Source organism: Ranitomeya variabilis, chromosome 8 (assembly GCF_051348905.1).
Source record: "Ranitomeya variabilis isolate aRanVar5 chromosome 8, aRanVar5.hap1, whole genome shotgun sequence".
In the NCBI taxonomy this organism is placed as follows: domain Eukaryota; kingdom Metazoa; phylum Chordata; class Amphibia; order Anura; family Dendrobatidae; genus Ranitomeya; species Ranitomeya variabilis.
The window spans coordinates 162,204,406-162,276,494 of record NC_135239.1 but is presented as its reverse complement, the minus strand read 5'-3'; the positions used below and the strand labels follow the sequence as shown (position 1 = coordinate 162,276,494).

The following is a 72,089-nucleotide window of genomic DNA, read 5'->3' as shown; positions in this document are numbered from 1 at the left end:
ATACGCACAAGGTTATACGCACCACGAAGATCTATCTTGGTGAACCAACTGGAACCCTTAATCCGAGCAAACAAATCAGACAATAATGGCAAAGGATACTGAAACTTGACCGTGATTTTATTTAGAAGACGATAATCTATACAAGGTCTCAGAGAACCATACTTCTTGGCCACAAAGAAAAAACCTGCACCAAGAGGGGAGGAGGATGGGCGAATATGTCCCTTCTCCAAAGACTCCTTTATATAACTCCGCATCGCGGCATGTTCTGGTATAGACAAATTAAAAAGTCGTCCCTTAGGGAACTTACTACCAGGAATCAAATTTATAGCACAATCACAATCCCTATGAGGAGGCAGGGCACTGGATCTGGGCTCATCAAATACATCCTGGTAGTCCGACAAAAACTCAGGGACCTCAGAAGGAGTAGAAGAAGCAATTGACACCAAAGGAGTATCGCCATGAATCCCCTGACAACCCCAACTTGACACAGACATAGCTTTCCAATCCAAAACTGGATTATGGGCCTGCAGCCAAGGCAGACCCAAAACAACAACATCATGCAGATTATGCAGCACGAGAAAGCGAATCACCTCCTGATGTACAGGAGTCATGCACATGGTCACTTGAGTCCAATACTGAGGCTTATTCTCAGCCAATGGTGTAGCATCAATTCCCCTCAGTGGAATAGGAAATTCCAAAGGCTCCAGGATAAAACCACAGCGCTCAGCAAACGACAAATCCATCAGACTCAGGGCAGCACCTGAATCCACAAAAGCCATAACCGAGTAGGATGACAAAGAACAAATTAAAGAAACAGACAAAATGAACTTAGGCTGTATAGTACCAATGGTGACCGGTTTAGCGATTTTTTTTAAGCGCTTAGAGCATGCTGAGATAACATGAGTAGAATCACCACAGTAAAAACACAACCCATTTTGACGTCTATGACTTTGCCGCTCATTTCTAGTCAGAATTCTGTCACATTGCATTGACTCAGGTCTCTGTTCAGAAAACACCGCCAGAGGATGCGCAGATTTACGCTCCCGCAAACGCCGATCAATCTGAATGGCCAAAGCCATTGAATCACTCAGACCTGTAGGCGTGGGGAACCCCACCATAACATTCTTAATGGCTTCAGAAAGACCTTCTCTAAAATTTGCAGCTAGGGCACACTCATTCCATTGAGTAAGCACAGACCATTTCCTAAATTTTTGACAATAAATTTCTACTTCATCCTGACCTTGAGAGAGGGTCAGCAAAGCCTTTTCTGTCTGACTCTCAAGATTAGGTTCCTCATAAAGCAGTCCAAGCGCCAGAAAAAACGCATCCACATTCAGCAATGCAGGATCTCCTGGCGCCAAAGAGAAAGCCCAATCCTGAGGGTCGCCGCGTAACAAGGAGATAACAATTTTAACTTGCTGAGCGGAATCACCAGAGGAGCGAGGTCTCAAGGATAGAAATAATTTACAATTATTCTTAAAATTCAGAAACCTAGTTCTATCTCCAGAAAACAACTCAGGAATAGGTATCTTTGGCTCAGACATAGGGCTATGAACAACAAAATCCTGAATGTTTTGCACCCTTGCAGCAAGATGATCCACACTAGAAGTCAGACTCTGAATATCCATGTCTGCAGCTGAGCTCAGAACCACCCAGAGATTAAGGGGATGAGAGAAGCTGGACAGACTGCAGCAAAGGAAGAGAAAAAAAAAATTGTACTCAGGACTTCTTTTATCCCACTTCTGCGAAGCATTAAACACCTTTTTGGCCTGCTGTACTGTTATGATCCCAGTGGCTGGGGATCACAGAACTACTAGCTAAGTTACTAAGTATAGAACAAGCTCTAGGGAGGTGGTAACTGGACTGACCGCAAACCTGATCCTAACCAAACACACTAAAGGTAGCCGGTGAACGTGCCTAAAAGCCTGGACATCTCGACGCAGCCTGAGGAACTAACTACCCCTAAAGAGAAAGCAAGACCTCACTTGCCTCAAGAGAAATAACCCCAAAGATATAGGAAGCCCCCAACAAATAATAACGGTGAGGTAAGGGGAAAAGACACACGTAGGAATGAAAACAGATTCAGCAAATGAGGCCCACTAAAACTAGATAGCAGAAGACAGATAGAGAGCTGTGCGGTCAGTAGAAAACCCTACAAAATATCCACGCTGAGAATTCAAGAACCCCCACACCAACTAACGGTGTGGGGGGAGAAACTCAGCCCCCTAGAGCTACCAGAAAGCAAGGAATCACATATTAGCAAGCTGGACAAGAAACATATTGAACACTGATGATCAAAAAATGCACAAACGGAAACTTAGCTTCTCTTGAAGAGACTGGGAGCACGGTAGTCAGAAGGAATCAGAATAGCACTGAATACATTGACAGCAGGCATAGAACTGAGAGTTCCAGTGAGCTAAATAGGAAACCACCCACATATAACGAGACAGCTGATGCCAGCCACAAACCTGCAGAAAGACAGCACTACACAGTACCACTTGTGACCACCACAAGAGGGAGCCCAGAAATAGAGTTCACAACAGGGGAGATACATGGGAACCGTGAAGAAGGTGATGCCATGCAATTGACCAGTGCCACCGAGGAAGGTAACTGGCACATAAGTAGCAATGCTCCTGAGGTAATGGGGGTGGATGGGGAGGTAGAGCCCATAGCAGCGTCGGCTGATGGGTCTGTAGAAATCCCCGGGGAGACAGCCTACATAGCTGCTGTCACCCGCAGTCAGAGTGCCCGGAACGCAGATAACTGCCTCCCGGACCCTCCTCAGTCATCAGTGTGACTGAATCAGAGGTGGACCCAGAGCAGGTCCAAGAGGGTTCCCATGGGGAAGGGACCCTGACATCGATTCTGGCTTCCCCTAGCCAGGAGTTTCAGGCCGCTCTGCACACAGATGCAAGCCTAGAGAGTTTGAGACAACTCGCCGAGACGCCCATCTCCGAGACTGATAAGGAGAGGGTGTTCTGGGAACGAGGAAGGTTGTACCGGGAGACAGCACCCGGAGAATCACAAAAGGAGTGGTTGAGGGAAAGACAGCTGGTAGTTCCGCAGCAATTCCGGGGTGAGTTGTTACGGATTGTCCAAGAGATCCCGCTAGCTGGACACTTGGGGATCAGCAAAACAAAGGCCTGGCTGTCTCAACACTTCTATTGGCCTAAGATGGGGACAGATGTGTCAAACTACTGCCGCTTCTGTATCACCTGTCAAAGAGTGGGGAAGGTGGGGCCTGCTCTTAAGGCTCCCCTGATCCCTTTGCCAGTGATAGAGGAGCCTTTCCAGAGGATCGCAGTGGACATTGTGGGCCTGCTGGCCGTCCCCAGCAGCTCTGGAAAGCAATACATCCTTACTGTGGTAGACTACGCTACCCGGTACCCAGAGGCAGTAGCTCTGTCGTCAACTAGGGCAGATAAGGTGGCGGATGCCCTGTTGGCCATCTTTTCACATGTAGGATTTCCCAGGGAAATGCTTACTGATCAAGGGACCCAATTTATATCCCGCCTAATGGAGGCTCTCTGTAAGAGAATGCAGGTGAAGCACTTGGTATCAAGTGCATATCACCCACAGACCAATGGCTTGTGTAAATGCTTCAATGGTACCTCAAACAGATGCTACGCATGCTGGTTGAGACCCAAGGGCGCAACTGGGAGCGGTATCTCCCACACCTGCTATTCGCTTACCGAGAGGTTCCGCAGGCCTTGACGGGGTTCTCCCCCTTCGAGCTCCTGTACGGCAGGCGAGTCCGGGGACCCCTTGGGTTGGTAAGAGAATCCTGGGAAGAGGAGCCGAACCCTTCTGAAGTGTCCATAGTGAAGTAGGTCATGCGCTTCCGTGACAAGATGCAGACCTTGATGCAGTTGGTACATGACAACATGACGCAGGCTCAGGCTGATCAGAAGCACTGGTACGACCAGAACACCCGGGAGCGGACCTACCACGTGGGTCAGAAGGTGTGGGTGCTGGTCCCCGTACCAACGGATAAGCTTCAGGCAGCCTGGGAGGGCCCGTACGTCATCCACCAACAGCTCAACCCGATCACCTACGTGGTCACGCTTGACCACGCTCGGGGTAGGCGAAAGGCCTTTCACGTCAACATGATGAAGGCTCATCACGAACGTGAACCTTTCGTCCTACCGGTCTGCAGCGTACCCGAAGACGGGGAGGAAGACACCCTCCTGGACATGCTGGCCCAAGCCAAGGCCGGTGGGTCCATCGAGGACATGGAGGTAAGCGCCTTGTTAACTGAACCACAGCGGTTGCAGTTGCAAACCACACTGGAACCCTTCCGGGTCGTGTTCTCCAACCGGCCTGGAAGGACTGAGTTAGCAGTCCACGAGGTGGACACCGGGAATCATGCCCCACTACGGCAAACACCCTATCGAATCTCCGACCTGGTGCAGCAGGTTATGCGCCAGGAGATCGATGAGATGTTACAGCTGGGGGTGGTTTGACGGTCAAAGAGCGCGTGGGCCTCACCTGTAGTTCTCATGCCAAAGAAGGACCGGACCACCCGGTTCTGTGTGGACTACAGGGGGCTCAACGCCATTACAGCCTCTGATGCACACCCAATGCCGCGCATCGAGGAGCTGCTTGAGAAGTTAGCTGGCGCAAAATACCTGACAATAATGGATCTGAGTCGAGGATACTGGCAGATTCCCCTTAGCCTCGAGGCGCAGGAGAAGTCCGCCTTTATCACACCCTTTGGACTGTACGAGTCCATGGTCTTGCCCTTCGGCATGAAGAATGCCCCTGCCACTTTGCAGCGGATGGTCAACCTCCTGCTTCAGGGACTGGAGAAGTACGCAGTGGCGTACTTGGATGACATTGCCATCTTAAGTCCCTCCTGGGAGGAACACCTGCAGCATCTCAAGAAGGTGCTCAGGCGAATTCACCGAGCAGGACTGACTATCAAGCCGGGAAAGTGCCAGATGGGCATGAGGGAGGTCCACTACCTGGGGCACCGGGTAGGCCGAGACACCCTAAAGCCAGAGCATGAGAAAGTGGTCGCGATCGTGAACTGGCCCGCTCCCAGGACCAAGAAACAGGTGATGTCCTTCCTGGGCACTGCAGGGTACTATAGGCGCTTTGTACAGCACTATAGTAGCCTGGCAAAACCTTTGACGGACCTCACCAGGAAGAAGCTACCCCACATCGTCAACTGGACAGATGGCCGTGAGGGGGCCTTCCAGGCGTTGAAAACCGCACTGTACAACGCCCCTGTGTTGAAAGCAGTCGACAGCAGTCGCCTGTTCTTGGTACAGACTGATGCCAGTGAGTTTGGCCTCGGTGCTGTGCTCATCCAGGTTGACTTGGAGGACCAAGAGCACCCCGTGTTGTACCTGAGTCGGAAACTTTTGCCAAGGGAAGTGGCCTACTCCACCATTGAGAAGGAGTGCCTGGCCATAGTCTGGGCCCTGCAGCGCTTGCAGCCCTACTTGTACGGTCGTACTTTCACTGTGGTGACCGACCACAACCCTCTGCGCTGGCTAAACGCCATGTGTGGAACCAACGGCAGGTTGCTACGCTGGAGCCTTGCCCTTCAGCAGTTTGACTTCACCATTGAACACAAAATGGGCAGGGAGCATGGAAATGCAGATGGACTGTCCCGCCAGGGTGAACCTAGTGAGGTGCGCGTGGAGGCATACCGAGGGGTTCTGCCTCCATAGCGCACACCAAAAGGGGGAGGTGTCACGTTACTGTATGAAATATCATATAAGTTTAGTTGCTCTTCAGCCCAGGCTGTGGGCTAAACCCCCCCTTCTCTCTCTGGCTCTCTTTGTTTCTCTGTGTGCTTCAGAATGTATGGTAGAAGGGGGTTTTATTGCCCGGGCCATAAATTCCAGGCTCGACGAAAGTTACTCGCCTGTTATGATCTGGTAACCTTGGAGCCGCATGAAAGTTTCTCTGGAGTGGGTGGAAACTGTACTGACCGCAGATCCTGAACTTAACACCGCAACTAGAAGTAGCCGTGGGATGTACCTACCAATCCTAGACACCTCGACACAGCCGGAGGACTAATTAACCCTATAGATAGAAAAGGGAAAACTATCTTGCCTCAGATAAAATTCCCAAAGGATAGGCAGCCCCCACAAATATTGACTGTGAGAGGAGAGGAAAAAACATACATAGACTGAAAACAGGATTTAGCAAAGGAGGCCAGTCTAGCTAGATAGGAAAGATAGGACAGAGAACTATGCGGTCAGTATTAAAATACTAGGAAATGTCCACCACAGAAAATACAAAAAAACTCCACATCTAACTAAAGACATGGAGGGTATATCTGCCTCTCCAGAGATTCCAGCTTGGCTGCATAAATCCTTACAGAGATTAAGCTGGACAAGAAAAAACATGCAATGCACTGAACAATGAGGCCCACAACATATGGGCAGCAAAACAAGCAGAACTTATCTTGTAGAAATGAACAGCAAGCAGGAGCGACCAGGAAGGGATGTGAATCCTCCAGAAACAATGAACAACTGGCACTCACTAAAGGGTGAAGCCAGAATAAATAGCCCAGTCCGAAGTGAACACACCTGATGACTGCTGTGAAGGACAAACAGCAGCACTACCACTTATAACCACCGGAGGGAGCCCAAGAGCAGAATTCACAACACACAAGCGCTAGAAGGAAGGCACAGATTTCCACCTGCAAAGGGAACTCTGGAGGTGCCATCGGACCGGCTGGTCTCAGACAGCCCTGTTAACTGTACTCTGGATTGAGGATCCTGAAGCCTTCAGTAAAGAGATAAAGAGACTGCAACCCTGTGTCCTCGTTATTCGTTGCACCCTGCACCACACATCATCACCCTCAACGTTTACTGGACGCCCCTGAGCAGGGTCACGGACCGGGTCTAGCCACCGTGACAATCCCAGAACCGATACAGAGAGGCCCGGTACCGGGTACCCCTCGGCCCTGCGACAGTGGGGGCGCTCCATTTGCACCTTTGGAGATTTGTGTGCTCAGATAACTTTGTCAAGATTTCAGATCTTAATTAGCCTTTTATGGTTATGGCTTGTTCACTATCATCGTTAAGAAAGGCTAGGTGATGCAAATTTCTCAGCTTTATAAAAACCCAGCCTCCTCTTACCCTGTGCCACAATACTGCAGCCATAGAATCTTCTAAGCAGCTACATAGCTCTCTAAAATGGAAATGGTGGAGGCCCACAAAGCAGGAGAAGGCTATAAGAAGATAGCAGATTTTCAAGTTTCCTTTTCCTCAGTTCAAAATGTAATTAAGAAATGGCAGTTAACAGGAACAGTGGGGGTCAAGATAAGGTTTGGAAGACCAAGCAAAATTTCAGTGAGAGCTGACCATAGGATTGCTATAGAGGCAAATCAGAATGACCACTTGAATGCAAAATACCTTCAGAAAGATTCAGCACACTGTGGATTTGTGGCACATTGTTGTTCAGAGACACCGGCACAAATATGGCCTTCATGGAAGAGTCATCAGAAGAATACCTCTCCTGCATTCTCATCATGAAATTCAACGTTGGAAGTATGCAAAAGAACATCTAAACAAGCCTGATGCATTTTGGAAACAAATCCTGTGGACCGATGAGGCTAAAATAGAACTCTTTGGCCACGATGATCACAGGTATGTGTGGTGAAAAAAAGACAGAATTTCAGGAAAAGAACATGCAAATTGCCTCTTCTGAGAAAAAGAGGACTTTACTCTATAGCGCCACCTATTGGAAGTAGCGATCCTACAAGTCACAATCAACCCTTTAACGAGTCGTGCAATATGACTTAGGATAAAAGCCAAATCAGTATCTCAATTCGCAGACACGGTGTTTCGGGCTATTGGCCCTCGTCAGTGCGAAGCATGAGAACTGATTTGGCTTGGTGAGAGGCTCTGGAGTTGAGTCTAAGGGGTAACGTTTCTCCCTATGGAGAGTGACATACCATCTCTGGCTTGTCAAGGTAAGGAGGCTTATTCGCCGTGCAATGCTCCTCTGGGAATTTAAATATGCAAATTGCCTCTTCTGAGAAAAAGAGGACTTTACAGAGGCAAATCAGAATGACCACTTGAATGCAAAATACCTTCAGAAAGATTCAGCACATTGTGGATTTGTGGCACATTGTTGTTCAGAGACACCGGCACAAATATGGCCTTCATGGAAGAGTCATCAGAAGAATACCTCTCCTGCATTCTCATCATGAAATTCAACGTTGGAAGTATGCAAAAGAACATCTAAACAAGCCTGATGCATTTTGGAAACAAATCCTGTGGACCGATGAGGCTAAAATAGAACTCTTTGGCCACGATGATCACAGGTATGTGTGGTGAAAAAAAGACAGAATTTCAGGAAAAGAACATGCAAATTGCCTCTTCTGAGAAAAAGAGGACTTTACTCTATAGCGCCACCTATTGGAAGTAGCGATCCTACAAGTCACAATCAACCCTTTAACGAGTCGTGCAATATGACTTAGGATAAAAGCCAAATCAGTATCTCAATTCACAGGCACGGTGTTTCGGGCTATTGGCCCTCGTCAGAGCGAAGCATGAGAACTGATTTGGCTAGGTGAGAGGCTCTGGAGTGGAGTCTAAGGGGTAACGTTTCTCCTTATGGAGAGTGACATACCATCTCTGGCTTGTCAAGGTAAGGAGGCTTATTCGCCGTGCAATGCTCCTCTGGGAATTTAAATATACAAATTGCCTCTTCTGAGAAAAAGAGGACTTTACTCTATAGCGCCACCTATTGGAAGTAGCGATCCTACAAGTCACAATCAACCCTTTAACGAGTCGTGCAATATGACTTAGGATAAAAGCCAAATCAGTATCTCAATTCGCAGACACGGTGTTTCGGGCTATTGGCCCTCGTCAGTGCGAAGCATGCGAACTGATTTGGCTAGGTGAGAGGCTCTGGAGTGGAGTCTAAGGGGTAACGTTTCTACTTATGGAGAGTGACATACCATCTCTGGCTTGTCAAGGTAAGGAGGCTTATTCGCCGTGCAATGCTCCTCTGGGAATTTAAATATGCAAATTGCCTCTTCTGAGAAAAAGAGGACTTTACTCTATAGCGCCACCTATTGGAAGTAAAGAACATGTCGCCAACCATTAAACATGGGGTTGGATCAATCATGCTTTGGGGTTGTGTTGCACCCAATGACACAGGGAACATTTCACTGGTAGAGGGAAGAATAGATTCAATTCTGTAAAAAAGCTGAAGTTGAAAAGAGGAAGGTTTCTACAAATGGCTAATGATCCTAAACACACATCAAAATCCACAATAGAAGACCTCAAAAGGTGCAAGCTAAAGGTTTTACAATAGCCCTCACAGTCCCCTGACCTGAACATCATTGAAAATCTGTGGCTGGACTTCAAAATAGCAGTGCATGCAAGATGCCACATGTTTCTCACAAAACTGGAAGAATTTTCCAAGGACAATGGATGAAAATCCCTCAAACAAGAATTAAAAGACTCTTGGCTGGCTACAAAAAGTGTTTACAAGCTGTGATATTTGTACAAGAGGGTGCTACTAGGTTCTAACCATGCAGGTTGCTCAAACTTTTGCTTCTGCTAATTTTCCTTTTTGTAATTTTTTAAATGTAAAAAATTACAATGGGCATCGGTGCTCAGGAAGGATATAATGGAACTAGAGCGAGTAAAAGGAGGGCAACAAAATTAATAAAGGGGATGGGGGAGCTACAATACCCAGAGAGATAAGCAAAATTAGGATTATTTATTCTAGAAAAAAGACGACTGAGGGGCAATCTAATAACCATGTATAAGTATATAAGGGGACAATACAAATATCTCTCCGAGGATCTGTTTATACCAAGGAAAGTGATGGTCACAAAGGGGCATTCTCTGCGGAGGAGAGAAGGTTTTTTCCACCAACATAGAAGAAGATTCTTTGCTGTTAGGGCAGTGAGAATCTGGAATTCCTTGCCTGAGGAGGTGGTGATGGCGAACTCAGTCAAGGGGTTCAAGAGAGGCCTGGATGTCTTCCTGGAGCACAATAATATTGTATCTTACAGTTATTAGGTTCTTTAGAAGGACGTAGATCTGGAGATTTATTCTGACGGAATATAAGCTGAACTGGATGGACAAATGTCATTTTTCGGCCTTGCTAACTATGTTACTATGTATATATATATATATTTTAATTCGTTTATTAACAACAAAATAAACTGTGTTACATACACATTTGCATCCAAGGTTATTGAACATAATATGCAGTATATATAAACTGTGCATTGTTAAGCATATAATAAAATACAATTTTCGCCTATAACCAGCGTTATCTTGTGCTTGTTATAAATGTTGAATCAATTGTAACATATGCATTATGTAAATAAGAAAACTTATAAAACCGGAACTCTTGAATTAGAACTGTATCTACTCTAGCTACTAATTCACCGCATTACCTCGTGCCTGTCCCTCCATGCGATATCCCCAACCCACGACAAATCTACAGAGTAAGATGGGAAGAATTCCATCTACCCCAAATTTTTTCAAATTTTCCCGGACACCCTCTGTTCTGATATAGCGTGCGTTCATATGGAATAATCGAGTTAACCAGATCAATCCAAGTTCTTGTAGATGGACATGAGCTCCCCATCCACCGCAATGCCAATACCTTCCGTGCCATAAAGAGCGTCTCACGCAAGAAAATGTCAATGTAATGACCCCATGTCTCCTCCTCCCATAATCCAAATATACAAACCAGTGGATTAAGGGGAACAGGAATTGATAGCAATGATGCTAGTAGTGATGTCACCTCTTTCCAGTAATGAAGAATAATAGGACATCTCCATATCATGTCGATGAAGTCTGCGTCCGATGAGTGGCATGGCACACACTCTGATGTTTGGAACCGACCCATTTTAAAAAGCCGTAACGGTGTTAAGTATGATTGGTGTATTATATATAGCTGGTTCATCCTGTTGTTAACTGATGGGTATACTTTAATTGGAGATTCAAGAATATCGTCCCACTCCTCCTCCTGCATATTAGAAAGAAGTCCCCCCCCACTTCTCCTTAACAGAATTGACAGTAGACGTAGCTCCCAAAGATAGCATATAGGTACAGTACAGACCAAAAGTTTGGACACATCTTCTCATTTAAAGATTTTTCTGTATTTTCATGACTATGAAAATTGTACATTCACACTGAAGGCATCAAAACTATGAATTAACACATGTGGAATTATATACTTAACAAAAAAGTGTGAAACAACTGAAGTTATGTCTTATATTCTAGGTTCTTCAAAGTAGCCACCTTTTGCTTTGATGACTGCTTTGCACACTCCTGGCATTCTCTTGATGAGCTTCAAGAGGTAGTCACCAGAAATGGTCTTCCAACAATCTTGAAGGAGTTCCCAGAGATGCTTAGCAGTTGTTGGCTCTTTTGCCTTCACTCTACGGTCCAGCTCATCCCAAACCATCTCGATTGGGTTCAGGTCTGGTGATTGTGGAGGCCAGGTCATCTGGCATAGCACCCCATCACTCTCCTTTTTGGTCAAATAGCCCTTACACAGCCTGGAGGTGTGTTTGGGGTCATTGTCCTGTTGAAAAAAAAATCATGGTCCAACTAAACGCAAACGGGATGGAATAGCATGCCACTGCAAGATGCTGTGGTAGCCGTGCTGGTTCGGTATGCCTTCAATTTTGAATAAATCCCCAACAGTGTCACCAGCAAAGCACCCCTACACCATCACACCTCCTCCTCCATGCTTCACGGTGGGAACCAGGCATGTAGAGTCCATCCGTTAACCTTTTCTGCGTCGCACAAAGACATGGTGGTTGGAACCAAAGATCTCAAATTTTTACTCACCAGACCAAAGCACAGATTTCCACTGGTCTAATGTCCATTCCTTGTGTTCGTTAGCCCAAACAAGTCTCTTCTGCTTGTTGCTTGTCCTTAGCAGTGGTTTCCTAGGAGCTATTTTACCATGAAGGCCTGCTGCAAAAAGTCTCCTTTTAACAGTTGTTGTAGAGATGTGTTTGCTGCTTGAACTCTGTGTGACATTGACCTAGTCTCTAATCTAAGCTGCTGTTAACCTGCAATTTCTGAGGCTGGTGACTCAGATTAACTTATTCTCAGAAGCAGAGATTACTCTTGGTCTTCCTTTCCTGGGGCGGTCCTCATGTGAGCCAGTTTCTTTGTAGCGCTTGATGGTTTTTGCCACTGCACTTGGGGACACTTTCAAAGTTTTCCCAATTTTTTGGACTGACTGACCTTCATTTCTTAAAGTAATGATGGCCACTCGTTTTTCTTTACTTAGCTGCTTTTTTCTTGTCATAATACAAATTCTAACAGTCTATTCAGTAGGACTATCAGCTGTATATCCACCAGACTTCTGCACAACACAACTGAGGGTCCCAACCCCATTTATAAGGCAAGAAATCCCACTTATTAAACCTGACAGGGCACACCTGTGAAGTTAAAACCATTCCCGGTGACTACCTCTTGAAACTCATCAAGAGAAAGCCAAGAGTGTGCAAAAGCAAAAGGTGGCTACTTTGAAGAACCTAGAATATAAGACATAATTTCAGTTGTTTCACGCGTTTTTGTTAAGTATATAATTCCACATGTGTTAATTCATAGTTTTGATGCCTTCAGTGTGAATGTACAATTTTCATAGCCATGAAAATACAGAAAAATCTTTAAATGAGAAGATGTGTCCAAACTTTTGGTCTGTACTGTATATAAAGAGGAGATAAGACCTTGGGGGCCCTGCGATTTAAGAATTCCTATCAAGGGTAGAGAGGATATAGCTCGACCTGCACCTGTCTGTCTCATATATGATTGAACGGCAGACCTAAGTTGTAGATATCGAAAAAATTGGGATCTCGGTATACCATATTTGGTTTGCAATTGCTCAAAAGACACAAAGAACCTCCCATCATACAGATCACCTATTGAGGAGACACCATGCCCGATCCAAAAGTCAGTGGACGAGTGGCTCAATAAAGTTGGAAAATAGCCATTTTCCACAGGGGCATCTCTGCTATAAAGTCTATGAATCCGACCGTTTTCTTGATTTGCCTCCAAACTGTCCGCGCCAAATGAAGCAGGGCTAGCAGACGGGGGATACTAATTTTCTCCAACTCCAGGAAGTTTAATGGACAATCAGTTTGGGCCGAGTGAAGTAAGTGGCTTTCAGTGTTGGGAAGGTAATTATTGGGCATCCATTTAGGCATCCATTTACTGAGAGCTCTAGACTGACCAGCCAAGTAATAAAGATAAAAATCCGGCAATGCCGCTCCACCCCCCTGCTTTGGTCTCTGTAGCGTAGATAGCTTAAGTTTGGGCCTAAATTTCCCCCATATGAAAGTTGTGATTTGAGAATTCAGATTTGCAAAGAAGGATTTAGGGATTAGCACAGCACTGTGTTGAAGACAGTAGCTGAGCTTGGGGAGCAATATCATTTTGATTAAGTTGATACGACCGGCTACAGATAGTGGGAGTTTGTTCCAAGCTGCAAATTTAGATTTATCTAATTAACAATGGGAATATATTAAGTTGTAGGTCAGATCTACTATATTGAGAAATGTGTATGCCTAGATATTTGAATCTGGGTACAATAGGGAGGGAGGAAAGGGGCCCAAGGCCGGGCATTGGAATATGAGAGAGAGAGTCTCTATTGCGAGGGCGAAGACGGCCGGGGAGAGGGGGCACCCCTGGCGGGTCCCTCTGTATGATGTGAAAGGTTTAGAAATGTAGCCTGTTGTGAACCGTGTTTCTGGGCTCCCTCTTGTGGTCACTAATGGTATTGTATGAGTCATGTCTTTCTGCTAGCCTGGGCTTCAGCTGTTTCATTTAGCTGTGGGTGTTCCCTATTTAGTCCTCCTTTGGACTCAGTCTCTTGCCTGGAATCAATGTATTCAGTTCTATTTGGTCTCCTCCTGATTCCTTGCCATCTGACTCATTCAAGAAAAGCTAAGTCCTGTTTGCATTCTTTGGATCATTTGTATTTTCAGTGTTTTTTGTCCAGCCTGCTCAATATGTGATTTTCTAGCTCGCTGGAAGCTCTAGGGGGCTGATATTCTCCCCTCACATCGTCAGTCGGTGTGGGGGTTCTTGAATATTCAGCGTGGATGTTTTTGCAAGGTTTTCTGCTGACCGCATAGTTCACTTTCTATTTTCTGCCTATCTAGATTAGTGGGCCTCACTTTGCTGAATCTAGTTCATCTCTGCGTTTGTGTTTTCCTCTTGCCTCACCGTTATTATTTGTTGGGGGCTTTCTATATCTTTGGGGTTTAATTTCTCTGGAGGCAAGTGAGGTCTTATTTTCCCTCTAGGGGTAGTCAGTTCTCCGGCTGGCTCGAGACGTCTAGAATCAACGTAGGCACGTTCACCGGCTACTTTTAGTTGTGTGTTAGGATCAGGTATGCGGTTAGCCCATTTTCCACCTCCCTAGAGCAGTTCCTATGTTTTGGCAGACTTGCCAGAGATCCTCTACCACTAGGATCATAACAGGAGCCATTAACAATTATGCGGGCCCTGGGCTTCATATTCAATAAACCTACCCACTTCAAGAATTTATCCCCAAAACCATATTTTTTCAAACATGCTGATAGAAAGGGCCACTCAAGAGAGTCAAAGGCTTTGGCTGCATCCAGCGATGCCAGTGCCCAGGAGTTGTCTGGTACCAATGAGCTATATTGGACTACTGACTGGACCCATCTAATGTTGATAGAAGTATTTTTGCCCGGCATAAAACCCGTTTGGTCCGGATGTATAAGGTCTAGTATAATCAAGTTCAGTCTAGTAGCTAGGATTTTTGTAAAGATTTTACCAATGATATAGGCCAGTAAGATCCACATTCCAATGGGTCTTTCCCCTCCTTTTTAAGTATAATAATGTTCGCCTCATAAAATGTGTCAGGAATAGAATCCTCTTCACACATCCCCCGAAACACCTTCAACAAGAGTGGTGCCAGTGTATCATGATACTTCCTGTATAATTCAATGGGAAACCCATCTGGACCAGGGGCCTTCCCAGAGGCCATATCCGTCAAAGCATGTTCAACCTCTTCTAGGGTAAACTCCACATCCATAAAGGCTCGCTAAGCTGAGGTCAGTACGGGAAGCGTTACATCCGATAAATAATCCAGGTTTTCCAGAACATCAAAGTCACACTTAGATGTATATAGCGACTTGTAATAATCGTGAAAACAGCAAAGTATCTCCTCAGTTGAGGACACCAGTGATCCGTCTGGTGTTCAAATCTGTAATATAGTATTAGATACGTTATGTTGGCATACCAAGAAAGCCAAGAATTTGCTAGCTTGGTTTCCCAATTCAAAATAGGATTGACGAGTAGAAAATAATTTATGTTTAGATTTAGTGTCTGTATGCTGAACATATAGCCTCTGGGAAGTCAGCCACTCAAGCCTATTACCATTAGTTGGATCAGATATATATGCAGACTCCGAATCTTTTAGTCGTTGTTCCACCTCGTCATCCTCCCTTGAGGTCACCCTTTTTATGTAAGATATTGTAGAAGATAGACACCCCCTTAGATATGCCTTAAGGGCGTCCCAAAATAGGTTGGTGTTTTGGGGCCCCGGGTGGGACGAAATAAAGCAATTCAACTGATCGACAGTTCTATCACTGTAGTCTATTAATTTAAGCCAAAACGGATTCAATTTCCAAACTATGCCGCTATTTGATTGCCCATATTTAAGTTTAAGAACGACCGGACTGTGGTCAGATATTCTCCTATTACCATGTTCAACACTATCTACCCATACTGCCAACCCTTCGGATCCAAATATATAGTCTAGGCGAGAGAGAGAACGTCTGGTAGATGAGTGACAGGTATAGCCTTTTACCCCGGGATGGCGCATTCTCCACAGATCCAACCAACCACTGCCCTCCATAAATAAAGCCAATTGGGATGGAGCCTGAGAGGAGGACTCCTCAGCTATCTCATCACCCAGTCTCAGCCTATCAAGGCGGCTATCCATGACTAGATTAAAATCTCCCATACAGATGACGTTTGCGTACGGGAAACTTAGGGCAAAGCTCATTGCCATCTGAAGTATTGATATATTAGGTGGAGGAGGGTTGTAAACACATAATATGACATATTCACGAGAGTTAATTATTGCATGTACGAAGACGAACCGACCTTCAGAGTCCCTCCTAGCTTCCCTCATCTCCCATCTAACGTCTCTATGAATTATCAGTGAGACCCCTCTTGAGTAGCTGATGTGAAACGCGTGTATGGACCATTGTACCCACAGTTTCTGCACACATCGGGCCGCGTCTCTAGTCAAATGTGTCTCTACCAACGCTACGATATGTGGATGGTAGCGCTTGATCTGCGAAAATACCTTAAAGAAGTTGTCCACTACTATAACCTTTTTTTTTTTTTTTCATAAATCTCGCTATTATGGGCCACTGAAAACATCTACTGTGTTTATTTTAGCAATATTACCTTTTATCATGCTGTAGCAGCACATCTTCAGTGCTGGATCCAGCTCTCATGGGGTTAATCGACAACTTCCTTTCTCCTGAGTTATTGTGCTCTAATACTACAAGTTCCATGATGCATTGCACTGCTACTAAGCACGAACCTACCACACCCACTCCAAAACACACCCAAACCCCTCCCTCCTCTCCCTCCTCTAGCTTCAAAAAGATTTGTGATGTCATTTCTGTCCAACCCACACTCCATTACACACAGATAGAGGGATAGAAAGACAGACAGACAGATAGATAGATAGATAGATAGATAGATAGATAGATAGATAGATAGATAGATAGATAGATAGATACAGATATATCTATGTCTATTTCCATAGATATGTCCATATCCATGTTTCTAAACCCCTTCACCCCTGGAGCTTTTTTGTTTTCGTTTATCGCTCCCCTTCTTTCCAGAGCCATAATTTTTCCGCCAATATGGCCATGTGAGGGCTTATCTTTTGCGGGACAAGTTCTACTTTTGAACGACACCATTGGTTTTACCATGTCGTGTAACAGAAAATGTGAAAAAAAGTCAAAGTGCAATGAAATGGCAAAAAAAGTGCAATCCCACACTTGTTTTTTGCTTGGCTTTTTTGCTAGGTTCCCTAAATGCTAAGGCTGTGCACACGTTGCGGATTTGATTGCAGATCCGCAGGGTTTTTTGCCACACTGAATTGCATCAAATCCGCAGTGTAGTGCACAACCAATGTAAGTCTATGGGAGCCGCAGAATTGTTGTGCACATGCTGCGGAAAAAGCCGCACCAAAACGCAGCTTTTTTTCTCGCAGCATGTCACTTCTTTTGTGCGGAACTGCAGCGTTTCTGCACCTTTAGACTTTCATTGAGTTGGGCGCATCCGCAGCAAAACCGCAGATGTAATAAAGATCTGCAGTTTTGCTGCGGATGTGGGTCCGAGAAACGCAGCAGCTCGGGAGGATGGAAGTGTGTGGGCGGGGACGGTGTGCGTTTATGTGTGTGCAGGCGGGGTCTGCTGGCTGTTCGGATGTGTGCGGCGCTGTGCGGGACTATTCAGATGTGTGTGGGGTCTGTGGGCTGTTCGTGTGTGTGCGGGGCTGTGCGGGGGGTCTTTTGGGGTGTGTGTGCAGGCATCATCCGATGGGACTACAAGTACGCAACATCCAATCTGCAGCTCATTCTGATGTAATCCGGACAGTGGACACACACCCTACGCTATCCATTCGTCTATCAATAGATATATCTATCCAGACACATGTACAGCTAGATATATGAATAGATAGATGTATACATCTATAGATCTATCTATATGTAGATCTGTCTATCCATTTCATCTATCATCTATCTGTCTATCTGTTTGTTTAATGGAGTGTGGGTTGGACAAATGTAAAAGAGGAGGTTGGACAATAATGACATCACAAATCTTTTTTTTTGTTATTAAATAAAACATCTTTATTTACCTTTCAAAAATGCACCAAAACGCCTAAAAACCACACAAAAACCGCAACAAAAGCGAATTAAAAAATGCATCAAAACTGTGCAAAAAACTGCATAAAAAACGCATCAAAACTGGAAAAAAACTGCATCAAAACCGCACCATAATTGCATCAACACTGCACCAAAAACTGCATCAAAACTGCGCAAAAACCGCACCAAAAACTGCATCAAAACCACACTAAAAACTCCATCAAAACCGCACAAAAACCGCACCAAGAACTGCATCAAAACCGCACCAAGAACTGCATCAAAACCGCACCAAAAACTGCATCAAAACCGCACCAAAACTGCAAACTGCACCAAAACTGCACCAGGTTTTGATGCAGTTTTTGGTGCAGTTTTGATGCAGTTTTTGGTGCAGTTTTGATGCTTTTTTTGGTGCGGTTTATGCACGGTTTTAATGCCGTTTTTGGAAATAAGTAAATAAACGGTAAATGTGCATGATTTGAATGGAAACATGCATGAAAAAACGGATCATTTCACAGCTCAGTTTCATACGTTTTTTTGCCGGATCCGTCGCTGTGCGTTTTTTCGCCGGACAGAAAAAACATTCCTCTGTATGTGTTTTCCATCTGGCGGAAACAGCTTTTTTGATGGATCCGGTAAAAAACGGATGAAACGTGTGGCTATCAGGCTCAATCCGGCGCTAATACAACTCTATGAGAAAAAAACAGATCCGGCGGAAAAAAATGGATCCGTTTTTTTCAAAACTCGCCGGATTGTGCCTCACGGCAAAAACCTGATGTGTGAAAGCAGCCAAATATATGGATAGATACATCTATGTTTCTATAGATATATCTATCTATAAATATATCTATAGATACATATATCCATAGATAGATAATAGAAAGGCTGGTTTCTAAGGCCTCTTTCACACTAGCGTCGTGCACTGCACATCGCAATGCGTCGTTGTGGAGAAAAAACGCGTCCTGCAAAGTTGTCTGCAGGATGCGTTTTTTCTCCATAGACTTTTATTAGCGACGCAGTGCGACGGCCCCTTACCGATGCTAGTGTGAAAGCAGCCTAAGGCTACTTTCACACTTGCGTTTTTAGCAATCCGTCTTTTTGGGAAAAAAACGGATCCTGCAAATGTGCTCACAGGATGCATTTTTTACCCATAGACTTGTATTAGTGAGGGATCGCGACGGATGGCCACACGTCGCGTCCGTCGTGCAACGGATGCGTCGTGTTTTGGCGGACCGTTGGCACGTCCGTCGCGTCTGCCATTTTCTACCGCGCATGCGCGGCCAAAACTCCGCCCCCTCCTCCCCGGACTTCAGAATGGGCAGCGGATGCGTTGAAAAACTGCATCCGCTGCCCACGACGTGCACAAATTTCACAACGTGCGTCATTATGTAGGCCCGACGCATAGCGATGGACCCGTACCGACGCAAGTGTGAAACAGGCCTTAATGAGCATTTAATTTAATAAAAAAATGGAAAAAAACAGCGTGGGCTCCCGCGCAATTTTCTGCGCCAGAGGGGGAAAGCCGACGGCCGGGGGCCAATATTTGTAGCCTGCTATGAATACCAGCCCGCAGCTGTCTGCCTAGCCTTTACTGGCTATTAAAATAGGGGGACCCCCCCAAAAAATAACGTGGGGTCCCCCTATATTTTAGGGCTGATATTCATAGCCTAGAGAGGGGCCATGGATATTGGTCACCCCGCCCGGCTACAAATACCAGTCCGCAGCCACCCCAGAAATGGCGCATCTGTAAGATGCGCCAATTCCGGCACTTAGCCCCTCTCTTCCCACTCCCGTGTAGCGGTGGGATATGGGGTAATAAGGGGTTAATGTCACCTTGCTATTGTAAGGTGACATTAAGCCGGGTTAATAACGGAGAGGCGTCAATAAGACGCCTATCCGTTATTAATCCAATACTAATAAAGGGTTAATAAAGCACGCACACATTAGGAAAAAGTATTTTAATATTCTTCATTTCACCATACTTACCATACTTCAACGCCTGCAAAAAACGTAAAATAATAAACCGTATACTACCTGTCCGCCGTAGTCCAATTAATAACGAGTGTCCCACGACGATCTCCCCTATAGAACAGTGACATCGGGTGATGTCACTGCTCTATAGGACCCTCAGTGACACACTGACATGAGACAATGGCTCCTGGAGTGCATCACTGAGGTTACTATAGTTCACTGGTCTCACTTTATGGCAAAAAGCTGCGTGGGACTTTCTCATACAGCATGCCATAAAGTGAGACTAGGGACTATTTTCTCAGAGGGGCGTAGGAATACATTGTGGGGAATACATTGTGGAAGGATACCTTCCTCCCCTCATTGTGTTCCTGGAGCCCCTGGAGAGTGGTCGCATGAGCAGATGTTCCTGCTCTCCACGGGAGATCGTCGAGGGACACTCGTTTTAATTGGACTTCTGCGGATCAGGGAGTATATTGTTTGTTTATTATTTTAATATTTTTTACAGATGACAATGGCTTCGGGGATCAAAGTGACAAGTGATGGTGAGTAGGGTTGAGCGACTTTCATTTTTTTAAGATCGAGTCGGGTTTTGTGAAACCCGACTTTGTCCAGAGTCGAGTCAAGTGCAGTCGGCTGATTATCGCTAAAAGTCGGGGATCGACCGAAACATGAAACCCAATGCAAGTCAATGGGGAAGCATAGTCGGCAGTGAGTGGAGGCCAGGAAAACACCTACAGTGCCCATTTTAATGCCAAAAACATCCATTCTTGTTTCTGAAGCTTGTCAATCTTAATTAACTTTATAATAATAGTTGGGCATAGGAAATTGGGGGTCATTTGTCAAAAGTTCTGGGGGGTAGGGCTGGTTCAAGCCTTTAGTGGGCCCAGGAAACGTGGACTACGTCACGGCGGTGGAGCAGGGAGAGGTGTTGTGAGCCGTGTTTCTGGGCTCCCTGTTGTGGTTACTAATGGTATTGTATGAGTCATGTCTTTCTGCTAGCCTGGGCTTCAGCTGTTTCATTTAGCTGTGGGTGTTCCCTATTTAGTCCTCCTTTGGACTCAGTCTCTTGCCTGGAATCAATGTATTCAGTTCTATTTGGTCTCCTCCTGATTCCTTGCCATCTGACTCATTCAAGAAAAGCTAAGTGCTGTTTGCATTCTTTGGATCATTTGCATTTTCAGTGTTTTTTGTCCAGCCTGCTCAATATGTGATTTTCTAGCTCGCTGGAAGCTCTAGGGAGCTGATATTCTCCCCTCACATCGTCAGTCGGTGTGGGGGTTCTTGAATATTCAGCGTGGATGTTTTTGCAGGGTTTTCTGCTGACCGCATAGTTCACTTTCTATTTTCTGCCTATCTAGATTAGTGGGCCTCACTTTGCTGAATCTAGTTCATCTCTACGTTTGTGTTTTCCTCTTGCCTCACCGTTATTATTTGTTGGGGGCTTTCTATATCTTTGGGGTTTAATTTCTCTGGAGGCAAGTGAGGTCTTATTTTCCCTCTAGGGGTAGTCAGTTGTCCGGCTGGCTCGAGACGTCTAGAATCAACGTAGGCACGTTCGCTGGCTACTTTTAGTTGTGTGTTAGGATCAGGTATGCGGTTAGCCCAGTTTCCACCTCCCTAGAGCAGTTCCTATGTTCTTGAAGACTTGCCAGAGATCCTCTACCACTAGGATCATAACAGTATTCCAGGCCCAAAAGGAAATGTTTATTGCATCGCAGAAGCGGGATTAAAAAGAAGTCTGAGTGTTTTTTTTTTTTTTTTGCTGCAGTTTGTCTAGCTTCTTCCATCCCCTTACACTCTGAGTGGCTTGGAGCTCAGCTGCAGACATGAATGTTCAGACTCTGACTTCTAGTGTGGATCAGCTGGCTGCTAGGGTGCAAAGCATTCAGGATTTTGTTATCCATAGCCCTATGTCTGAACCAAAAATACCTATTCCTGAGCTGTTTTTTGGAGATAGATCTAAGTTCCTGAATTTTAGGAATAATTGTAAATTGTTTCTGTCTCTGAGACCTCGTTCCTCTGGTGATTCCGCTCAGCAAGTTAAAATTGTTATCTCCTTCTTGCGTGGCGACCCTCAAGATTGGGCTTTCTCTCTGGCGCCAGGAGATCCTGCATTGGTGAATGTTGATGCGTTTTTTCTGGCGCTTGGTTTGCTTTATGAGGAGCCTAATCTTGAAAATCAGGCTGAAAAGGCGTTGCTAGCTATCTCTCAAGGTCTGGACGATGCTGAGGTGTATTGTCAAAAATTTCGGAAATGGTCCGTGCTTACTCAATGGAATGAGTGTGCCCTGGCCACAAATTTCAGAAATGGTCTTTCTGAAGCCATTAAGAATGTGATGGTGGGGTTTCCTACCCCTACAAGTCTGAATGATTCAATGGCTCTGGCCATTCAAATTGATCGGCGTTTGCGGGAGCGCAAATCTGCTAATCCTTTGGCGGTGCTGTCTGAACGGACACTTGACCCTATGCAATGTGACAGAATTCTGACCAGAACCAAACGGCAAAATCATAGACGTCAAAATGGGTTGTGTTTTTACTGTGGTGATTCAATGCATGTTATCTCAGCATGCTCTAAGCGCTTAAAAAGAGTTGTTAATCCTGTCGCCATTAGTACTTTACAGCCTAAATTTATTTTGTCTGTAACCTTAATTTGTTCATTGTCTTCTTACTCAGTCATGGCTTTTGTGGATTCAGGTGCTGCTCTGAGTCTGATGGATTTTTCGTTTGCCAGGCGCTGTGGTTTTGTCCTGGAGCCTTTGGAAATTCCTATTCCTCTTAGAGGAATTGATGCTACGCCGTTGGCAGAGAATAAGCCTCAGTATTGGACGCAGGTGACCATGTGCATGACTCCTGTACATCAGGAGGTGATTCGCTTCCTTGTTTTGCATGATTTGCATGATGTTGTCGTTTTGGGTCTGCCGTGGCTACAGATCCATAATCCAGTTTTGGATTGGAATGCTATGACTGTGTCAAGTTGGGGTTGTCGGGGGATTCATGGCAATACTCCGTTGGTGTCTATTGCTTCTTCCACTCCTTCTGAGACCCCTGAGTTTTTGTCAGATTACCAGGATGTATTTAGTGAGCCCAGGTCCAGTGCCCTTCCTCCTCATAGGGACTGTGATTGTGCTATAAATTTGATTCCTGGTAGTAAATTTCCTAAGGGACAACTCTTTAATTTATCTGTACCAGAGCATGCCGCGATGCAGAGTTATATAAAGGAGTCTTTGGAGAAGGGACATATTCGCCCATCCTCTTCTCCTCTTGGTGCAGGATTTTTTTTTGTGGCCAAGAAGGACGGGTCTTTGAGACCTTGTATAGATTATCGTCTTCTGAATAAGATCACGGTCAAATTTCAGTATCCTTTGCCTTTGTTGTCTGATTTGTTTGCTCGGATTAAGGGTGCCAGTTGGTTCACCAAGATAGATCTTCGTGGTGCATATAACCTTGTGCGCATTAAGCAGGGAGATGAATGGAAAACAGCATTTAATACGCCCGAGGGTCATTTTGAGTACTTGGTGATGCCTTTTGGACTCTCTAATGCTCCTTCTGTGTTTCAGTCCTTCATGCATGATATCTTCCGAAAATATCTGGATAAATGTATGATTGTTTATCTGGATGATATTTTATTTTTTTCTGATGATTGGGAGTCCCATGTGAACCAGGTTAGGATGGTGTTTCAGGTTCTGCGTGATAATGCTTTGTTTGTGAAGGGCTCAAAATGTCTCTTTGGAGTACAGAAGGTTTCATTTTTGGGTTTCATCTTTTCCCCTTCTACTGTGGAGATGGACCCAGTCAAGGTCCGTGCCATTCATGACTGGACTCAGCCCACGTCTGTTAAGAGCCTTCAGAAGTTCTTGGGCTTTGCTAACTTTTACCGTCGTTTTATCGCTAATTTTTCTAGCGTAGTTAAACCTTTGACGGATATGACCAAGAAAGGTTCCGATGTTGCTAATTGGTCTCCTGCAGCCGTGGAGGCCTTTCGGGAGCTGAAGCACCGGTTTACTTCAGCGCCAGTCTTGTGCCAGCCGGATGTCTCTCTTCCCTTCCAGGTTGAAGTTGATGCTTCTGAGATTGGTGTGGGGGCCGTTTTGTCGCAGAGAAGCTCTGATGGCTCTGTGATGAAGCCATGTGCTTTCTTTTCCAGAAAATTTTCGCCTGCTGAGCGGAACTATGATGTTGGTAATCGGGAGTTGCTGGCTATGAAGTGGGCATTTGAGGAGTGGCGACATTGGCTCGAGGGAGCTAAGCATCGTGTGGTGGTCTTGACTGATCATAAAAATCTGATTTATCTCGAGTCTGCCAAGCGTCTGAATCCTAGACAGGCTCGTTGGTCGTTGTTATTCTCCCGTTTTGACTTTGTGGTCTCATACCTGCCTGGTTCGAAGAACGTGAAGGCTGAAGCGCTTTCTAGGAGTTTTGTGCCTGACTCTCCGGGAGTCTCGGAACCGGCTGGTATTCTCAGAGAGGGAGTGATTTTGTCTGCCATTTCCCCAGATTTGCGACGAGTGCTGCAGAAATTTCAGGCTGATAGACCTGATCGTTGCCCACCAGAGAGACTGTTTGTCCCTGATAGATGGACCAGCAGAGTTATTTCCGAGGTTCATTCTTCGGTGTTGGCGGGGCATCCTGGGATTTTTGGTACCAGAGATTTGGTGGCTAGGTCCTTTTGGTGGCCTTCCTTGTCGCGGGATGTGCGTTCCTTTGTGCAGTCCTTTGGGATTTGTGCTCGGGCTAAGCCTTGCTGTTCTCATGCCAGCGGGTTGCTTTTGCCCTTGCCTATCCCGAAGAGGCCTTGGACGCACATTTCCATGGATTTCATTTCGGATCTTCCAGTGTCTCAGAAGATGTCGGTGATCTGGGTGGTGTGCGATCGTTTTTCCAAAATGGTCCATTTGGTGCCCTTACCTAAGTTGCCTTCCTCCTCCGATTTGGTTCCTTTGTTCTTTCAGAATGTGGTTCGTTTGCACGGCATCCCTGAGAATATTGTGTCTGACAGAGGATCCCAGTTTGTGTCCAGATTCTGGCGATCCTTTTGTGCTAAGATGCGTATTGACTTGTCGTTCTCATCGGCTTTTCATCCTCAGACTAATGGCCAAACCGAGCGAACTAATCAGACGTTGGAAACTTATTTAAGATGTTTTGTTTCTGCGGATCAGGATGATTGGGTGACCTTTTTGCCACTGGCCGAGTTTGCCCTTAATAATAGGGCTAGTTCTGCCACTTTGGTTTCGCCCTTTTTCTGCAATTCTGGTTTTCATCCTCGTTTTTCCTCGGGCCAGGTTGAACCTTCTGACTGTCCTGGGGTTGATTCTGTGGTGGATAGGTTGCAGCGGATTTGGAACCATGTGGTGGACAATTTGAAATTGTCACAGGAGAAGGCTCAGCGTTTTGCCAACCGCCGCCGCGGTGTGGGTCCCCGACTTTGTATTGGGGATTTGGTTTGGTTGTCTTCTCGGCATGTTCCTTTGAAGGTCTCCTCTCCTAAGTTCAAGCCTCGCTTTATCGGTCCTTATAAGATTTTGGAAATCCTTAACCCGGTGTCTTTTCGTTTGGACCTTCCAGCATCATTTGCTATTCATAATGTGTTCCATAGGTCCTTGTTGCGGCGGTACGTGGTGCCGGTGGTTCCTGCTGTTGAGCCTCCTGCCCCGGTTTTGGTTGAGGGCGAGTTGGAGTACGTGGTAGAGAAGATCTTGGATTCTCGTATCTCTAGACGTAGACTGCAGTATTTGGTTAAGTGGAAGGGCTATGGTCAGGAGGATAATTCCTGGGTTGTTGCCTCTGATGTTCATGCGGCTGATTTGGTTCATGCATTTCACGCTGCTCATCCTGATCGCCCTGGGGGTCTTGGTGAGGGTTCGGTGACCCCTCCTCAAGGGGGGGGGGTACTGTTGTGAACTGTGTTTCTGGGCTCCCTCTTGTGGTCACTAATGGTATTGTATGAGTCATGTCTTTATGCTAGCCTGGGCTTCAGCTGTTTCATTTAGCTGTGGGTGTTCCATATTTAGTCCTCCTTTGGACTCAGTCTCTTGCCTGGAATCAATGTATTCAGTTCTATTTGGTCTCCTCCTGATTCCTTGCCTTCTGACTCATTCAAGAAAAGCTAAGTCCTGTTTGCATTCTTTGGATCATTTGCATTTTCAGTGTTTTTTGTCCAGCCTGCTCAATATGTGATTTTCTAGCTCGCTGGAAGCTCTAGGGGGCTGATATTCTCCCCTCACATCGTCAGTCGGTGTGGGGGTTCTTGAATATTCAGCGTGGATGTTTTTGCAGGGTTTTCTGCTGACCGCATAGTTCACTTTCTATTTTCTGCCTATCTAGATTAGTGGGCCTCACTTTGCTGAATCTAGTTCATCTCTACGTTTGTGTTTTCCTCTTGCCTCACCGTTATTATTTGTTGGGGGCTTTCTATATCTTTGGGGTTTAATTTCTCTGGAGGCAAGTGAGGTCTTATTTTCCCTCTAGGGGTAGTCAGTTCTCCGGCTGGCTCGAGACGTCTAGAATCAACGTAGGCACGTTCACCGGCTACTTTTAGTTGTGTGTTAGGATCAGGTATGTGGTTAGCCCAGTTTCCACCTCCCTAGAGCAGTTCCTATGTTCTTGCAGACTTGCCAGAGATCCTCTACCACTAGGATCATAACAGAGAGGTAAGTATTTCAACGTTGCAAGTGCTGTGATTCTGAGCAAGCAGGGGGGGCCCACTCGTTCGCATTGGCACTGGCACAGGGCCCCTCAAAGTACGGCGGTGTGTTTGCATGGCGGGGGCGCCTCCCACCAGCAGCGACACTTTTGCGTACTCTAAGGGGCCCTGTGCCAGTGACGTCGCCAACGAGTATGCCCCCCCACCTGATGATGGAACCTGCACTTTCATCTGCACCTTCCTCTTTGTCCCTGTGTAAGGTGGTATAACATGCGGGAAGGGGAACCTTACTTTCAGCAGGGTCAGATTCTGGCTGTGTAGAGTGCAAGGGGAATGTAGTGGTCTAGGTCAATGTACCAGCAGACTCATCTAGCAGTGGCTGGGCAATGGGCAGGATGAGGAGGAAACAGATATAGGGCCAAAGAATAAAGTAGGCTAAATGCAGTTCAAAATTGGTAACAGGACTAAACAGGCGGCATTGCTTTGTTCAGTGGAGTAGCAAACCCAAGAGCAGCAGACACTGTTTTAAGGGCCCAACCACACTAGTAGGCCAAATGCAGTTTAATATCTGATACTATAGGCCGAAAGCCAGAAGGTTAAAGCTCATCTGTATTCAGTTGAGGTCAACACCAGGGAGGGGCAGTGTTGTGAATTTATCTTTTTGGCTCCCTCTAGTGGTTACTAGTGATTTGACTCTGGGTATGTCTGCCATCCCTTGTATGCTCACCTGGGTCGTTAGGTCAGGGGTGTTGCTATATAAGCTCCCTGGACCTTCAGTTCAATGCCTGGCAATGTTGTAATCAGAGCTAATCTGTTGTGCTCTTGTCTACTGATCCTGGTTCCTGCTAAATTAAGCTAAGTCTGCTTTCTTGCTTTTTGCTATTTGTTTTTGTTTGCATTTTTGTCCAGCTTGTACATAATCTGTATCCTAACCTTGCTGGAAGCTCTAGGGAGGCTGGAGTTCTCCCCCCCGGGCCGTTAGACGGTTCGGGGGTTCTTGAATCTCCAGTGTGGATTTTTGTTAGGGTTTTTGTTGACCATATAAGTTATCTTACTACATTCTGCTATTAGTAAGTGGGCCTCTCTTTGCTAAACCTAGTTCATCTCTGTGTTTGTCATTTCCTCTTACCTCACCGTTATTATTTGTGGGGGGCTTGTATCCTACTTTTGGGGTCTATTCTCTGAAGGCAAGAGAGGTCTTTGTTTTCCTCTTCTAGGGGTAGTTAGTCCTCCGGCTGGCGCGAGACATCTAGCGACCAACGTAGGCATGTTCCCCGGCTACTTCTAGTGTTGGCGTTAGGAGTAGTTATATGGTCAATCCAGTTACCACTGCCCTATGAGCTGGATTTTTGTACGTCGCAGACTTACTTGTTCCTCTGAGACCCTCGCCATTGGGGTCATAACAGTTTGCCAGGCCAGTATTAAATGTTAAATGCATTGCAGATGCGGGATTATAAGAAAGAAAGTTCTGAGTTTTTTTTTTCTCTCTCTCATTTTTTTTTCTTTTCCCCTTTACCTCTGAGTGGCTTGTGTTTGCTGCAGACATGAATGTCCAGACCTTGATTACAAGTGTGGACCAGCTTGCTGCTCGTGTGCAGGGCATACAAGATTATGTTATCAGAAATCCTGTGTCAGAACCTAAGATACCGATTCCTGAACCGTTTTCCGGAGACCGATTTAAATTTAGAAATTTCAGGAATAATTGTAAATTGTTTTTGTCCCTGAGACCCTGTTCATCTGGAGACTCCGCTCAGCAAGTAAAGATTGTTATTTCTTTTTTACGGGGCGACCCTCAGGATTGGGCCTTCTCGCTGGCGCCAGGAGATCCGGCATTGGCTGACATTGATGCGTTTTTTCTGGCGCTCGGTTTGCTTTATGAGGAACCCAATCTTGAGATTCAGGCAGAAAAAGCCTTGCTGGCGATGTCTCAGGGCCAGGATGAGGCTGAAGTGTATTGCCAAAAATTTCGGAAATGGTCCGTGCTGACCCAGTGGAACGAGTGTGCATTGGCTGCAAATTTTAGAAATGGCCTTTCTGAAGCCATTAAGAATGTGATGGTGGGTTTTCCCATTCCCACAGGTCTGAATGATTCTATGGCCCTGGCTATTCAAATCGACCGGCGGTTGCGGGAGCGAAAAACCGCAAATTCCCTCATGGTGTTGTCTGAACAGGCACCTGATTTAATGCAATGTGATAGAATCCTGACTAGAAATGAGCGGAAAATTCATAGACGCCAGAATGGCTTGTGTTACTACTGTGGTGATTCTACACATGTTATCTCAGCATGCTCTAAACGTCTTACTAAGGTTGTTAGTCCGGTCGCCATTAGTAATTTGCAACCTAAATTTATTCTATCTGTAACTTTGATTTGCTCACTGTCATCGTATCCTGTCATGGCGTTTGTGGACTCAGGTGCTGCCCTGAGCCTTATGGATCTGTCATTTGCCAAGCGCTGCGGATTTGTTCTTGAGCCATTGGAAAATCCTATCCCTCTTAGGGGTATTGATTCTATGCCATTGGCAAAAAATAAACCGCAGTTCTGGACACAGGTTACCATGTGCATGACTCCCGAACATCGGGAGGTAATACGTTTTCTTGTTCTGCATAAAAAGCATGATTTGGTTGTTTTGGGTTTGCCATGGTTACAGACCCATAATCCAGTCTTGGACTGGAAGGCTATGTCAGTGTCAAGTTGGGGCTGCCATGGAATTCATGGAGATTCCCTGCCCTTGTCTATTGCTTCTTCTACACCTTCGGAAGTTCCGGCGTATTTGTCTGATTATCAGGATGTCTTCAGCGAGTCTAAGTCCAGTGCACTGCCTCCTCATAGGGAATGTGACTGTGCAATAGATTTGATTCCTGGCAGTAAGTTTCCTAAGGGGAGACTGTTTAATCTGTCGGTACCTGAACATACCGCGATGCGTTCATATATCAAGGAGTCTCTTGAGAAGGGGCATATCCGTCCTTCTTCTTCCCCTCTTGGTGCGGGATTCTTTTTTGTGGCCAAAAAGGACGGATCTTTGAGGCCTTGTATTGACTATCGGCTTTTAAATAAGATCACTGTCAAATTTCAGTATCCTTTGCCGCTGTTGTCAGATTTGTTTGCCCGGATTAAAGGTGCCAAGTGGTTCACCAAGATAGACCTTCGTGGTGCGTACAACCTTGTGCGCATTAGGCAGGGCGATGAATGGAAAACCGCATTCAATACGCCCGAAGGTCATTTTGAGTACTTGGTGATGCCATTTGGGCTCTCTAATGCCCCTTCAGTTTTTCAGTCCTTCATGCATGACATTTTCCGGAAGTATCTGGATAAATTTTTGATTGTTTATCTGGATGATATTCTGGTTTTTTCTGATGATTGGGACTCGCATGTGGAGCAGGTCAGGATGGTTTTTGAGATTCTGCGTGAAAATTCTTTGTTTGTAAAAGGCTCAAAGTGTCTCTTTGGTGTACAGAAGGTTCCCTTTTTGGGGTTCATTTTTTCCCCTTCTGCTGTGGAGATGGATCCAGTCAAGGTCCGAGCTATTCATGATTGGACTCAACCCTCGTCAGTTAAGAGTCTTCAGAAGTTCTTGGGTTTTGCTAACTTCTACCGTCGTTTTATCGCAAATTTCTCTAGCGTTGTTAAACCGCTGACGGATATGACCAAGAAAGGCTCTGATGTAGCTAACTGGGCTCCTGCTGCCGTGGAGGCTTTCCAGGAGTTGAAACGCCGGTTTACTTCGGCGCCTGTTTTGTGCCAGCCTGACGTCTCACTTCCCTTTCAGGTTGAGGTGGATGCTTCGGAGATTGGGGCAGGGGCCGTTTTGTCGCAGAGAGGCCCTGGTTGCTCTACTATGAGGCCTTGTGCCTTTTTCTCTAGGAAGTTTTCGCTGGCAGAGCGAAATTATGATGTGGGCAATCGGGAGTTGTTGGCCATGAAGTGGGCATTTGAGGAGTGGCGTCATTGGCTCGAGGGTGCTAAACATCGTGTGGTGGTCTTGACTGATCACAAAAATCTGATGTATCTCGAGTCTGCTAAACGCCTGAATCCTAGACAGGCCCGCTGGTCATTGTTTTTCTCCCGTTTTGACTTTGTGGTCTCGTATTTACCAGGTTCTAAGAATCTGAAGGCCGATGCTCTGTCTAGGAGCTTTGTGCCTGACGCTCCTGGAGTCGCTGAACCTGTGGGTATTCTTAAGGAAGGAGTTATCGTGTCTGCTATTTCTCCAGATCTGCGACGTGTGTTACAGAGATTTCAGGCTGGTAGGCCTGACTCTTGTCCACCTGACAGATTGTTTGTGCCTGCTAGATGGACCAGCAGAGTCATTTCCGAGGTTCATTCCTCGGTGTTGGCAGGGCACCCGGGAATTTTTGGCACCAGAGATCTGGTGGCCAGGTCCTTTTGGTGGCCTTCCTTGTCAAGGGATGTGCGGTCATTTGTGCAGTCCTGTGGTACTTGTGCTCGAGCTAAGCCTTGCTGCTCTCGTGCCAGCGGGTTGCTCTTGCCCTTGCCTGTCCCGAAGAGACCTTGGACACACATCTCTATGGATTTCATTTCTGATCTTCCGGTGTCTCAGGGCATGTCTGTCATCTGGGTGATATGTGATCGTTTCTCCAAGATGGTCCATTTGGTTCCTTTGCCTAAGCTGCCCTCCTCTTCTGATCTGGTTCCTGTGTTCTTCCAGAACGTGGTTCGTTTGCACGGCATTCCTGAGAATATTGTGTCGGACAGAGGATCCCAGTTTGTTTCCAGGTTCTGGCGATCCTTTTGTGGTAGGATGGGCATTGAGTTGTCGTTTTCGTCCGTTTTCCATCCCCAGACTAACGGACAAACGGAGCGAACTAATCAGACTCTGGAGGCTTATTTGAGGTGTTTTGTCTCTTCTGATCAGGATGATTGGGTGACCTTCTTGCCGTTGGCTGAATTTGCCCTTAATAATCGGGCTAGTTCCGCCACCTTGGTTTCGCCATTTTTCTGCAACTCTGGTTTCCATCCTCGTTTTTCCTCGGGACATGTGGAGCCTTCTGACTGTCCTGGGGTGGATTCCGTGGTGGATAGGTTGCAGCGGATCTGGAGTCATGTGGTGGACAACTTGAAGTTGTCACAGGAGAAGGCTCAGCGTTTTGCCAACCGCCGCCGCGGTGTGGGTCCCCGACTTCGCGTTGGGGATTTGGTATGGCTGTCTTCTCGATTTGTTCCTATGAAGGTCTCCTCTCCCAAATTTAAGCCTCGCTTCATTGGTCCTTACAGGATATTGGAAATCATTAATCCTGTGTCTTTTCGCCTGGATCTTCCGGTGTCGTTTGCCATCCACAACGTATTTCATAGGTCCTTGTTGCGGCGGTACGTTGTGCCTGTGGTTCCTTCTGCTGAGCCTCCTGCTCCGGTGTTGGTTGAGGGCGAGTTGGAGTACGTGGTGGAGAAGATCTTGGATTCTCGTCTCTCCAGGCGGAGGCTTCAGTACCTGGTCAAGTGGAAGGGCTATGGTCAGGAGGATAATTCCTGGGTGGTCGCCTCTGATGTGCATGCGGCCGATTTGGTTCGTGCCTTTCACACCGCTCATCCTGATCGCCCTGGTGGTCTTGGTGAGGGTTCGGTGACCCCTCACTAAGGGGGGGGTACTGTTGTGAATTTATCTTTTTGGCTCCCTCTAGTGGTTACTAGTGATTTGACTCTGGGTATGTCTGCCATCCCTTGTATGCTCACCTGGGTCGTTAGGTCAGGGGTGTTGCTATATAAGCTCCCTGGACCTTCAGTTCAATGCCTGGCAACGTTGTAATCAGAGCTAATTTGTTGTGCTCTTGTCTACTGATCCTGGTTCCTGCTAAATTAAGCTAAGTCTGCTTTCTTGCTTTTTGCTATTTGTTTTTGTTTGCATTTTTGTCCAGCTTGTACATAATCTGTATCCTAACCTTGCTGGAAGCTCTAGGGAGGCTGGAGTTCTCCCCCCGGGCCGTTAGACGGTTCGGGGGTTCTTGAATCTCCAGTGTGGATTTTTGTTAGGGTTTTTGTTGACCATATAAGTTATCTTACTACATTCTGCTATTAGTAAGTGGGCCTCTCTTTGCTAAACCTAGTTCATCTCTGTGTTTGTCATTTCCTCTTACCTCACCGTTATTATTTGTGGGGGGCTTGTATCCTACTTTTGGGGTCTATTCTCTGAAGGCAAGAGAGGTCTTTGTTTTCCTCTTCTAGGGGTAGTTAGTCCTCCGGCTGGCGCGAGACATCTAGCGACCAACGTAGGCATGTTCCCCGGCTACTTCTAGTGTTGGCGTTAGGAGTAGTTATATGGTCAATCCAGTTACCACTGCCCTATGAGCTGGATTTTTGTACGTCGCAGACTTACTTGTTCCTCTGAGACCCTCGCCATTGGGGTCATAACAGGGCAGACACCGTTAGTAGGCCCTAAACACCAATTTTTAAAAACACAGCACTTAATGAGAGCCAGAAGGTCGAAGCTCAGCTGTATTCAGTTGAGGTCAACACCAGGGAGGGGCAGACACCGTTAGTAGGCCGTAACCAAAGTTGAAGGCCAAATGCAGTTTAATATCTGATACTATAGGCCGAAAGCCAGAAGGTAGAAGCTCAGCTGTATTGAGTTGAGGTCAACACCAGGGAGGGGCAGACACCGTTAGTAGGCCCTAAACACCAATTTTTTTTTTTTAAAAAAAAAAGCTTAATGAGAGCCAGAAGGTAGAAGCTCAGCTTTATTCAGTTGAGGACAACTTGAATTAGGGACTGCAGACAGACTTAGCAGGCTGTCCCCTGTGTGGACCATGCATCCAAGACATTAACCCATTTCGCCATAAAGGACACGTAACCTTCCGTGGCCATGCCTACAGGTCCATGTGTCTGTTGTCAGGTGTACCTTTGGACTCACAGATTGACAGAGTGCATGGACAATGCGGTCTTTTACATGCTGGTGGAGGGGTGGGATGGCTTTTCTCGCAAAAGAATTGTCAACTGGGTAGCTCATAGCGTGGTACAGCGTAGTCCATCATGGCTTTATTAATATCAAATAAAAAAAAAAATAGGCTCTATGCACTGTAAAATAGGTTCCAGGGGTAAACGGGCAGCATTGTTGTGGTCAGTGGAGGAGGATTGCAAGGAGGCACCGCAGACAGGCTTACTAGGCCTAAAATACCTAAAAATAGGCTCAAGGCAGTTTCAAATTGGTTACATGGATACACAGGCAGCTTTGTGGTCAGCGGAGGAGGAGTATTGCAAGTAGGGGCCGCAGACAGGCTATCAAAGGCCTAAAATAACAAACAATAGGCTCATGGCAGTTTTACATCGGTTACATGGATACACAGGCAGGCAGCATTGTGGTCAGTGGAGGAGTAATGCAAGTAGGGACCGCAGACAGGCTATCAAAGGCCTAAAATAACAAACAATAGGCTCATGGCAGTTTTACATCGGTTACATGGATAGACAGGCAGGCAGCATTGTGGTCAGTGGAGGAGTAATGCAAGTAGGGGCCGCAGACAGGCTATCAAAGGCCTAAAATAACAAACAATAGGCTCATGGCAGTTTTACATCGGTTACATGGATACACAGGCAGGCAGCATTGTGGTCAGTGGAGGAGTATTGCAAGGAGTGTCTGACCCAGTACTCCCAAAATATAAATAGATGTTAATGTCTCGCAAAACAAACAAAAAAAAAAATAAAAAGGGTGGCATACTTAGGTACAGGGGTGGGCTCATCTGCTGAGTTTCTGACATAGTACTTTGGCAGTAAATATTTAATGGTGCCAATATAGGACACTGACCCAGACTACTTTAAGTAGCATCATAGATGTCTACAAATTGGTATTGTCAGTGCCAGACATTGAATGATGTCAGCGAATAGACTAAACATTGGTGGAGCTGTGCGAGATAATTTTGCACGTGGTAGAGCACAGTTTGAGCTGGGAGGGGGAACTCTCTTGTGGCCGGCGGTACCGCCCCAGGGCCCCTCATGTTACAACGGTGTGTCTGACGTTGGGTGCGCACCACCACCGCCAGAGACATTACTTTGTACTATGAGGGACCCAGTGGCAGTGCCGTCGACCAAAAGCGGGCACACCCACCTCTTCAGACAAACAGCACTGTAACGGGTGCTTGAGCCAAGTGGCGAGACCACGGCCCCGTGGGGGGAGTTTTCACATTGCGGGAGGTGTAAACCTGTCATATGCTGGACAAACAGCTGCTGCAAATTAACAGAATGGAACACTCAGTAAAACCAGTCCACAAGCAAGCACTTTTTATAGGAAAGCTAGGTGTCAGCCGGGAAAGGTGGGGCAAAATAATTTGAAATCCAGGAGTGGTTCATTTCAATGAAGGTGAGATCATCCACATTTTGGGTAGCCAGACGAGTCCTTTTTTCGGTTAATATTGAACCAGCAGCACTGAATACTCTTTCTGATAGCACACTAGCTGCTGGGCAAGCAAGCTCCTGCAATGCATATTCTGCCAATTCAGGCCAGGTGTCTAATTTGGATGCCCAGTAATCAAATGGGAATGACGCTTGAGGGAGAACATCGATAAGGGCTGAAAAATAGTTCGTAACCATACTGGACAAATGTTGTCTCCTGTCACTTTGAATGGATGCTGCAGTACCTGTCCTGTCTGCGGTCATTGCGAAATCACTCCACAACCTGGTCAGAAAACCCCTCTGTCCAACGCCACTTCTGATCTGTGCACTTCGAACACCTCTGCCATGTAGCCCCCTGCAGCTTGTGTGAGAACCATCACCGGCGCTGTGTGCTGGGAATGCCTGAATCAAACGGTCTACAAGAGTAGCTTGTTTGGTTGCTAATATTTGTTCGAGGTTCTCATGTGGCATAATATTTTGCAATTTGCCTTTATAGCGAGGGTCAAGGATGCAGGCCAACCAGTAATCATCATCGCTCATCATTTTAATAATGCGTGTGTCCCTTTTGAGGATACGTAAGGCATAATCCGCCATGTGGGCCAAAGTTCCAGTTGTCAAATCTGCGGTTGTGCTGGTTGGAGGGGCAGTTACAGGCAAATCTACGTCACTTGTCTCCCTTAAAAAAACAGAACCCGGCCTTGCAACGCCACTAATTTCTGTTGGCCCAGGAGAAGCTTCCTCATTCAAAAAGTACTCATCCCCATCATCCTCCTCATCCTCCTCCACCTCTTCGCCCGCTACCGCGTCCTCAACACGGCCCTGACCAGACAATGGCTGACTGTCATCAAGGCTTTCCTCTTCCTCGGCTGCAGACGCCTGCTCCTTTATGTGCGTCAAACTTTGCATCAGCAGACGCATTAGGGGGATGCTCATGCTTATTATGGCGTTGTCTGCACTAACCAGCCGTGTGCATTCCTCAAAACACTGAAGGACTTGACACAGGTCTTGTAGCTTCGACCACTGCACACCTGACAACTCCATGTCTGCCATCCAACTGCCTGCCCGTGTATGTGTATCCTCCCACAAAAACATAACAGCACGCCTCTGTTCGCACAGTCTCTGAAGCATGTGCAGTGTGGAGTTCCACCTTTTTGCAATGTCGATGATTAGGCGATGCTGGGGAAGGTTCAAAGACCGCTGATAGTTCTGCATATGGCTGGAGTGTACGGGCGAACGGCGGATATGCGAGCAAAGTCCGCGCACTTTGAGGAGCAGGTCGGGTAACCCCGGATAACTTTTCAGGAAGCACTGCACCACCAGGTTTAAGGTGTGAGCCAGGCAAGGAATGTGTTTCAGTTGGGAAAGGGCTATGGCAGCCATGAAATTCCTTCCGTTATCACTCACAACCTTGCCTGCCTCAAGATGTACAGTGCCCAGCCATGACTGAGTTTCATTCTGCAAGAACTCGGACAGAACTTCCGCGGTGTGTCTGTTGTCGCCCAAACACTTCATTGCCAATACAGCCTGCTGACGCTTGCCACTATCTGTCCCATAATGGCACACCTGGTGTGCAACAGTGGCAGCTGCGGATGGAGTGGATGTGCGACTGCGGTGTGTGGACGAGCTCTCGCTTCTGCATGAGGAGGAAGAGGAGGAGGGGGGGCGAACGCCTACAGCCAACTCTTTCCTTGACCGTGGGCTAGGCAAAACTGTCCCAATATTGCTGTCCCCTGTGGACCCTGCATCCACCACATTCACCCAGTTTGCCGTGATGGACACGTAACGTCCCTGGCCATGCCTACTGGTCCATGCATCTGTTGTCAGGTGCACCTTTGCAGTCACAGACTGCCTGAGTGCATGGACGATGCGGTCTTTAACATGCTGTTAGAGTGCTGGGATGGCTTTTCTAGAAAAGAAGTGCCGACTGGGTAGCTCGTAGCGTGGTACAGCGTAGTCCATCAGCGCTTTGAAAGCTTCGCTTTCAACTAACCGGTAGGGCATCATCTCTAATGAGATTAGTCTAGCAATGTGTGCGTTCAAACCCTGTGTACGCGGATGCGAGGATGAGTACTTCCTTTTCCTAACAAGAGTCTCATGTAGGGTGAGTTGGACTGGAGAGCTGGAGATTGTGGAACTAGCGGTGGTGCCGGTGGACATGGGTGAGTGAGAGAGGGTTGGAGATGGTATTCTTGCCGGTGCCCTACATGCAGTGTTTCCTACTGCAAACCTGGCGATTCCCTGACTTCTTTGGCCTGGCGACGAAAGCTGCACAGATACTGCAGGTGGTGCGGGAAATGGTGGGTTTACAGTGAGGGAAGGGATGTAGCGTTGCTGACTAGCTTCATTGGCCGAGGGTGCTGCAACCTTTAGGGACGTTTGGTAGTTAGTCCAGGCTTGCAAATGCATGGTGGATAAATGTCTATGCATGCAACTTGTATTTAGACTTTTAAGATTCTGACCTCTGCTTAAGGTAGTTGAACATTTTTGACAGATGACTTTGCGCTGATCATTTGGATGTTGTTTAAAAAAATGCCAGACTGCACTCTTTCTATTATCGGATACCTTTTCAGGCATTGCAGACTGAGCTTCTTTAACCGGATGACCACGCTGTCCTCCAACTGGTTTTGGTTTTGCCACGCGTTTTGGCCAGATACGGGCCCGGCAGATGGAACCTGTTGTGATGTTGATGCTTGCTGCGGCTCCTCCTCCTCCGCTTCTGAACTACTGCCACCTGCACCCTGTTCCCCCAATGGCTGCCAATCGGGGTCAACAACTGGGTCATCTATGACCTCCTCTTCTATGTCGTGTGCAACTTCGTCTGTGTCACCGTGTAAGCCGGTGGTATAGCGTTCGTGACGGGGCACCATAGTCTCCGCTGGGTTTGATTCTGCCTCAGTACACTGCGAGGGCAATGTTCTGGTCTGAGTCAAAGGAACAGCATAGTAATCTGGCTGTGGCTGTGCATCTGTGCACTCCATGTCCGATTCAACTGCTAATGGGCATGGCCTGTTAACTGTTTCACTGTCTAACCCAGGAACGGTATGTGTAAAGAGCTCCATGGAGTAACCTGTTGTGTCGACTGACGCATCCTTCACTGTTGTTCTGGGTGAAGGACACAAGGAAGCGACTTGTTCCTGACTGGGAGCATCCACTGATGATGCACTGCTCTGACATTTTGCACTTTCCGAGGAGGAGGCGAAAGAGCTAGAGGCAGAGTGAGCAATGAAAGCCAATACTTGTTCCTCCTGCTCCGGCTTCAAAAGTGGTTTTCCTACTCCCAGAAAAGAGAGCGTTCGAGACCTTATGTAGGCAGACAACGTTTTTGGCTCAACAACTCGAGACTTAGGTGCTGTACAGCTTTTACCACGACCACCTGATGCTCCACCACCACTACCATCATTACCAGCTGACAATGACCGCCCACGCCCACGACCTCTTCCACTAGACTTCCTCATTGTTTGCAAAACGTAACCAAAGTAACGCTATTTGTTACTGTAAAACAACTTTTAATTTGAACTCAAACTTCTGTAGGATTTATATATACCTTTATAGGTGCCTGACACTGAAAGGAAAATCAGGCCCAATGTTACACACTAGGTTTTCTGTGCCCCAATAATTTGAGACAGATGGCACACACAGGAGCAGCACTCAAGCAGACTTGCCAATATTTATCTCCCACTAACTATTTTTTTTTGAAAAGGGAGAATTTACCCAAAAAAAACAAAAAGGCCCAGTATTACACACTGCTTTTCGGTGGGACACAATGAGAGACAGATGCCACACACAGGACTGGCACGGAGGCAAACTTGCCAATATTTATCTCCCACTAACTATTTTTTTTTGAAAAGGGAGAATTTACCCCAAAAAAACAAAAAGGCCCAGTATTACACACTGCTTTTCGGTGGGACACAATGAGAGACAGATGCCACACACAGGACTGGCACGGAGGCAGACTTGCCAATATTTATCTCCCACTAACTATTTTTTTTTGAAAAGGGAGAATTTACCCAAAAAAACCAAAAAGGTCCAGTATTACACACTGCTTTTCGGTGGGACACAATGAGAGACAGATGCCACACACAGGACTGGCACGGAGGCAGACTTGCCAATATTTATCTCCCACTATTTTTTTTTGAAAAGGGAGAATTTACCCCAAAAAAACAAAAAAGGCCCAGTATTACACAGTGCTTTTCGGTGGCACACAATGAGAGACAGATGCCACACACAGGACTGGCACGGAGGCAAACTTGCCAATATTTATCTCCCACTAACTATTTTTTTTTGAAAAGGGAGAATTTACCCAAAAAAAACAAAAAGGCCCAGTATTACACACTGCTTTTCGGTGGGACACAATGAGAGACAGATGCCACACACAGGACTGGCACGGAGGCAGACTTGCCAATATTTATCTCCCACTAACTATTTTTTTTTGAAAAGGGAGAATTTACCCAAAAAAAACAAAAAAGGCCCAGTATTACACAGTGCTTTTCGGTGGGACACAATGAGAGACAGATGCCACACACAGGACTGGCACGGAGGCAAACTTGCCAATATTTATCTCCCACTAACTATTTTTTTTTGAAAAGGGAGAATTTACCCAAAAAAAAAAAAAGGCCCAGTATTACACAGTGCTTTTCGGTGGCACACAATGAGAGAGAGATGCCACCCACAGCAATGGCACGGAGGCAGACTTGCCAATATTTATCTCCCACTAATTTATTTTTTGGGAAAAGGGAGAATGTAGCCCAAAAAAAAAAAATGGCCAAGTATCACACAGTGGTTTTCGTTTTCGGTGCCACACAATGAGAGAGAGATGCCACCCACAGGACTGGCACGGAGGCAGAGTTGCCAATATTTATCTCCCTGCAGTTATCTCAGAAAAGTATGGCAGGCAGCTATAAAAAGGACTGCTGCACACAAAAGTGTGGACAAACACACAAGATAGCTGTGCAGAAAGGAAGGAAATACAGGATTTGTGCTTTGAAAAAAGCAGTTGGTTTGCACAGCGGCGTACACACACAGGCACAGCAACGCAGCTATCAGGGTCAGGGAGCCTTCTAAGGCAGCCCAATGAGCGACAGCGCTGAGGAAAAAAAAATGTAGCTTCCACTGTCCCTGCAAAGAAAAGGTGGTGTTGGACAGTGGAAATCGCTACAGCACAAGCGGTTTGTAGCTTTATGTACCCTGCCTATCACTATCCCTGCTTCTGAAGAAGCGGCAGCAACCTCTCCCTACGCTCACATCAGCAGCAGTAAGATGGCGGTCGGCGGGAACGGCCCTTTATAGCCCCTGTGACGCGGCAGAAAGCAAGCCAATCACTGCAATGCCCTTCTCTAAGATGGTGGGGACTGAGATCTATGTCATCACGCTGCCCACACTCTGCGTCCACCTTCATTGGCTGAGAAATGGCGCTTTTAGCGTCATTGAAATGCGACTTTGGCGCGAAAGTCGCGTACCGCATGGCCGATGCAACGCTGGGATCGGCTCGGTTTCATGAGACGCCGACTTTGCCAAAAGTCGGCGAATTATGAAAATGAACGATCCGTTTCGCTCAACCCTAATGGTGAGTATGCAATCTATGTTATATGTACTGTATGTCTGTATGTATGTATGTACTGTATGTATGTACTGTATGTGGCATGTCGCATGATGTCACATGCTGCATGATGTCGCATGTTGCATGATGTCGCATGGCGCATGTTGTCGCATGGCGCATGTCGTCGCATGGCGCATGTTGTCGCATGCTGCATGTCGTCGCATGGCGCATGTCATCGCATGCTGCATGTCGTCGCATGGCACATGTTGTCGCCTGGCGCATGTCGTCGCATGCTGCATGTCGTCGCATGCTGCATGTCGTCGCATGGCGCATGTCATCGCACGGCGCATGTCGTCGCATGCTGCATGTCGTCGCATGGCACATGTTGTTGCATGCTGCATGTTATCGCATGCTGCATGTCGTCGCCTGGCACATGTCGCATGTCATCGCATGGCGCATGTCGTCGCATGCTGCATGTCGTCGCATGGCACATGTTGTTGCATGCTGCATGTCGTCGCATGCTGCATGTCGTCGCATGCTGCATGTCGTCGCATGATGCATGTCGTCGCATGCCACATGTTGTTGCATGCTGCATGTTGTCGCATGCTGCATGTCGTCGCATGGTGCATGTTGTCGCCTGGCACATGTCGTCGCATGCTGCATGTCGTCGCATGGCGCATGTCGTCGCATGGCGCATGTTGTCGCATGCTGCATGTCGTCGCATGCTGCATGTCGTCACATGGCGCATGTCGTCGCATGCTGCATGTCGTCGCATGCTGCATGCCGTCGCATGTAGTCGCATGCTGCATGTTGTCGCATGCTGCATGTTGTCGCATGCTGCATGTTGTCACCTGGCGCATGTCGTCGCATGCCGCATGCTGCCGCATGCCACATGTTGTTGCATGCTGCATGTTGTCGCATGGTGCATGTCGTCGCATGGTGCATGTCGTCGCATGGTGCATGTCGTCGCATGGCGCATGTTCTGTATGTGTGTATGTACTGTATATGTTTTTTTTTTTTTAACATTCAACACATTAGCCGGATGATGGGACTACTACTGTCCCATCATTGGCTAGTGTGTCACTCACTGTCACTGTAAAAGGCATAGCCCGATGGAACTTGTAGTCCCATCGGACGATGCCTGCACAGAGACACACCCCAAAGACCATCCCCGCAGAAAACACCAGCACATACCGGCACGCAGAGCCCCGGTATGTGCGGGCGGCGCCGGTACGTGCCGATTCCCTGCCTAGACCCGCCCCCAGCACATGCACAGCCCTGCCCGCCCCCAGCACAGCCCCGGAGGCAGCGGGGCCGGGGCTCTGCATGCTGGCGCCGGTATGTGCGGGCCAGGGCTCTGCGTGCCGGCGCGGGTATGTGCGTGCCGGCGCCCCCCGCACATACCGCACATCACATGTGGATTCCCTGCCTAGCCCCGCCCCCAGCAAGTCCCGCCCACCCCCAGCACAGCCCCGCAGTCAGCCTCAGCCTCGCCCACAGCCCAGTCACTCTTGATGAGTGACTGCTGGCTGTGAGGCTGGCTCACGCCTGCTGCTGACGTCGCGTCAATTTCCAGAGTCTGGAAATTGATGTGACGTCGGCGGAAATAAGCGGCGGCTGCAGCCTGGGGGTCACGTGACCCGGACTCAGCCGCCGGAATAGCGCCGCTCACAGGCGAAAACGGCAACGGAAGGTAATCACACAATTCATCAGGGGCCCCAGGGGGATACATTGGGGGGTTAACTGAAAGTAGTGGACAACCCCTTTAATCTTTTTCCGGGGAGATTTAATACCACGCACATTCCAGGTCATGCATATTATTTCAGACCCCATACTCACTCATCAAGAAATGGTAAATAGTATTGACCGGGAAAAGCCTTGGGATAACACATAGAGCCCGAGAGATCCGTTGGCGGCGATTTCTACACACAGAACAGGTAAAACAAACATAGAAAAAGAAACAGAGCAAAAACCAAACAATGTAGGAGCGTAGTCCCATGCTCCTATTATCAAGTGAAAACGGGGATACCCTCTCAGATTCAGCATCCGGTATTGTTGTTAGGTTAGACACCCCACAGAAAGCTCCATTATATAATTATCCGCACAAGTACATTAGGATTTCTTTACATTGGACACCTTGTGGACCCGTAGCCACTCAGCCGCCTCCTCCAGATCAGTGAAGAATGTAGAGTAACCGTCATGAACGACCCATAGTCGGGCAGGATAAATCATGGAGTATACAACATTCCGGTCTCTAATTTGTTTCTTAATTTCCATGAACCGTGCCCGCTGCTTCTGAAGCTCCATGGATAAATCCGGAAAGATCGAAATTGTGGCATTGTGAAATTTGATGGGGCTCTTCTGCCTTGCCAGACGTAGAATAGCATCTCTATCCTTGCAGTTGAGAAGACGTGCCAAAAAAGGTCTAGGCGGAGCACCTTCCAGGGTCCAAGGGGATTACAAATCAACATGCAGCCCACACTTTAAAGGGGTCTAAGTGGCAGGATACCATTAGGAATTGGGAGCTCTCCCAGGGTACGTCTTCTCTCTTCACCTACATAGCCACGCCCCTCACTATGTATATTTTTTGCCAAAAATACAAAGTAAATGTGTCATCTTTAGTCCTTGTAGAGATCATTTAATCTTCAACTTACTTAACTATTCACAATAACAGTAATTTTGGCTAGAGGTGCCAAACTTTGACATGACGCTGTAAAAGTTGATCAGCAATTTCCATTTTTCCAACAAAATTTACATAACCATTTTTTTAGGGACCACATCAGTTGAAGTGACTTTGGGGGGGAAAATACTCAAAAGTGACACCTTTCAAAAAACTGCACCCCTCAAAGTCCTCACAACCACATTCAAGAAGTTTATTAACCCTTCTGGTGCTTCACAGAAAATAGTGCAATGTGAAAGGATAAATGACCATTTACTTTATTTTCGTAAAATTTTTACTTTAGCCCCAAATTTTGTATTTTCACAATGGTAACAGGAGAAAATGGAAATTACAATTTGTTATGTAGTTTCTCCTGTGCCTAAACAGTGAAACCCCCCCCACAAGTGACCAGATTTTGTAAACTAGACCCCTCAAGGAATGTACCTAAATGTGTGGTGAGCGCCTTGAATCCCCAGGTGCTTCATAGAAGTTTATAAAGTAGAGCCATGAAAATAAAAAAAAATCAAATTTTCCCCACAAAAATGTTCTTTTAGCCCAAATTTTTTTATTTTCATTTTTAAGTTTGGCTGCAGTCACACACTAAAAGACACTTATTACTGCTTCGCAATATTTTGAGAGCTATAATTTTCCTATAAACCTGCCAACAGAGTCATGTGATGGCTTCTTTTTTTGTGGGACAAGGTTGATGTTTTTATTAAATACATGCAAAGTTCATATTTGCGCAAATAGACCAGATAGAGGGAAAAATTCCCTACCAGATATACAGATATATATATATGCACCAGGATGGAGTGTACAAGTTGACACAATATATTCAATGCCACCTATTATTCATTTACCTGTGTGTCAGGATGATGCTGCAGGGATGGTGGTTCCAAATGTGGAAGGTCCTTGCGGTATGCACTAGTTTGTGCATGCCAGATTCCACCAAACAGAGAAGGCTTCCTTGCTGGTGGGGCGCCGTCCCGGCCAGTGACAGACGCCCCTGATTGTTGGTAACAAGTTACCGCCTGTGGGTGTCCAGGTCAGAAGCCGGCGAACAGCCAGCAAGGTGCAGGAAGCTGCAGGACCTTGCGTGATGTCACGGTCACGTGATACCTCACGGGACTGGCTATGGCTATGGAGCGCCCTACGGACCACAATCCAACGCGTTTCGGAATCACTGATTCCTTCATCAGGAAATTTTCACCAAATTTCAGTTTTTTTCACAAATAAACGAAGGTAATATCAAAGAAATTTTACCAGTATCATGAAATACAATATGTCACAAGAAAACAATGTCAGATTCACTGGGATCTGTTGAAGCGTTCCAGAGTTATAAACTCATAAAGGGACAGTGGTCAGAATTGGAAAAATTGGCCCGGTCATTAACGTGCAAACCACCCTTGGTGGTTAAGGGGTTAAAATTATTTTTTAATTTTTTTTTACTTTATTTTTACTTTATTTTTACTTTGTCCCTCTATGTAACTTTCACTTCGCTGTTATAAAGCATTGCAATGATTTACAGCTGTCAGGTCTTGTTTAGCTTGTTTAGAACATGCTCTGAGCATGGTGTAACAAGTTTGCTAGCCTCGTGACCAGGGTCACCATGGCAGCGATGAGGCCCTTGCGGAGGCACCGATCGGAGCGGAGAGAGAGCCCCCTCCCTTACCCTGCCCTCTATATGTTGCGATTGATATAATTCACAGCATTTAGGGGGTTAAACTGCGGAGACCAGTGCGGGCGCCGCTCCTGGCAGTGAGAGCTGGGTTACAGCTGAACGTATGGTGGCGATCGCGCATAATTGCCATGACATACGCCGTACATCCAAGGTCGGGAAGGTTATAAAACTGTGAATTTGATTTTTTTTTTAAATGTTTTAATTTTTAGCACTTTCCCTTCAATGTACCAAATCACACCCGAAAACTGATGTGGATTACATACCCACTTAAAAGTAGGCGTCCTGTGCAGTTTCTTGTATTCTCGGGGGCAGGACCTGAACATTCCTATTGTAGACGCTGAGATATGTGCTTTTGATGGGACAGATGTACAATAGATTAGTGACTGACGGACATTAGGCCTCATGGGCAGATGGAAGAGAGTAATAATGTCAGAGTTAGAGGCTGCAGGAAGATGCATAAACCCATAGTTCTAGTAACAATGCCACCTCAGTCAGTTATAGATGCGAGTCACCTGTGTATCCAACCCACTGCTGCCTTGTAGGACGCGCTCTCCGCTCCTGAGCCCGCTCCATGCACTCACAACCAACATCCGCTGTACATATACAGCTAAATAAAATCCTCATAGCGCACGTAGTAACAGAAAACCCGGAGTTCTAGTAACAACACAACCTCATTCTCAGGAGGAATCAATAACAACGTATAGGGAGGGCTGTAGGAAGGAGCCGGTGAGTTTACGTGTTACATCGTAACTGTGCAGACTACTAGAGGCTCAAAACCTACTTATTCAGAAATTCATGTTTTATGTCACTGTGGACATCAGTGAATTCTTACAGGTGTGTAATGTAGAGGATAAGTAATAGTATATGAACGTCCTGACACTGTGCAGTGTTACCACCTTTCTATATGTCACATACTGGTGATAAATACAGAAATACATGAGATACAGGATGATGATGTTCAATAATTAATAATTTTATTTTTTTTCTCCTAGCAGTATGTTTTGAGTTGTGGGAGGAAACCGGAGTACCCGGGGGAAACCCACACAGACACGGGGAGAACATACAAACTCTGTGCAGATGGTGTCCCAGATTTACACCCAGGAGCACCGCGCTGCTCGCCAACAGTGCTGATCACTGCGCCACCGTGCCGTCCTGTAGTCTGACGGTCCTACATCTCCAAGCAGCATGCCAGCCAGGTGAGTTATGGGGCAGCAATTGAGAATGCAGGACACTATGGTCTCTGATATGTAACAGAGTAGATGGAAGAACTCGGGGTGGGATAACAACAGACCCCGCCTGTTTCTTCAGACCACACCCAGGTCCACGCCTCCCTGACCCAGTAGTCAGGTATTGGGGGGAGGGAACTAAGTTATATTTCCATTGCTGTTATTTCTGCGGCTTTCAATGCTCTTCCACCTGTTGCTGATGTAGGAGAAGCCACAGAACAGCCGCTGGTCCTTCGGGGTTATAGGTGGTTCCTGAGCTTCAATGCCAGACATCACTTGGTCCAATTCAATTTGTTTGCTGGTTTCCAAAACTGGGATCTATAGAAGAAAACAAATTAGTCTGGTTACTTCATTAGGTATTTAATTATATCCGTCCCCTCCTGAGGGCACCTGTACAGATTGTGGATGAGCCGTGGTAACCGTGTGCAGATTACCGCTATTCGCCATGATGCATCGTTACCTGCAGCTTGAGAACAAGTCAACTACTGGTGCTGCCTGGCAATCTGCGGTATCCACATCTGCTACAACTGCACCATAAACTTTTGGTCACACGTTGCAACCACATCGGGTTCTTTTGCCGCAGTATCAACAAAAATTCATAATTCTGTTGTGGTTTTTCTTCCGAAAATTGCAAGAGCAACATGGCTCTTTCGCAAAAAAAATGCAGAGTGTGAACACAGCATAACGAATCCAAGTTATTCACTAAGTGGCCTTCTGAAGAATTGGGGACAATAATTACACTTTTGAGAAATATGTAAAAGCCTGTCCATCCTGCCCCATACTGTAATTCCTCCCATTTACCAGCAGGGGAGGATAAACACATTCTGGCCTACACTATGTAGGATTGTTACTCATTATTTGAGTATTTCTTACACGTTATTATCACATTACACAGACGAGCAGGTGACATTATAATAAAATAACGCTGTGCACTTACAGGTGTCATTGTAAATGGTGGAAGTGACCTTCCCGCCTCTAATTCCTTCCAGTTTATGGGCGAGAAGAATGGATGTCCTTTTAAATTGCTGCAAACATCCTGCCTCTTCTTTGGTGTTTTACACAAGAGCTGCAAATAAATAAGAACCATTATTATATCACAAGTAATAATAGAAATAATCTCAGAAAAAAAGCAGTTACAGAATTGATTTCTAATTTTCTTACAGAAAGATGAATTTATTTAAACAGCCATTGCTAGGAACAAATGCGATAGGACAGGATAAGATAGGATAATACAGGATACGATAGTAAAGTAAAGGATAGGATAGGACAGGATAAGACTGGATAGTACAGAACAGGATGGTACAGGATCGGATAGGACAGGATAGGATGGTACAGGATCGGATAGTACAGGATAGGACAGGATAGCACAGGATAGGTCATCAGTAGTTGATCAGTCAGGGACTGATACCCTGTGTGGAGAGGTTTTGGTGAGAGCCGCAGCCTCTTTATTGTATAAATTGGCCAGTAGATGAGAACGCTGTACATATAGGAATATAGGAGAGGCTGTCCCGGGGCTCCAGCATTGTCCCAATTCCTTCTATTGGATAAAGCTGAAATACCCAATACAGTGGTGATGAAATGTACGGTGTATTATCAAAACTCATGACTGGTCTATGCTTCCTATGTCTCCAGGTATATTTGTCTATTTACTCACTCTCTCTATGACATCCCTCAGCTGAGAATCCATGGTGTTTGGATAGCAAGGTTTATCACATGTCACTGAATAGGCAACCCTTCGTAAACACGAACCAGAGTAAAACGGGGAATATCCTGTGGCCATTTGGTAGACTGTGACCCCAAAAGCGAACAGGTCAACAGTGTAATTATAGGGCTGTCGACGAGCCATCTGTAGAAACATAAGATTAGAAGAGTAAGTTAGTACATTGTCCATCCTGGGAGAGAGAAAACAATTGTGGTCCATGTTTACTGGTAGAGTTTTTCCACACCTAAGCCCCCATACATAATACATGTCAGCCAAAAGATCATTTGGTTGATAGCTACCTCTCCCATGAACAGGAACTCACAGTTCAGCCAAGAACTTCTATGTTCTCTATTAGAGAAACTCTGCCAGACTCCAAAAAATAAAGGATTGATCATTGGAAATCCAATGTGCTAGATCCTTCTCCTCCTGGATATAGAGTCTAGAGGCCCCAGTACACATTAGAATGTTGGCTGATCCTTCTGATATTGGCCGGTTTGGCTGACTTTAGTCTAATATGTATGGGGGCCCTTACACAGTCTATCTATTAGTTAGCGTTAGTAAATGTGGGCCGCTGTGGTGATAGATCTGTGATTCCACAAGCTCCACATTAAGGGAGAATTGCAGGTGGATAATAAAGTATGAGATATTAGTAGTCACATAGTCACCTCAGGAGCCATATAGCCAGGAGTGCCTTGAAAGCCTCTGATCTTCTGACAGCCAAATACATTCATAGCAGCAAGGCCAAAATCAGCAATCTTAGCGTGTCCATCGCCGTCCAGAAGAATGTTGTCTGGTTTTAAATCCCTTAAAAAGAAAGAAAAATAGTTCTGTGAATCAGACATAGATGACCTGTAGTGCTGGTTACTGTGGGGGCTTCACAGGACCACTCACTAAACACTGGGGGCAGATTCACTAATCCTATCTTGTGTAGACATATACCAGGCTGTCTGAATATGCGCCAAATTCATCACAGTGACTGTTTGACAAATTAGGAGCATCTTCAGAGACTTTTGTCTGATGTTACACCACTATTGTTTTAATTACTTAGAGCCAATAATTTTCACAAAAATCTGGTTACAGTTTAGTTGCACGTTGTGACATTGTAAGCCACATGGATTCCTATTAAACTATTCCCATTTCCATAAAAGCCTTGACCCCTCTTCGAGTGAGCCCAAAAAAGGGTCTAAAACACTTCATAAATGTGGTACACGTCCTGTTCACCAGATTTTTGGCACAAATAACACCACAATTCTGGCACATTTATCTATTTCCCATAGTAAATCTTTCCCTATGTATAAAAGAAGAAATGACTTATTACCGGTGAATAATCCCCCGACTGTGGAGAAATTGTATTCCACTCAAGATTTCTGCTGCAAGGAACCTAATAAGGAAGAAAAAAAATCCTATCAGCATTAATTGTTCTAATGCACCACTAATAACTATGAGGGGAGACAGCGGCCACAGAAATCACAGAGCGGCTGTTCTCTTACCTGGTCGTGCAGACATCCAGGGGGCCTCTGGAGTTGATAAATGCAGTCAACTCGCCACCAGTCAGATATTCCATGGCATAAAATGCATAGTCCTGTGCGAGAGGAGGGAAGATGATTGTAAATAATGCAGATTTTATCCATCCTGATAACATTTACTATGGTTCTGGGACCTCTACTGTGTGTCCAGAAGACATGTCTCCTTGTCTGCACACACTGGAGAGGTGTCCAGGGCGAAAATTAAGTCAAAATCCTCTAATGATAGCCACCAGTAATGGCGCCCAGGGAATACAGGCACACAGAGCATGCAGCAGGGCTACTCATTTCCACAGGCAAAGATTGAATTTACAATCTAATGGAAGCAACTGGACATGATAGGGAGAAAGGAATTTTTAGAAAGTGAGGAGTCTCTTACCGCTGTCTGGAAGGTCCCATAGGCATGTGTGAAGAATCTGCTGTCTTCAGTGATTTCCAGGACCTCTCTCTCTAAGCGGATGGTGCGTTTAGCGTACTCCAACAATTCCCTCTTCTTGACCATCTTGACAGCCAGCTGAAGTCCGCTGGGTTGATGTGTCGCCAGCATCACCCTGCCAAAACTGCCTTCTCCAAGCTTCCTGGTAAAGATGAAACTCTCCAGGGAAAGACAGGCAGTCACTTCCTCTGAAGGGCTGGTGGTCTGAGCACCGATTACACCTAGATGGGAAAACAGATATAAGAACCAACAATTAATCTTACAGTCACACTCAGATATAATGCTACAATTAATTGGCAATTTTCAATCTATCATGAACTTTGAACCCTGATGAACCTGGTTACTACCATGTTCTGGCTGGAGAGCCCCAAGTATAGAAGGTGGAGAGCTCTGATGTAAGTGGTAAGATGTACGGGATACGATTATGTCATTAGGTTACATTTTGTAAAATAAATGAACACTGTATATAAAAGATGGATGTGGCCTGTGACTAAAAAACTAAAGACTTTACCTTCTGGAGCTTGATCGATGGATTTGTCAGTCTCACGTCTTCTCTTTGTGGTGGTCTCAGTGTCAGATGTCCTCTTTCTCTTAAGTTGTTCTCTACAACTTTGATTTTCAGCTCTCTCATGATGTATGTGAGAGCTCCTGGTTTTAGCTGATCCGCTAAACCTTATTTCAGAGGTAACATCCTTTCCACTCTCAGATTCCACCATTCTTCCTTTCTTATTTGGGGGTGCATCTCCTCTCTTAGGAGAAGTGTTCCCTCTTTTTTTCCCCTTTTTAAGGGTCTTTATCTCTGGTGGATATCCAGAAGATGTTGTACAGGGATCATCTGTTTTCTTAACAGGTACGTCCTGTACAATGTCCTGAGAAGTTTCCACAATTTTTCCTCTCTTATTTGGGGTTTCATCTTCCTTCGCAGGAGATGAGTTCCCTCTTTTTTCCCCCTTTTTAAGGGTCTTTATCTCTGGTGGATATCCAGAAGATGTTGCACAGGGATCTTCTGTTTTCTCAACAGGTACGTCCTGTACAATGTCCTGAGAAGTTTCTCCTCGCTGAGAAAAACTCTCTTCCGTGCATCTCTTTTTAGCACTCCTCTTATTCTTTTCACTACACTTCCTTTTTCGTCCCATGATAAGTTAATATCAATAATAACGAATTTGTTAAGTGCGCAAAAGTCGTCTTCACTCTCCAACAGTTGAAGGTAAAGTAAGAAAAGTGACTTCGGAATCCTTAACCTAACAGTCACCTAGTATTGTGACATCATCGCCATTGTGACATCATCAGCCAGAGTGTAAGCGATGATGTCATCCGTTGCTGCAGGACTAAGTTTGACATAATCAGATGACCTAGTATAAGAAAAGTTTCGTTTTTCATAGTAACATAGTTAGCATTTTTTAAGATCCTACTCAAGGACCCTAAATGTTTTGCATCTAACTATTCAAAAATCTGTAAACACCTAGAAAATTCCCAATAACTGATGCAGCAACAAATAGATTAATAACCAAATAAATAAATAAATAAATAAATACGTTTTTTTATTCAATATACAAAATTGCTGGACATGATCTCATTAACCCCTTCACCCCCAAGGGTGGTTTGCACGTTAATGACCGGGCCAATTTTTACAATTCTGACCACTGTCCCTTTATGAGGCTATAACTCTGGAACGCTTTGACGGATCTTGGCGAATCTGACATTGTTTTCTCATGACATATTGTACTTCATGTTAGTGGTAAAATTTATTCGATATAACTTGCGTTTATTTGTGAAAAAAATGGAAATTTGGCGAAAATTTTGAAAATTTCGCAATTTTCCAACTTTGAATTTTTATGCCCTTAAATCACAGACATATGTCACACAAAATACTTAATAAGTAACATTTCCCACATGTCTACTTTACATCAGTACAATTTTGGAACCAAAATTTTTTTTTGTGACGGAGTTATAAGGGTTAAAAGTTGACCAGCAATTTCTCATTTTTACAACACCATTTTTTTTTAGGGACCACATCTCATTTGAAGTCATTTTGAGGGGTCTATATGATAGAAAATACTCAAGTGTGACACCATTCTAAAAACTGCACCCCTCAAGGTGCTCAAAACCACATTCAAGAAGTTTATTAACCCTTCAGGTGTTTCACAGGAATTTTTGGAATGTTTAAATAAAAATGAACATTTAACTTTTTTTCACACAAAATTTATTTCAGCTCCAATTTGTTTTATTTTACCAAGGGTAACAGGAGAAAATGGACCCCCAAAGTTGTTGTACAATTTGTCCTGAGTACGCTGATACCCCATATGTGGGGGTAAACCACTGTTTGGGCGTATGGCAGAGCTCGGAAGGAAAGGAGCGCCATTTGACTTTTCAATGCAAAATTGACTGGAATTGAGATGGGACGCCATGTTGCGTTTGGAGAGCCCCTGATGTGCCTAAACACTGAAACCCCCTACAAGTGACACCATTTTGGAAAGTAGACCCCCTAAGGAACTTATCTTGATGTGTGGTGAGCACTTTGACCCACCAAGTGCTTCACAGAAGTTTATAATGCAGAGCCGTAAAAATAAAAAATCATATTTTTTCACAAAAATGATCTTTTCGCCCCCAATTTTTTATTTTCCCAAGGGTAAGAGAAGAAATTGGACCCCAAAAAATGTTGTGCAATTTGTCCTGAGTACGCTGATACCCCATATGTGGGTGTAAACCATTGTTTGGGCGCATGGCAGAGCTTGGAAGGGAAGGAGCGCCATTTGACTTTTCAATGCAAAATTGACTGGAATTGAGATGGGACGCCATGTTGCGTTTGGAGAGCCCCTGATGTGCCTAAACATTGAAACTCCCTACAAGTGACACCATTTTGGAAAGTAGACCCCCTAAGGAACTTATCTAGATGTGTGGTGAGCACTTTGACCCACCAAGTGCTTCACAGAAGTTTATAATTCAGAGCCGTAAAAATAAAAAATCATATTTTTTCACAAAAATGATCTTTTCGCCCCCAATTTTTTATTTTCCCAAGGGTAAGAGAAGAAATTGGACCCCAAAAAATGTTGTGCAATTTGTCCTGAGTACGATGATACCCCATATGTGGGTGTAAACCATTGTTTGGGCGCATGGCAGAGCTTGGAAGGGAAGGAGCGCCATTTGACTTTTCAATGCAAAATTGACTGGAATTGAGATGGGACGCCATGTTGCGTTTGGAGAGCCCCTGATGTGCCTAAACATTGAAACTCCCTACAAGTGATACCATTTTGGAAAGTAGACCCCCTAAGGAACTTATCTAGATGTGTGGTGAGTAGGGTTGAGCGACTTTCATTTTTTTAAGATCGAGTCTGGTTTTGTGAAACCCGATTTAGTCCAGAGTCGAGTCGAGTGAAGTCGGCCGATTATCGCTAAAAGTCGGGGATCGACCGAAACACGAAACCCAATGCAAGTCAATGGGGAAGCATAGCCGGCAGTGAGTGGAGGCCAGGAAAACACCTACAGTGCACATTTTACTGCCAAAAACATCCATTCTTGTTTTCTGAAGCTTGTCAATCTTAATTAACTTTATACTAATAGTTGGGCACTGGAAATTGGGGGTCATTTGGCAAAAGTTGTGGGGGTAGGGCTGGTTCAAGGTTTTAGTGGGCCCAGGAAACATGGACTACGTCATGGCGGTGGAGCAGGGAGAGGTAAGTATTTAAACGTTGCAAGTGCTGTGATCCTGAGCAAGCAGGGGGGGCCCACTCGTTCGCATTGGCACTGGCACAGGGCCCCTCAAAGTACGGCGGTGTGTTTGCATGGCGGGGGCGCCTCCCACCAGCAGCGACACTTTTGCGTACTCTGAGTGGCCCTGTGCCAGTGACGTCGCCAACGAGTATGCCCCCCCACCTGATGAAGGAACCTGCACTTTCATCTGCACCTTCCTCTTTGTCCCTGTGTAAGGTGGTATAATATGCGGGAAGGGGAACCTTACTTTCAGCAGGGTCAGATTCTGGCTGTGTAGAGTACAAGGGGAATGTAGTGGTCTAGGTCAATGTACCAGCAGACTCATCTAGCAGTGGCTGGGCAATGGGCAGGATGATGAGGAAACAGATATAGGGCCAAAGAATAAAGTAGGCTAAATGCAGATCAAAATTGGTAACAGGACTAAACAGGCGGCATTGCTTTGTTCAGTGGAGTAGCAAACCCAAGAGCAGCAGACACTGTTTCAAGGGCCTAACCACACTAGTAGGCCAAATGCAGTTTAATATCTGATAGTATAGGCCGAAAGCCAGAATGTGGAAGCTCAGCTTTGTTCAGTTGAGGACAACACCAGGGAGGGGCAGACACCGTTAGTAGGCCCTAACCACCATTTTGTTTTTTAAAAAACACTTAATGAGAGCCAGAAGGTTGAAGCTCAGCTTTATTCAGTTGAGGGCAACACCAGGGAGGGGCAGACACCGTTAGTAGGCCCTAAACACCATTTTGTTTTTTAAAAAACACTTAATGAGAGCCAGAAGGTTGAAGCTCAGCTTTATTCAGTTGAGGGCAACACCAGGCAGGGGCAGACACCGTTAGTAGGCCCTAACCACCATTTTGTTTTTTAAAAAACACTTAATGAGAGCCAGAAGGTTGAAGCTCAGCTTTATTCAGTTGAGGGCAACACCAGGCAGGGGCAGACACCGTTAGTAGGCCGGAACCACCAATGTGTTTAAAAACAGCAGTTAATCAGAGCCGGAAGGTAGAAGCTCAGCTTTATTCAGTTGAGGGCAACACCAGGGAGGGGCAGAAGCCGTTAGTAGGCCCTAACCACCATTTTGTTTTTTAAAAACACTTAATGAGAGCCAGAAGGTTGAAGCTCAGCTTTATTCAGTTGAGGGCAACACCAGGCAGGGGCAGACACCGTTAGTAGGCCGGAACCACCAATGTGTTTAAAAACAGCAGTTAATCAGAGCCGGAAGGTAGAAGCTCAGCTTTATTCAGTTGAGGGCAACACCAGGGAGGGGCAGAAGCCGTTAGTAGGCCCTAACCACCATTTTGTTTTTTAAAAAACACTTAATGAGAGCCAGAAGGTTGAAGCTCAGCTTTATTCAGTTGAGGGCAACACCAGGCAGGGGCAGACACCGTTAGTAGGCCCTAACCACCATTTTGTTTTTTAAAAAACACTTAATGAGAGCCAGAAGGTTGAAGCTCAGCTTTATTCAGTTGAGGGCAACACCAGGCAGGGGCAGACACCGTTAGTAGGCCGGAACCACCAATGTGTTTAAAAACAGCAGTTAATCAGAGCCGGAAGGTAGAAGCTCAGCTTTATTCAGTTGAGGGCAACACCAGGCAGGGGCAGACACCGTTAGTAGGCCCTAACCACCATTTTGTTTTTTAAAAAACACTTAATGAGAGCCAGAAGGTTGAAGCTCAGCTTTATTCAGTTGAGGGCAACACCAGGCAGGGGCAGACACCGTTAGTAGGCCCTAACCACCATTTTGTTTTTTAAAAAACACTTAATGAGAGCCAGAAGGTTGAAGCTCAGCTTTATTCAGTTGAGGGCAACACCAGGCAGGGGCAGACACCGTTAGTAGGCCGGAACCACCAATGTGTTTAAAAACAGCAGTTAATCAGAGCCGGAAGGTAGAAGCTCAGCTTTATTCAGTTGAGGGCAACACCAGGCAGGGGCAGACACCGTTAGTAGGCCCTAACCACCATTTTGTTTTTTAAAAAACACTTAATGAGAGCCAGAAGGTTGAAGCTCAGCTTTATTCAGTTGAGGGCAACACCAGGCAGGGGCAGACACCGTTAGTAGGCCGGAACCACCAATGTGTTTAAAAACAGCAGTTAATCAGAGCCGGAAGGTAGAAGCTCAGCTTTATTCAGTTGAGGGCAACACCAGGGAGGGGCAGAAGCCGTTAGTAGGCCCTAACCACCATTTTGTTTTTTAAAAAACACTTAATGAGAGCCAGAAGGTTGAAGCTCAGCTTTATTCAGTTGAGGGCAACACCAGGCAGGGGCAGACACCGTTAGTAGGCCCTAAACACCATTTTGTTTTTTAAAAAACACTTAATGAGAGCCAGAAGGTTGAAGCTCAGCTTTATTCAGTTGAGGGCAACACCAGGCAGGGGCAGACACCGTTAGTAGGCCCTAACCACCATTTTGTTTTTTAAAAAACACTTAATGAGAGCCAGAAGGTTGAAGCTCAGCTTTATTCAGTTGAGGGCAACACCAGGCAGGGGCAGACACCGTTAGTAGGCCGGAACCACCAATGTGTTTAAAAACAGCGGTTAATCAGAGCCGGAAGGTAGAAGCTCAGCTTTAGTGAGTTGAGGGCAACACCAGGGAGGGGCAGAAGCCGTTAGTAGGCCCTAACCACCATTTTGTTTTTTAAAAAACACTTAATGAGAGCCAGAAGGTTGAAGCTCAGCTTTATTCAGTTGAGGACAACTTGAATTAGGGACTGCATACAGACTTAGCAGGCTGTCCCCTGTGTGGACCATGCATCCAATACATTAACCCATTGAGCCACAAAGGACACGTAACCTTCCGTGGCCATGCCTACAGGTCCATGTGTCTGTTGTCAGGTGTACCTTTGTCAGTGTAGGCCTATTGGAAGGAGGGACCGCAGACAGGCTTCGAAGGCCTAACACAATAAAATGGGCTGGCTGTAGGCACTTTAAAATTGGTTCCAGGGGTAAACGGGCAGCAGTGGTCTGGTCAGTGGAGGCCTAGTGGAAGGAGGGACCGCAGACAGGCTTCGAAGGCCTAACACAATAAAATGGGCTGGCTGTAGGCACTTTAAAATTGGTTCCAGGGGTAAACGGGCAGCAGTGGTCTGGTCAGTGGAGGCCTAGTGGAAGGAGGGACCGCAGACAGGCTTCGAAGGCCTAACACAATAAAATGGGCTGGCTGTAGGCACTTTAAAATTGGTTCCAGGGGTACACGGGCAGCAGTGGTCTGGTCAGTGGAGGCCTAGTGGAAGGAGGGACCGCAGACAGGCTTCGAAGGCCTAACACAATAAAATGGGCTGGCTGTAGGCACTTTAAAATTGGTTCCAGGGGTACACGGGCAGCAGTGGTCTGGTCAGTGGAGGCCTAGTGGAAGGAGGGACCGCAGACAGGCTTCGAAGGCCTAACACAATAAAATGGGCTGGCTGTAGGCACTTTAAAATTGGTTCCAGGGGTACACGGGCAGCAGTGGTCTGGTCAGTGGAGGCCTAGTGGAAGGAGGGACCGCAGACAGGCTTCGAAGGCCTAACACAATAAAATGGGCTGGCTGTAGGCACTTTAAAATTGGTTCCAGGGGTACACGGGCAGCAGTGGTCTGGTCAGTGGAGGCCTAGTGGAAGGAGGGACCGCAGACAGGCTTCGAAGGCCTAACACAATAAAATGGGCTGGCTGTAGGCACTTTAAAATTGGTTCCAGGGGTACACGGGCAGCAGTGGTCTGGTCAGTGGAGGCCTAGTGGAAGGAGGGACCGCAGACAGGCTTCGAAGGCCTAAAATAACAAACAATAGGCTCATGGCAGTTTTACAGCGGTTACATGGATACACGGGCAGGCAGCTGGTGATGAGTGGAGGAGTATTTAAAGTAGGGACCGCAGACAGGCTATCAAAGGCCTAAAATAACAAACAATAGGCTCATGGCAGTTTTACAGCGGTTACATGGATACACAGGCAGCTTGGTGGTGAGTGGAGGAGTATTTAAAGTAGGGACCGCAGACAGGCTATCAAAGGCCTAAAATAACAAACAATAGGCTCATGGCAGTTTTACAGCGGTTACATGGATACACGGGCAGGCAGCTGGTGATGAGTGGAGGAGTATTTAAAGTAGGGACCGCAGACAGGCTATCAAAGGCCTAAAATAACAAACAATAGGCTCATGGCAGTTTTACAGCGGTTACATGGATACACGGGCAGGCAGCTTGGTGGTGAGTGGAGGAGTATTTAAAGTAGGGACCGCAGACAGGCTATCAAAGGCCTAAAATAACAAACAATAGGCTCATGGCAGTTTTACAGCGGTTACATGGATACACGGGCAGGCAGCTGGTGATGAGTGGAGGAGTATTTAAAGTAGGGACCGCAGACAGGCTATCAAAGGCCTAAAATAACAAACAATAGGCTCATGGCAGTTTTACAGCGGTTACATGGATACACAGGCAGCTTGGTGGTGAGTGGAGGAGTATTTAAAGTAGGGACCGCAGACAGGCTATCAAAGGCCTAAAATAACAAACAATAGGCTCATGGCAGTTTTACAGCGGTTACATGGATACACGGGCAGGCAGCTGGTGATGAGTGGAGGAGTATTTAAAGTAGGGACCGCAGACAGGCTATCAAAGGCCTAAAATAACAAACAATAGGCTCATGGCAGTTTTACAGCGGTTACATGGATACACGGGCAGGCAGCTTGGTGGTGAGTGGAGGAGTATTTAAAGTAGGGACCGCAGACAGGCTATCAAAGGCCTAAAATAACAAACAATAGGCTCATGGCAGTTTTACAGCGGTTACATGGATACACAGGCAGCTTGGCGGTGAGTGGAGGAGTATTTAAAGTAGGGACCGCAGACAGGCTATCAAAGGCCTAAAATAACAAACAATAGGCTCATGGCAGCTTTACAGCGGTTACATGGATACACAGGCAGCTTGGTGGTGAGTGGAGGAGTAGTGCAAGGAGTGTCTGTCCCAGTACTCCCAAAATATAAATAGATGTTAATGTCTCGCAAAACAACCAAAACAAAAAAAAAGGTGGCATACTTAGGTACAGGGGTGGGCTCATCTACTGAGTTTCTGACATAGTAATTTGGCAGTAACTATTTAATGGTGCCAATATAGGACACAGACACAGACTACTTTAAGTTGCATCATAGATGTCTACAAATTTGTATTGTCAGTGCCAGACATTGAATGATGTCAGCGAATAGACTAAAGATTGGTGGAGCTGTGCGACATAATTTTGCACATGGTAGAGCACATTTTGAGCTGGGGTAGGGGGGAACTCTCTTGAGGCCGGCGGGACCGCCCCAGGGCCCCTCATGTTACAATGGTGTGTCTGACGTTGGGTGCGCACCACCACCGCCAGAGACACTACATTGTACTATGAGGGACCCAGTAGCAATGCCGTCAACCAAAAGCGAGCACACCCACCTCTTCAGACAAACAGCAGTCTCACGGGTGCTTGCGCCAAGTCGCGATACCACGGCCCCGTGTGGGGAGTTTGGCCATTTAGGGAGGTGTAAACATGTCGTATGCTGGACAATCAGCTGCAGCAAATTAGACATTAGAAAAGTAATTCACAGTAGTCCACAGGCAAGAGCTTTTCATAGGAAAGCTAGGTGTCGGCCGGGCAAGGTGGGGCAAAAGATTTCGAAATCCAGTTGTGGTTCATTTTAATGAATGTTAGATCGTCAACATTTTGGGTAGCCAGATGAGTCCTTTTTTCGGTTAATATTGAACCTGCAGCACTGAATACTCTTTCTGATAGGACACTTGCTGCCGGGCAAGCAAGCTCCTGCAATGCATATTCTGCCAATTCTGGCCAGGTGTCTAATTTGGAGGCCCAGTAATCAAATGGGAATGACGGTTGAGGGAGAACATCGATAAGGGATGAAAAATAGTTAGTAACCATACTGGACAAATGTTGTCTCCTGTCACTTTCAATTGATGCAGCAGTACCTGTCCTGTCTGCGGTCATAGCAAAATCACTCCACAACCTGGTCAGAAAACCCCTCTGTCCAACGCCACTTCTGATGTGTGCACCCCTAACACTCCTAGTCTGCTGCCCCCTGGAGCTCGTGTGAGAACGATCACGTGCGCTGTGTGCTGGGAATGCCTGAAGCAAACGGTCAACAAGAGTTGATTGTTTGGTTGCTAATATTAGTTCCAAGTTCTCATGTGGCATAATATTTTGCAATTTGCCTTTATAGCGTGGATCAAGGAGGCAGGCCAACCAGTAATCGTCATCGTTCATCATTTTCGTAATGCGTGTGTCCCTTTTTAGGATACGTAAGGCATAATCCGCCATGTGGGCCAAAGTTCCAGTTGTCAAATCTCCGGTTGTGATTGGTTGAGGGGCAGTTGCAGGCAAATCTACGTCACTTGTGTCCCTCAAAAAACCAGAACCCGGCCGTGACACGCAACCAATTTCCTGTGCCCCCGGGAAAGGTTCCGCATTAAAAATATACTCATCCCCATCATCCTCCTCGTCCTCCACCTCCTCTTCGCCCGCTACCTCGTCCTGTACACTGCCCTGACCAGACAATGGCTGACTGTCATCAAGGCTTTCCTCTTCCTCTGGTGCAGACGCCTGCTCCTTTATGTGCGTCAAACTTTGCATCAGCAGACGCATTAGGGGGATGCTCATGCTTATTACGGCGTTGTCTGCACTAACCAGCCGTGTGCATTCCTCAAAACACTGAAGGACTTGACACATGTCTTGTATCTTAGACCACTGCACACCTGACAACTCCATGTCTGCCATCCTACTGCCTGCCCGTGTATCCTCCCACAAATAAATAACAGCACGCCTCTGTTCGCACAGTCTCTGAAGCATGTGCAGTGTTGAGTTCCACCTTGTTGCAACGTCTATGATTAGGCGATGCTGGGGAAGGTTCAAAGACCGCTGATAGGTCTGCATACGGCTGGCGTGTACAGGCGAACGTCGGATATGTGAGCAAAGTGCACGCACTTTGAGGAGCAGGTCGGAGAACCCAGGATAAGTTTTCAATAAGCACTGCACCACCAGGTTTAAGGTGTGAGCCAGGCAAGGAATGTGTTTCAGTTGGGAAAGGGAGATGGCAGCCATGAAATTCCTTCCGTTAACACTCACTACCTTGCCTGCCTCAAGATCTACTGTGCCCAGCCACGACTGCGTTTCTTGTTGCAAGAACTCGGACAGAACTTCCGCGGTGTGTCTGTTGTCGCCCAAACACTTCATAGCCAATACAGCCTGCTGACGCTTGGCAGTAGCTGGCCCATAATGGGACAACTGGTGTGCAACAGTGTCATCTGCCGATGGAGTGGTTGGCAGACTGCGTTCTGTGGAAGAGCTGTAGCTTCTGCAGGAGGACGAGGAGGAGGAGGGGGTGCGAACGCCTACAGCCAACTGTTTCCTAGACCGTGGGCTAGGCACAACTGTCCCTAAATTGATGTCGCCTGTGGACCCTGCATCCACCACATTCACCCAGTGTGCCGTGATGGACACATAACGTCCCTGGCCATGCCTACTGGTCCATGCATCTGTAGTCAGGTGCACCTTTGTACTCACAGATTGCCTGAGTGCATGGACGATGCGCTGTTTAACATGCTGGTGCAGGGCTGGGATGGCTTTTCTGGAAAAAAAGTGTCGACTGGGTAGCTCGTATCGTGGTTCAGCGTACTCCATCAGGGCTTTGAAAGCTTCGCTTTCAACTAACCGGTAGGGCATCATCTCTAACGAGATTAGTCTAGCTATGTGGGCGTTAAAACCCTGTGTACACGGATGCGAGGATAAGTACTTCCTTTTTCTAACCAGAGTCTCATGTAGGGTGAGCTGGACTGGAGAGCTGGAGATCGTGGAACTTTCGGGTGTGCCGGTGTACATGGCAGACTGAGAGACGGTTGGAGACGGTATTGTTTCCGCCGGTGCCCTAGATGCAATATTTCCTCCTACAAAACTGGTGGTTCCCTGACCCTGACTGCTTTTGGCTGGCAAAGAAACCTGCACAGATACTTGTTGTGAAATTGGATTTTGGGCTCCCCCGGTGGCCACTGGTGGAATTGAACTGGTGTGCATCATCCCCTCTGTTCACCTGTGTCCATCAGGATGTGGGAGTCGCTATTTAGCCTTGCTCCTCTGTCACTTCCATGCCGGTCAACATTGTAATCAGAAGCCTTTCTGTGCATGTTCCTGCTGCTAGACAACTCCCAGCTAAGTTGGACTTTAGTCCTCGTTTGTTTTTGCATTTTGTTCCAGTTCACAGCTGTAGTTTCGTTTCTGTGTCTGGAAAGCTCTTGTGATCTGAAATTGCCACTCTGATGTTATGAGTTAATACTAGAGTCTTAAAGTAATTTCAGGATGGTGTTTTGATAGGGTTTTCAGCTGACCATGAAAGTGCCCTTTCTGTCTTCCTGCTATCTAGTAAGCGGACCTCAATTTTGCTAAACCTATTTTCATACTACGTTTGTCATTTTCATCTAAAATCACCGCCAATATATGTGGGGGCCTCTGTCTGCCTTTCGGGGAAATTTCTCTAGAGGTGAGCCAGGACTATATTTTCCTCTGCCAGGATTAGTTAGTCCTCCGGCTGGGCTGGGCGTCTAGGGATAAAAACGTAGGCAACGCTACCCGGCTACTGTTAGTTGTGCGGCAGGTTTAGTTCATGGTCAGTTTAGTTTCCATCCTTCCAAGAGCTAGTTCTTATGTTTGCTGGGCTATGTTCTCTTGCCATTGAGAACCATAACAGTTTGACCGGCCCCAAAGGGTTAAATTAATTGACAGAGAAAGGAGAGAAAAGAGAAGTCTGCTGAAGATTTTTTTTTTTTTTCCTTCAGTTCTGAGTGTGCTTGTAATTGAATCTCTTGCAAGTCTGCCTATATTGCAGCCTTTCTCTCTCTCTCTCCTTCTAATCCTGGAATGGCTCTGTGTTCACCTGTTTAAAATGGATATTCAGAGTTTAGCTGCAGGTTTGAATAATCTCACCACGAAAGTTCAAAATTTACAAGATTTTGTTGTTCATGTTCCTATATCTGAACCTAGAATTCCTTTGCCTGAATTTTTCTCAGGGAATAGATCTTGCTTTCAAAATTTCAAAAATAATTGCAAGTTGTTTTTGTCCCTGAAATCTCGCTCTGCTGGAGATCCTGCTCAGCAGGTCAGGATTGTGATTTCCTTGCTCCGGGGCGACCCTCAGGATTGGGCTTTTGCATTGGCTCCAGGGGATCCTGCGTTGCTCAATGTGGATGCGTTTTTTCTGGCCTTGGGGTTGCTTTATGAGGAACCTCAGTTAGAGCTTCAGGCGGAAAAGGCCTTGATGTCCCTATCTCAGGGGCAAGACGAAGCTGAAATATACTGCCAGAAATTCCGTAAATGGGCTGTGCTTACTCAGTGGAATGAGTGCGCCCTGGCGGCGAATTTCAGAGAGGGTCTCTCTGATGCCATTAAGGATGTTATGGTGGGGTTCCCTGTGCCTGCGGGTCTGAATGAGTCCATGACAATGGCTATCCAGATCGATAGGCGTCTGCGGGAGCGCAAACCTGTGCACCATTTGGCGGTGTCTACTGAGAAGACGCCAGAGAATATGCAATGTGATAGAATTCTGTCCAGAAGTGAACGGCAGAATTTTAGACGAAAAAATGGGTTGTGCTTCTATTGCGGTGATTCAACTCATGTTATATCAGCATGCTCTAAGCGTACTAAGAAGCTTGATAAGTCTGTTTCAATTTGCACTTTACAGTCTAAGTTTATTCTATCTGTGACCCTGATTTGTTCTTTATCATCTATTACCGCGGATGCCTATGTCGACTCTGGCGCCGCTTTGAGTCTTATGGATTGGTCCTTTGCCAAACGCTGTGGGTATGATTTGGAGCCTCTTGAAACTCCTATACCCCTGAAGGGGATTGACTCCACCCCATTGGCTAGTAATAAACCACAATACTGGACACAAGTAACTATGCGGATTAATTCGGATCACCAGGAGATTATTCGCTTTCTTGTGCTGTATAACCTACATGATGTGTTGGTGCTTGGATTGCCATGGCTGCAATCTCATAACCCAGTCCTTGACTGGAAAGCTATGTCTGTGTTAAGCTGGGGATGTAAGGGGACGCATGGGGACGTACCTGTGGTTTCCATTTCATCATCTATTCCCTCTGAGATTCCTGAATTCTTGACTGAATATCGTGACGTTTTTGAAGAACCTAAGCTTGGTTCATTACCTCCGCACCGGGAGTGCGATTGTGCCATAGATTTGATTCCGGGTAGTAAATACCCTAAGGGTCGTTTATTTAATCTGGCTGTGCCTGAACATGCTGCTATGCGAGAATATATAAAGGAGTCCTTGGAAAAGGGACATATTCGTCCTTCGTCATCTCCCTTAGGAGCCGGTTTTTTCTTTGTGGCTAAGAAAGATGGCTCTTTGAGGCCGTGTATTGATTATCGGCTTTTGAATAAAATCACGGTTAAATATCAATATCCGTTGCCACTGCTGACTGATTTGTTTGCTCGCATAAAGGGGGCCAAGTGGTTCTCTAAGATAGATCTCCGTGGGGCGTATAATTTGGTGCGAATTAAGCAGGGGGATGAGTGGAAAACCGCATTTAATACGCCCGAGGGCCACTTTGAGTATTTGGTGATGCCTTTTGGTCTTTCAAATGCCCCTTCAGTCTTTCAGTCCTTTATGCATGACATTTTTCGTGATTATTTGGATAAATTTATGATTGTGTATCTGGATGATATTTTGATTTTTTCGGATGACTGGGACTCTCATGTCCAGCAGGTCAGGAGGGTTTTTCAGGTTTTGCGGTCTAATTCCTTGTGTGTGAAGGGTTCTAAGTGCGTTTTTGGGGTTCAAAAGATTTCCTTTTTGGGATATATTTTTTCCCCCTCTTCCATCGAGATGGATCCTGTCAAGGTTCAGGCTATTTGTGATTGGACGCAACCCTCTTCTCTTAAGAGTCTTCAGAAATTTTTGGGCTTTGCTAACTTTTATCGTCGATTTATTGCTGGTTTTTCTGATGTTGTTAAACCATTGACTGATTTGACCAAGAAGGGTGCTGATGTTGCTGATTGGTCCCCTGCTGCTGTGGAGGCCTTTCGGGAGCTTAAGCGCCGCTTTTCTTCCGCCCCTGTGTTGCGTCAGCCTGATGTTGCTCTTCCTTTTCAGGTTGAGGTCGACGCTTCTGAAATCGGAGCTGGGGCGGTTTTGTCGCAGAGAAGTTCCGATTGCTCCGTGATGAGACCTTGTGCTTTTTTCTCGCGTAAATTTTCGCCCGCCGAGCGGAATTATGATGTTGGGAATCGGGAGCTTTTGGCCATGAAGTGGGCTTTTGAGGAGTGGCGTCATTGGCTTGAGGGGGCTAGACATCAGGTGGTGGTATTGACTGACCACAAAAATCTAATTTATCTTGAGTCCGCCAGACGCCTGAATCCTAGACAGGCGCGCTGGTCGTTGTTTTTCTCTCGGTTTAATTTTGTGGTGTCCTACCTGCCGGGTTCTAAGAATGTTAAGGCGGATGCCCTTTCTAGGAGTTTTGAGCCTGACTCCCCTGGTAATTCTGAACCTACAGGTATCCTTAAGGATGGAGTGATATTGTCTGCCGTTTCTCCAGACCTGCGGCGGGCCTTGCAGGAGTTTCAGGCGGATAGACCTGATCGTTGCCCACCTGGTAGACTGTTTGTTCCTGATGATTGGACCAGTAAAGTCATTTCTGAGGTTCATTCTTCTGCGTTGGCAGGTCATCCTGGAATCTTTGGTACCAGGGATTTGGTGGCAAGGTCCTTCTGGTGGCCTTCCCTGTCTCGAGATGTGCGAGGCTTTGTGCAGTCTTGTGACGTTTGTGCTCGGGCCAAGCCTTGTTGTTCTCGGGCTAGTGGATTGTTGTTGCCCTTGCCTATCCCGAAGAGGCCCTGGACTCACATCTCGATGGATTTTATTTCGGATCTTCCTGTTTCTCAGAAGATGTCTGTCATCTGGGTGGTGTGTGACCGTTTCTCTAAGATGGTCCATTTGGTTCCCCTGCCTAAGTTGCCTTCTTCTTCCGAGTTGGTTCCTCTGTTTTTTCAAAATGTGGTCCGTTTGCATGGTATTCCGGAGAATATCGTTTCTGACAGAGGAACCCAATTCGTGTCTAGATTTTGGCGAGCATTCTGTGCTAGGATGGGCATAGATTTGTCTTTCTCGTCTGCTTTCCATCCTCAGACTAATGGCCAGACCAAGCGGACGAATCAGACCTTGGAGACATATTTGAGGTGTTTTGTGTCTGCAGATCAGGATGATTGGGTTGCTTTTTTGCCTTTAGCGGAGTTTGCCCTCAATAATCGGGCCAGCTCTGCCACCTTGGTGTCTCCTTTTTTCTGTAATTCGGGGTTTCATCCTCGATTTTCTTCTGGTCAGGTGGAATCTTCGGATTGTCCTGGAGTGGATGCTGTGGTGGAGAGGTTGCATCAGATTTGGGGGCAGGTAGTGGACAATTTGAAGTTGTCCCAGGAGAAGACTCAGCTTTTTGCCAACCGCCGGCGTCGGGTTGGTCCTCGGCTTTGTGTTGGGGACTTGGTGTGGTTGTCTTCTCGTTTTGTCCCTATGAGGGTTTCTTCTCCTAAGTTTAAGCCTCGGTTCATCGGCCCGTACAAGATATTGGAGATTCTTAACCCTGTGTCCTTCCGTTTGGACCTCCCTGCATCTTTTTCTATTCATAATGTTTTTCATCGGTCATTATTGCGCAGGTATGAGGTACCGGTTGTGCCTTCCGTTGAGCCTCCTGCTCCGGTGTTGGTTGAGGGCGAGTTGGAGTACGTTGTGGAAAAAATCTTGGACTCCCGTGTTTCCAGACGGAAACTCCAGTATCTGGTCAAATGGAAGGGATACGGTCAGGAGGATAATTCTTGGGTGACTGCCTCTGATGTTCATGCCTCCGATCTGGTCCGTGCCTTTCATAGGGCTCATCCTGATCGCCCTGGTGGTTCTGGTGAGGGTTCGGTGCCCCCTCCTTGAGGGGGGGGTACTGTTGTGAAATTGGATTTTGGGCTCCCCCGGTGGCCACTGGTGGAATTGAACTGGTGTGCATCATCCCCTCTGTTCACCTGTGTCCATCAGGATGTGGGAGTCGCTATTTAGCCTTGCTCCTCTGTCACTTCCATGCCGGTCAACATTGTAATCAGAAGCCTTTCTGTGCATGTTCCTGCTGCTAGACAACTCCCAGCTAAGTTGGACTTTAGTCCTCGTTTGTTTTTGCATTTTGTTCCAGTTCACAGCTGTAGTTTCGTTTCTGTGTCTGGAAAGCTCTTGTGATCTGAAATTGCCACTCTGATGTTATGAGTTAATACTAGAGTCTTAAAGTAATTTCAGGATGGTGTTTTGATAGGGTTTTCAGCTGACCATGAAAGTGCCCTTTCTGTCTTCCTGCTATCTAGTAAGCGGACCTCAATTTTGCTAAACCTATTTTCATACTACGTTTGTCATTTTCATCTAAAATCACCGCCAATATATGTGGGGGCCTCTGTCTGCCTTTCGGGGAAATTTCTCTAGAGGTGAGCCAGGACTATATTTTCCTCTGCCAGGATTAGTTAGTCCTCCGGCTGGGCTGGGCGTCTAGGGATAAAAACGTAGGCAACGCTACCCGGCTACTGTTAGTTGTGCGGCAGGTTTAGTTCATGGTCAGTTTAGTTTCCATCCTTCCAAGAGCTAGTTCTTATGTTTGCTGGGCTATGTTCTCTTGCCATTGAGAACCATAACAGATACTGCCGGTGGTGCGGAAAATGGTGGCCTTACAGTGACGGAAGGGATGTTGCGTTGCTGACTAGCTTCATTGGCCGAGGGTGCTACAACCTTAAGGGACGTTTGGTAGTTAGTCCAGGCTTGAAAATGCATGGTGGTTAAGTGTCTATGCATGCAACTAGTATTTAGACTTTTCAGATTCTGACCTCTGCTTAAGCTAGTTGAACATTTTTGACAGATGACTTTGCGCTGATCAGTTGGATGTTGTTTAAAAAAATGCCAGACTGCACTCTTCCTAGACTCGGATCCCTTTTCAGGGATTGCAGACTGAGCTTTAACCGGATGGCCACGCTGTCCTCCAACAGGTTTTGGCTTTGACACGCGTTTTGGGCCAGATACGGGCCCGGCAGATGGAACCTGTTGCGATGTTGATGCCTGCTGCGGCCCCTCCTCCACCTCCGCTTCTGAACTACTGCCGCCTGCACCCTGTTCCCCCAATGGCTGCCAATCGGGGTCAATAACTGGGTCATCTATTACCTCCTCTTCGAGCTCGTGTGCAACTTCGTCTGTGTCACTGTGTCGGTCGGTGGTATAGCGTTCGTGGCGGGGCAACATAGTCTCATCAGGGTCTGATTGTGGATCTGTACCCTGAGAGGGCAATGTGGTGGTCTGAGTCAAAGGAGCAGCATAGTACTCTGGCTGTGGCTGTGCATCAGTGCACTCCATGTCAGAATCTACTTGTAATGGGCATGGCCTGTTAAATGTTTCACTTTCTAAGCCAGGGACGGTATGTGTAAAGAGCTCCATGGAGTGACCCGTTGTGTCGCCTGCTGCATCCTTCTCTCTTGTTGTAGTTTTTGCTGAGGAGGACAAGGAAGTGACTTGTCCATGACCGTGAACATCCACAAGCGACGCGCTGCTTTTACATTTACCAGTTTCGGAAGAGGAGGCAAAAGAGCTAGAGGCTGAGTCTGCAATGTAAGCCAAAACTTGCTGTTGCTGCTCCGCCTTTAAAAGCGGTTTTCCTACTCCCAGAAAAGAGAGCGTTCGAGGCCTTGTGTAGCCTGACGACGAAACTGGCTCCACAGCTCCAGACTTAGGTGGAATATTTTTATCCCCACGACCACCTGATGCTCCACTACCACTACCATCATTACCAGCTGACAATGAACGCCCACGACGACCTCTTGCACCAGACTTCCTCATTGTTTTAAAATCTTAACCAAAGTAACTTTATTTGTTGCTGTCAAACAACTTACACGGTGAGCTATAACTTCAGTATGATTTCAATATCCCTTAACAGGTTGGTGAGACCACAAGGAAAATCAGGCACAATGTTACACACTCTGTTTTCTGTGGCACAAAATCACAGAGATGACACACACGCAGGACTGTCACTCAAGCACTAATGTCAATATTATTCTCCCACCTAATTTTTTTATTTTTTTTTCTCAGGGAGACTTTAGAAACCAAATAATATTAAAAAAACCAAAAAAATAAATAGCCTTTCTATGGCCCACTGAATGAGAGAGAGGTGGCACACCCAGGAGTCAAGACTGGCACACAAGCTCAAAGGGCAATATTACTCTCCCACTGTTTTTTTATGTATTTTTTTTTTTCAGGGAGACTTTAGAAACCAAATAATAAGAAAAAAAATAAATAAATAAATAGGCTTTCTATAGCCCACTGAATGAGAGATAGCACACACAGCAGTGGCACACAAGCCCTGACTGAGGCCAATATTTTTCTCCCACTGATTGATGTAGTGTTTTTGTGTTGAGGTAGATTTTAGAACACAAATCAAGGAAAAAAAAAAAATAAATGCTTTCTATGGCCCACTGAATGAGAGAGAGGTGGCACACCCAGGAGTCAAGACTGGCACACAAGCTGAAAGGGCAATATTACTCTCCCACTGTTTTTTTATGTATTTTTTGTTTTTTAAGGGAGACTTTAGAAACCCAATAATATTTAAAAAAATAAATAAATAGGCTTTCTATGGCCCACTGAATGAGAGGGAGAGAGGTGGCACACCCAGGAGTCAAGACTGGCACACAAGCTGAAAGGGCAATATTACTCTCCCACTGTTTTTTTAAGTTTTTTTTTTTTTTATTTTCAGGGAGACTTTAGAAACCAAATAATATTAAAAAAACCAAAAAAATAAATAGCCTTTCTATGGCCCACTGAATGAGAGAGAGAGGTGGCACACCCAGGAGTCAAGACTGGCACACAAGCTGAAAGGGCAATATTACTCTCCCACTGTTTTTTTATGTATTTTTTTTTTTCAGGGAGACTTTAGAAACCCAATAATATTTAAAAAAAAAAAAAATAAATAGGCTTTCTATAGCCCACTGAATGAGAGATAGCACACACAGCAGTGGCACACAAGCCCTGACTGAGGCCAATATTTTTCTCCCACTGATTGATGTAGTGTTTTTGTGTTGAGGTAGATTTTAGAACACAAATCAAGGAAAAAAAAAAATAAATGCTTTCTATGGCCCACTGAATGAGAGAGAGGTGGCACACCCAGGAGTCAAGACTGGCACACAAACTGAAAGGGCAATATTACTCTCCCACTGTTTTTTTATGTATTTTTTGTTTTTTAAGGGAGACTTTAGAAACCCAATAATATTTAAAAAAATAAATAAATAGGCTTTCTATGGCCCACTGAATGAGAGGGAGAGAGGTGGCACACCCAGGAGTCAAGACTGGCACACAAGCTGAAAGGGCAATATTACTCTCCCACTGTTTTTTTATGTTTTTTTTTTTTTTCAGGGAGACTTTAGAAACCAAATAATATTAAAAAAAAACAAAAAAAAAAAGGCTTTCTATGGCCCACAATTAGAGAGAGAGAGGTGGCACACCCAGGAGTCAAGACTGGCGCACAAGCTGAAAGGGCAATATTACTCTCCCACTGTTTTTTTAAGTTTTTTTTTTTTTTATTTTCAGGGAGACTTTAGAAACCAAATAATATTAAACAAACCAAAAAAATAAATAGCCTTTCTATGGCCCACTGAATGAGAGAGAGAGGTGGCACACCCAGGAGTCAAGACTGGCACACAAGCTGAAAGGGCAATATTACTCTCCCACTGTTTTTTTATGTATTTTTTGTTTTTTAAGGGAGACTTTAGAAACCCAATAATATTTAAAAAAAAAAAAAAAAAAGGCTTTCTATGGCCCACAATTAGAGAGAGAGGTGGCACACCCAGGAGTCAAGACTGGCACACAAGCTGAAAGGGCAATATTACTCTCCCACTGTTTTTTTATTTATTTTTTTTTTTTTCAGGGAGACTTTAGAAACCAAATAATAAGAAAATAAATAAATAAATAAATAGGCTTTCTATAGCCCACTGAATAAGAGATAGCACACACAGCAGTGGCACACAAGCCCTGACTGAGGCCAATATTTTTCTCCCACTGATTGATGTAGTGTTTTTGTGTTGAGGTAGAATTTAGAACACAAATCATGGAAAAAATAAATAGGCTTTCTATGGCCCACTCAGTGAGAGATGGCACACACAGGGATATCACTGTAGCAGAAATGCCAATCTTAATCTCCCACAAAAAAAACAAAAAAAAAAAACAGGGACTGTCCTACAATTACTATCTCCCTGCAGTAATCTAAGCCAGGTATGGCAGGCAGCAATAGGAGTGGACTGATGCACAAATTAAATAAAAAGTGTGGACAAACAAAAAAGATAGCTGTGCAGAAAGGAACAAGAGGATATGTGCTTTGAAAAAAGCAGTTGGTTTCCACAGTGGCGTACACACAGCAATACAGCTATCACGGAGCCTTCTAGGGCAGCCCAATGAGCTACAGCGCTGAGGAAAAAAAAAAAAAATAGCTTCCACTGTTCCTGCACACCGAAGGTGGTGCTGGACAGTGGAAATCGCTACAGCACAAGCGGTTTGGTGGTTAGTGGACCCTGCCTAACGCTCTCCCTGCTTCTGACGAAGCGGCAGCAACCTCTCCCTAAGCTCAGATCAGCAGCATTAAGATGGCGGTCGGCGGGAACGCCCCTTTATAGCCCCTGTGACGCCGCAGACAGCAAGCCAATCACTGCAATGCCCTTCTCTAAGATGGTGGGGACCAGGATCTATGTCATCACGCTGCCCACACTCTGCGTTCACCTTCATTGGCTGAGAAATGGCGCTTTTCGCGTCATTGAAACGCGACTTTGGCGCGAAAGTCGCGTACCGCATGGCCGACAAGCACAGGGGTCGGATCGGGTTTCATGAGACGCCGACTTAGCCAAAAGTCGGCGACTTTTGAAAATGATCGACCCGTTTCGCTCAACCCTAGTGGTGAGCACTTTGACCCACCAAGTGCTTCACAGAAGTTTATAATGCAGAGCCGTAAAAATAAAAAATCATATTTTTTCACAAAAATGATCTTTTTGCCCCCAATTTTTTATTTTCCCAAGGGTAAGAGAAGAAATTGGACCCCAAAAAATGTTGTGCAATTTGTCCTGAGTACGCTGATACCCCATATGTGGGTGTAAACCATTGTTTGGGCGCATGGCAGAGCTTGGAAGGGAAGGAGCGCCATTTGACTTTTCAATGCAAAATTGACTGGAATTGAGATGGGACGCCATGTTGCGTTTGGAGAGCCCCTGATGTGCCTAAACATTGAAACTCCCTACAAGTGACACCATTTTGGAAAGTAGACCCCCTAAGGAACTTATCTAGATGTGTTTTGAGAGCTTTGAACCCCCAAGTGTTTCACTACAGATTATAACGCAGAGCCGTGAAAATAATTTTCTTTTTCTCAAAAATGATTTTTTAGCCTCCAGCTTTGTATTTTTACAAGGGTAACAGAATAAATTGGACCCCAAAATTTGTTTTCCAATTTGTCCTGAGTACGCTGATACCCCATATGTGGGGGGGAACCACTGTTTGGGCGCATGACAGAGCTCGGAAGGGAAGGAGCGCCATTTGGAATGCAGACTTAAATGGATTGGTCAGCAGCCGTCACGTTGCATTTGCAGAGCCCCTGATGTACCCAAACAGTACAAACCCCCCACAAGTGACCCCATATTGGAAACTAGACCTCCCAAGGAACTTATCTAGATGTGTTTTGAGAACTTTGAACCCCCAAGTGTTTCACAAAAATTTATAGCGCAAAGCCGTGAAAATAAAAATTCTTT

General features: G+C 46.0%; 1 protein-coding gene across 1 annotated transcript; it reads right to left on the bottom strand.

Moving 5' to 3' along the window:
• Positions 1–45,655: 45,655 nt before the first annotated feature.
• LOC143787649 (protein kinase C theta type-like) lies at positions 45,656–48,461 on the bottom strand. Its single transcript, XM_077276571.1, has 4 exons — positions 48,297–48,461; positions 47,584–47,775; positions 46,867–46,995; positions 45,656–46,247 (listed from the first exon to the last, which is right to left on the bottom strand). The coding sequence occupies exons 1-4, from the start codon at positions 48,360–48,362 to the stop codon at positions 46,068–46,070; spliced, it is 567 nt and encodes a 188-aa protein (XP_077132686.1). The 5' UTR covers positions 48,363–48,461; the 3' UTR covers positions 45,656–46,067.
• Positions 48,462–72,089: the final 23,628 nt, after the last annotated feature.

Excerpts from the sequence above, each read along its gene's own strand:
- LOC143787649 (XM_077276571.1), bottom strand. The coding sequence starts at position 48,362 with ATGAATGTATTTGGCTGTCAGAAGATCAGAGGCTTTCAAGGCACTCCT. Across the intron at positions 47,776-48,296 it reads CTGGCTATATGGCTCCTGAG|ATGGCTCGTCGACAGCCCTA; the intron begins GTGACTATGTGA and ends ATGTTTCTACAG. Across the intron at positions 46,248-46,866 it reads CACCATTTACAATGACACCT|ATCCCAGTTTTGGAAACCAG; the intron begins GTAAGTGCACAG and ends TTTCTTCTATAG.